This window comes from Lolium perenne, chromosome 2 (genome assembly GCF_019359855.2).
Source record: "Lolium perenne isolate Kyuss_39 chromosome 2, Kyuss_2.0, whole genome shotgun sequence".
NCBI classification, from domain to species: Eukaryota; Viridiplantae; Streptophyta; class Magnoliopsida; order Poales; family Poaceae; genus Lolium; species Lolium perenne.
This window is the reverse complement of record NC_067245.2, coordinates 245406499-245478587: the sequence shown is the minus strand read 5'-3', so window position 1 is coordinate 245478587 and position 72089 is coordinate 245406499.

Sequence of the window (72089 nt, the reverse complement as noted above, 5' to 3'; positions counted from 1 at the left end):
TGATAGAGTAGCAAGAGCAACATCCATCGACATACGTGGCAAGGCCGATCCCTGCGATCGGCCCCAAAAAATAAAAAGCAAGGATCTTACTTCAAACATGTCACGTAGTCGTGGTAGGGAGGCTTCCTCCTGTAAGGGAGCATATACAAGTTGTAAACCTTCATTGAGCAATTCAATCAACATGGAGGCCGATTCCAGCAATCGGCCAAAATTATCCTCAACATGCATTTTGCCTGTGTTCAGCATTGATCTAGCAGGTGACGGAAAGCTAGGATACGGGTTTACATCAGCTGATGAGCTAGAAGAGATTGACATTGGTCCTGGGGATAAGCCACGACCAACATTTATCAGCAAAAAGTTGGATCCACATCTGAGGGGCCTGATGATAGCTTTACTGAAAGAGTACCCAGATTGTTTTGCATGGGATTATACAGAGATGCCTGGGTTAGACAGGAGCATCATTGAGCATCGGCTCCCTCTGAAGAAAGGATTTCGGCCATTCCAGCAGCGAGCACGACAGATGAAGGCCGAAATTTTAGTAGAAGTCAAAAAAGAGATCGAGAAAATGTTGAATGCCGGGTTCATCAGGCCATGCAGGTATGCTGAGTGGATTTCCAATGTCGTACCTGTGGAGAAAAAGGATGGCCGATGGCGCGTCGCCATAGATTTTCGGAATCTCAATAGTGCCACTCCAAAGGATGAATACCCAATGCCAGTAGCAGAGACATTGATCAATGCAGCTGCTGGTCATAAAATTTTAAGTTTCATGGATGGCAATGCCGGCTATAACCAAATTTTTATGGCCCCAGAAGATATACACAAGACTGCATTCAGAGTACCAGGCTCGGTAGGCTTGTTTGAATATGTGGTCATGACGTTTGGGCTGAAGAATGCCGGTGCAACGTACCAAAGAGCCATGAATTACATCTTTCATGATCTGATTGGCAAATTGGTGGAGATTTACATCGACGACGTGGTGGTCAAGTCTGTCTCAGTGGAAGGACACTTGAAAGATTTGCGAGACGTCCTGGACCGAACTAGAAAGTCCGGACTAAGAATGAATCCAAAGAAGTGTGCTTTTGGTGTAACGGCCGATCAATTCTTGGGTTTCTTGGTTCATGAACATGGAATTGAGATCGGCCTGAAAAGTCAGGAGGCAGTGCGAACGATGAAGCCACCTACCACGAAGAAGGAACTCCAGTGTCTCATCGGCAAAATCAACTTCGTCAGAAGGTTTATTTCTAACCTGTCAGGGAGAATCGAGCCGTTCATGGGATTGGTCAAAATCAAGTCTGATGAGGAGTTTCGCTGGGGGCAGAGCAACAACGAGCATTTGACGAGATCAAGGAGTACCTAACAAAGCCACCTGTGTTGGTTCCGCCTCAGCAGGACAGGCCATTCTACATTTATTTGTCGATGGGCGACACCTCCATCGCATCAGTGGTGGTGCAGGTCTATGATGGTCTGGAGAAAGTGGTTTTCTACCTCAGCAGAAGGATGTTGGATGCAGAAACAAGGTACCCTGAGATCGAGAAGTTGTGCCTCTGTTTGTTTTTCACATGTACCAAGCTTCAACACATCTTGCTGTCAGCGGAGATCATCGTCATATGCAAATCGGATGTCATCAAGCATATGTTGTCGGCTCCTGTGTTGAAAGGCCGACTTGGTAAGTGGATGTTTGCATTATCGGAATTTGATATCCAGTATCAACCTGCGAAAACAGTCAAGGGACAGGCGTTGGCCGATCTTATTGCTAAAAGAATAAACACAGATGTAGCAGCACTGTCTGTGCGTGCTTGGGCCATGTTCTTCGATGGATCGGTCTGTGAGGATGGTTGCGGCATCGGCGTTCTACTCGTGTCACCTCGGGGGGCAACATATTCCTTCTCCATCAGGCTACCTACCCCTTGCACCAACAATGTTGCTGAATATGAAGCCATCTGCAAGGGAATGGAATTGCTATTGGAAGCCGGGGTAGAAGCAGTAGAGATTTTTGGAGATTCCAAATTGGTGATTTCTCAACTCACGGAGGAATACAAATGTGAGAGCGAGTCTCTCTTCCCATTGTGGATGCAATGCCGTGAGCTGATGGCTCAGTTCAGGTATGTAAATTTCAATTGGATCCCAAGATCGCAGAATACCGAGGCAAACGATCTCGCACAGATGGCATCAGGATACCAGGACGTAGCAGATGGGACCGATGTTCAAGTGCAGTTCATGGAACCAGATGACTGGAGAGCCGATATTTTCAATTACTTGAAAGATTCAGCTCGGGGGGCACCTAAACGGATAAGATACAAGGCCATGAAGTACGTCCTGATTGGAGATGACATGTTCTACAGGACCTTGGAAGGGTTACTTCTTAAATGTTTGGTACCAGCCGAGTCCAATCGGCTCTTGCATGAGGTGCATGAAGGTGCCTGTGGAACTCACCAATCGGCTCATAAGATGAAGTGGCTGATCAGGCGATCGGGATTTTATTGGCCCACCATGCTCGAAGATTGTTTCAAGTACTATAAAGGGTGTCAGGCATGTCAGAAGTTTGGGAGCATTCAGATGGTACCCGCATCAGCAATGAATCCCATCATCAAACCTTGGCCATTCCGAGGTTGGGGCATGGATATGATCGGCAAGATTCATCCTGCATCGAGCAAAGGCCATGAATGGGTTCTGGCCATTACAGATTACTTCACTAAATGGGTGGAGGCCGTCCCTATGAAGTCAGTAGCATCGAAAGATGTCATCAGTTTCGTGTTGGAGCATGTCATTCATAGATTCGGGATTCCCCAGACTATCACGACCGATGGAGGTTCGATCTTCGTGTCTAAGGAGTTTAGAAAATTCTGCGAAGATATGGGAATCAAGCTGATCCGATCATCTCCATACTATGCTCAGGCAAATGGGCAGGCTGAAGCATCCAACAAGAGTCTGATCAAGCTGATTAAGAGAAAAATCGACGAGCATCCTAGACGTTGGCACGAGGTATTGTCAGAAGCGCTGTGGGCTTATCGCATGTCGTGTCACGGAGCAATAAAAACCTCGCCATATCATCTGGTCTATGGACAAGAAGCTGTGCTGCCCTGGGAAATCAAGGCTGGGTCGAGACGGATTACGTTTCAGAATGATTTAACTACTGAAGAATATGCAGCCCTGATGAGTGACAGCATTGAGGATGTAACGGAACTCAGACTATGGTCGCTTGAGAAAATCAAGGAGAATAAAGCCAAGGTGGCTCGCGCATATATTAAGAAGGTGAAACCAAAGGAGTTCCAAGTTGGTGATCTGGTGTGGGAAGCTGTATTGCCGTTGGGGACTAAGGATAAAGTGTATGGTAAATGGTCTCCAAATTGGCATGGCCCGTACAAAGTCGACCAAGTTTTGATGGGTAATGCATACATGCTCGAGCAGTTGGATGGCGTGAAGTTCCCAGTGGCTGTCAATGGCCAGCATCTCAAGAAGTATTTCCCAAGTATGTGGGATGATGGGCAGTAAAATATGGAGGCCAATGCACGAAATCGGCCAGTAAAAAAAATCTGGGAAACAGCCGATGCCGATGCACAGGCATCGACTTTAGAATAAAACAGCCGATGCACGGACATCGACTTGAGAACAAAACAGCCGACACGCAGCCATCGGCTTTAGAGTTACAAAGTATTATGGTCAGATATCAAGTTATAGTCTGAATTTGAGGAGTGTTTGCTTGGATGTCTGTCTAATTTGGTATGTGAGTTCGGCCTTATGGGCGTTTGAGGGTGAAAGACCGATACGTTGCTATCGGTTCTTGGTGTGTTGACCTGTTTTGGCAATCGGAAGATTTGAAATTAGATAATTGGAGAATCAAATTGGAAGAACAATTTTCATTGATTCGAAGGGGGATTTTTACAAGGAAGAGCCGATGGCTCTCAAAAGGATCATCCGATGCCTAATGCACTACTACTACTAGCCCTACATTACTCCCTAATCTACGGGCTGTTGCTGCCCTCGTCGTCGCCGTCGTAGCTGCCGTCGGCGCTGCTGCCGGCGGGCTCCTCATCGCCGCTGATGAAGCCGCCGGCAGGGGCTTCATCCTCCTCGTCGTCATCATCGTCGTCGTCATCCGACCCAGCGCGGAAGCGCTTGGCCGGTGGGTACCCCGCGGAGGAGGAGGAGTCCTCCTCCGTCTCCTCCGCCTCCTCTTCCTCCTCGTCGGAGGAGAACTCCGCCTCCCATGAGAAGAGGTCGTCGTCGCTCGCTGCCTCCAGCTCCCCATCAACGAGGAACCGGAGGTCTTCTTCCCCATCGGTGAGGGACTCGTCGTCCTCCGACTCGATGGAGGAGTCCCAATCCCTCGCGTCCCAATACTCGGGGGCGAGAGCCTCGTAGATGGCCATCAGATTGACCTCCGGCTCTAGCTCGCTGGAGGAGGAGGAGTCGAAGGAAAGGCCGGAGGAGGCAGAGGAGGAAGAGGAAGACATGGTTATTGAGGAAGGGGTTTTTTTGCCGATGGCTAGTTCGGAGCAAGAGGATGAAGAGGCGAACTGCTCGGCGCGGTTAAATAAAGGGGATATAGTGGAAATTTAATGCTTGAGCAGTTTTCGAGGATGCGGTGCCAAAACTGTCAATCGTGCAGAAGTTGAGAAGACAGAGTATCATGATGGAAAGATACTGAAGCGGTTCTGCTCTGCCACGACATGACCCTACGAAGGAAAAACAGAGTGGTTTTGAAATTATCATTAGCAAAACCAGGGGGGCATGTGTTATCACCAGATTTTGGCCAAATCAGGAGATGGGCCGTACTTGAGATGGGCTTGGAGGATATACACGTGGAGAGTCTCTAAAGCGGCCTTGTACGAGAATTTGGGCTAGATGGCCCGTGTATCTGTATACTATGATAGATTTAGTTAGAATTAAAAGATAGAGTTTAGCCCGTACACGGTTAGGTTTATTCCCGAATTAGAAAGTCTACGGACTATAAATATGTATCTAGGGTTATTGAGAAAGGAGGACGATCACGTTCACAACAAATCAATCTAGGCGCATCGCCACCCCTTGTTTCGAGGGTTTCTCCCGGGTAAGCAACATGCTGCCTAGATCGCATCTTGCGATCTAGGCAGTATCAGTTTATTCGTTATTGGTGTTGCTCGTGCTGAAGCCTTTTTGATGGCGAGCAACCCCCTTATCTTAGGTGTTTTGGGGCTGACGTCGATGCTTTCACGATGTACTTGTTTAGCTACGCTGCCCCTCGATATCTAGCTGCCCTTACACCTATTTTAGGTGTAAGGGTAGCATCTTGCTTGTTCTTTATTTAGTAGATCTAATCCGTTATAGTTGCTCCTTGTTCTTCAAGGATTGGTTTGATATCCGTATGGTTAGGCCTTATAAACGGGTTGAACGATCCGGTAGTGCGTAAGGTGTGGTTTATTAAGTTCTAGAGGGATTGTTCCGGGGATCAACTTCACGTTGGTTTTTAGGCCTCTTTAGGGCTGGTTTTCCATTATCTTACGTATCTGCTAGGCTCAACTACGCATAGGATGTTCCGATTATACGGTGAAAACCCTAGACTATCGTAGATTAGTTTAGCTTGATATTGATAAAGCATGATCCCCATGTCCTTATAAATCTAACATGAACCATGGGGCAATCGGCTCTTTGAGCCGATCCACAGAACAACTTAAGAGCCGATCGGGGCTCGTATTTAATGTTTACGTGTTTGCCATGCAGGAAACTAGTCGAAGCAATCCATCACCTTCCTGACCAGGTATAGGTCAGGTGGCACGCCCTCGTAAGCACCAGGACGTGTGCCAGAAGGCATAGCAGGCCGTCGCCCGAGGGACCAGGGTCCACCGCAATCCTGGGAGCCTCCCGGCTCTACGGTGTTGCCCGTCGATACTCGCCGGTGGGTTTTTGACCGCAACAGGTTGGCAGTGTATGTGATGACGTTGTGGACGACGGCGAGGCAGCCTGTAGCAGCGGCGAAGCTCGGGGCGGCCTGGATCGACGGCGATTTCACCAGGGCTTCCGCGGCTCCGATCGTCCGATTGAGGCAGCTCCGGCGTCGATTGAGGTGGCTAGTGGGGCGAGGAGAAGCAGGGGTGAGAGGAGATCATGGTGGTGTGCTTGGTTTGGTCCGGGGAGTGCTCTATTTATAGGAGGGAGAGGGTGCTGCGGGGCAGGGAGCGGGTCGTCCTGGGCGCGGCGTCTCCGGCGAGCTAGGGAGCTAGGCGATGACGCAGCGGCGATCATGACGGTACGGCGAATCTCCTAGCGTCCGCGGCGCGTTAATGCGAGGTGTACGGTGGTCGGGGCCGTGCGCGTACTGTCGCGGCCGTGGCGGGCGGTCTTGTCCTCACCGGCGACCGTAGGTGCTAGGGGGTGACGGCAGCGTGTCCGGCGAGCTCCGCGTGGCGAGACAAGGACCAGGGCGCGCGGAGGTGGTCGGGTTACGCCGAGGTACGGCGATCGACGCATGCCCGTGTCGCGCGCGTCCGTGCACGGGTGACGTCGCCATGCCGTTGGCGGCGTACCTGGAGCGTACTGGGTGCGCTCCGTCCGGGTCGTGTCATCGTCCTCTCGTTCAACGGCATGTACGGGCAATCTCAGGAGATCATGGGCGACGCGTTTGGCAAGGTGGCTCGAGCTGGAGTGGCAGGGAGAGAGGGGTGAGCGTCGATGGGGAACGTGGCCGGCATGGCCATGGCCAGCCATGTTTTGGTCGTGTCCATGGTGTCTCCTTGCATGGGCTAGGTAGGGTGGGGTCAAGGGATCATGGCTAGGTCAAGTGGTGAGCAGAAGGTGGCCTGGTTTGATCAAAATTTACAAAGTGATGATCTTGCCAAAGTTTCAAAGTCTCCTCTTTGCTTGCTCATAACTTTTGATCCAAGATGAATTTGGTATGGTGATCTTTACAGAAGTTGTTCACCTTGTTGTGTACTTGGATGACATGCAAAGAATGGGATTTGTTTAGTTTAGAAATCTTGAATTGCAAAGGCTCAAAGTGGTGACCAGATTGTGATTGTCAAAAATGACCATTATTCTATGTGAACATATTTTGATTTTTGGATTTGGTTTAAATGGTATTTCTTTGATTCCCAAAGTTGTAATAACTCTTTAATATCATATTACAAGTAATGGTGAAGTTCAAATGGGTCTAGGGTCAAAGTTTGCAAAAATGGCATATGCCATATGTTAGGGTTTTTAGGGTTTTATTCATATTTGATTTCTTTCTCTTTTTGATTTATTTGATTGGTGATTTTGACTTGATCACTTTAGGGTTTTAGAGTTCATCACATAAACAATAAAACAATCATATGGCATATCACTCAAAATGCACAAGTCCTATGCAGGGCACTATATGCAATTTAAAAGTTTTTGTTGGTTCTGAATTTTGGATCTCTGGAATTCTTCTTCTCTCTTTTATTGAAATTTGGGATGTTACAAACCCTTTCCCCTTACAAAAGATCTCGTCCCGAGATCTTAAAGAAAATTAGGTACTAAAGAGATCTGGGTATTCTTTCTTCATGTCTTCCTCTCGCTCCCAGGTGGCTTCGTCTTCGGTATGGTTGCTCCACTGTATCTTCAGAAACTTGATGCTTCGGGTGCGGGTGGTTCTGTAAGCTTCCTCCAAGATGCGAATCGGCACTTCGCGGTACGTCAAGTCTTGGTTGATATCCACCGATCGGTGATCAATGTTCTTGAACACTTCGGTCTTCTCGGGAACTTCAAGGCATTTCCAGAGGAGTGAGATGTGAAATACGTCGTGCACAACCGACATTTCTTCAGGTAACTCTAGTTGATAGGATACTTCGCCTCGGCAACTCGGAACTTTGAAGGGTCCGACATATCGGGGTGCAAGCTTTCCTTTCAGCTGAAATCTCTACATTCCTTTCAGGGGGGATACCTTGAGATAGACAAAATCTCTGATCTCGAAGGTCATCTCTCGGTGTCTCTTGTCGGCGTGACTCTTCTGCCTTGATTGCGCCGTCTTGAGGTAGTCGCGGATCTTGTGCACCTTTTCTTCAGCTTCTCGAAGAACATCGGGTCCAAAGACTTGGCTTTCTCCGACTTCCGACCAATTCAGGGGGGTACGGCACTTCCTTCCGTACAGGGCTTCAAAGGGGGCCATCTGTAAGCTGGCTTGGTAGTTGTTGTTGTAAGAGAATTCTGCGTAAGGAAAACAGTCTTCCCACTTGGATCTATACTCCAGTACACATGCTCTTAGCATGTCCTCCAGTATCTGGTTGACTCTTTCCGTCTGTCCATCGGTCTGCGGGTGATATGCGGTGCTGAAATTCAGACGGGTTCCTAGTCCTTCATGCACTTTTTGCCAGAATCTTGAGGTGAATTGTGATCCTCTATCTGACACTATTGATTTCGGGGTTCCGTGCAGGGCTACTATTCTGGAGATGTATAGCTCAGCTAACTTCGGGCCTTGATAGGTGGTCTTGACAGCTATGAAATGGGCTACCTTGGTCAATCTATCGACAACTACCCATATTGAATCATTTCCTTTGCTGGATTTGGGTAAACCTGTGATAAAGTCCATTCCTACCGAGTCCCACTTCCATTCTGGAATCTGTAGTGGTTGCAGCAGTCCTGCGGGTCGCTGATGCTCCGCCTTGACTCGTTGACAGATGTCACACTTGGCAATGTAGCTTCCAATCTCCCTCTTCATTCCATGCCACCAGAATTGTTCTTTTAGGTCTTGATACATTTTAGTACCTCCGGGATGAATAGAGTATAAGGTGTCATGGGCTTCCTTCAGAATAAATTGCTTCAACTCTGAGTCTGACAGTACACATAGGCATCCGTTGTACCAAAGAACTCCTTCTTCATCTACGGTGAATCCAGGTGCTTTTCCGGCAGCTATCTGGCTCTTGATTCTGTCAATGCTGGCATTTCCCTTCTGAGCTTCCTTGATCTGACCAATCAAGGTGGGTTGTAACTCCATGCTGGCTAGGAATCCTTCGCTAACTAGCTCCATTCTAAATTGCTCAAACTCCTGGTATAGGCTAGGTTGTTCTTCTGCTATCATTGAGTTCAACTGACACGGCAGTCTACTCAGCGCATCCGCTACCACATTGGCCTTGCCGGGGTGGTAGTGAATCTCCATATCATAATCCTTGATCAACTCTAACCATCTTCTTTGCCTCATATTCAGCTCCTTCTGTGTGAAGATATACTTCAGGCTCTTGTGATCCGAATAGATCTCGCAGCGATTACCCATGAGGTAATGACGCCACACCTTCAGTGCTAAAACTACCGCTGCGAGCTCGAGGTCATGAGTTGGATAATTCTGCTCATGTTGCTTCAGTTGCCTAGACAGATAAGATATCACCTTGCCTTCTTGCATCAACACACATCCAAGACCAATCTTGGATGCATCACAGTAGACGTCAAAGGGTTTGGTGATGTCCGGCATGATCAGAATTGGGGCTGAGGTCAGTCTAAGCTTGAGTTGTTGGAAACTCTCTTCACATTTGTCAGTCCATTCGAACTTCTTGTCCTTCTTCAGCAATTGGGTCATTGGTCGAGCGATGCTCGAAAAGCCTTCGACAAATCTGCGGTAATATCCGGCTAATCCAAGAAAAGCGCGGACCTCGGTCTGGGTTGTTGGGGCTTTCCATTCTGCAACGGTCTTGATCTTGGCGGGTGATACGTCTCCGACGTATCGATAATTTCTTATGTTCCATGCTACATTATTGATGATATCTACATGTTTTATACACATTATATGTCGTATTTATGCATTTTCCGGCACTAACCTATTAACAAGATGTCGAAGAGCCGATTCTTGTCAAGTTTTCTGCTGTTTTTGGTTTCAGAAATCCTAGTAAGGAAATATTCTCGGAATTGGACGAAATCAACGCCCAGGGTCCTATTTTTGCACGAAGCTTCCAGAAGACCGAGGGGGAAAGGAAGTGGGGCCACGAGGCACCGCCACACTAGGGCGGCGCGGCCCAGGCCTTGGCCGCGCGGCCCTAGCGTGTGGGGCCCTCGTGTGGCCCCCTGCGTTGCCCTTCCGCCTACTTAAAGCCTCCGTCGCGAAACCCCCAGTACCGAGAGCCACGATACGGAAAACCTTACTGAGACGCCGCCGCCGCCAATCCCATCTCGGGGGATTCAGGAGATCGCCTCCGGCACCCTGCCGGAGAGGGGAATCATCTCCCGGAGGACTCTTCACCGCCATGGTCGCCTCCGGAGTGATGAGTGAGTAGTTCACCCCTGGACTATGGGTCCATAGCAGTAGCTAGATGGTCGTCTTCTCCTTATGTGCTTCATTGTTGGATCTTGTGAGCTGCCTAATATGATCAAGATCATCTATCTGTAATTCTATATGTTGTGTTTGTCGGGATCCGATGGATAGAGAATACTATGTTATGGTGATTATCAATCTATTACCTATGTGTTGTTTATGATCTTGCATGCTCTCCGTTATTAGTAGAGGCTCTGGCCAAGTTTTTGCTCTTAACTCCAAGAGGGAGTATTTATGCTCGATAGTGGGTTCATGCCACCATTAAATCTGGGACAGTGACAGAAAGTTCTAAGTTTGTGGATGTGCTGTTGCCACTGGGGATAAAACATTGATGCTATGTCCAAGGATGTAGTTATTAATTACATTACGCACCATACTTAATGCAATTGTCTGTTGTTTGCAACATAATACTGGAAGGGGTTCGGATGATAACCTGAAGGTGGACTTTTTAGGCATAGATGCATGCTGGATAGCGGTCTATGTACTTTGTCGTAATGCCCAATTAAATCTCACTATATTTATCATATCATGTATGTGCATTGTCATGCCCTCTCTATTTGTCAATTGCCCGACTGTAATTTGTTCACCCAACATGCTATTTATCTTATGGGAGAGACACCTCTAGTGAACTGTGGACCCCGGTCCTATTCTTTTACATTGAATACAATCTACTGCAATACTTGTTTTACTGTTCTTCGCAAACAATCATCATCCACACTATACATCTAATCCTTTGTTACAGCAAGCCGGTGAGATTAACAACCTCACTATTTCGTTGGGGCAAAGTACTTTGGTTGTGTTGTGCAGGTTCCACGTTGGCGCCGGAATCCCTGGTGTTGCGCCGCACTACATCCCGCCGCCATCAACCTTCAACGTGCTTCTTGGCTCCTCCTGGTTCGATAAACCTTGGTTTCTTTCTGAGGGAAAACTTGCTACTGTCTGCATCACACCTTCCTCTTGGGGTTCCCAACGGACGTGTGTTAATTGCACGCATCAAGCTCTTTTTCTGGCGCCGTTGCCGGGGAGATCAAGACACGCTGCAAGGGGAGTCTCCACAATCCAATCTCTTTACTTTGTTTTTGTCTTGCTTTATTTTATTTACTACTTTGTTTGCTGCACTTAAACAAAACACAAAAAAATTAGTTGCTAGCTTTACTTTATTTACTTGTCTTGTTCTCTATATCAAAAACACAAAAAAAAAATTAGTTACTTGCATCTAGTTTACTTTTGTTATCATGTCTAGCTCTGCACCTGTTACTTCTTCACCTGAGGAATTAGTTTTTACTTTTAAACAAGGGGATGAGGAGAGTTTTAAAGATGCTTGGTCGAGAATTTTTACTTCTTATCGTAAAGTTGAACCTCAAATGACGCTAAGTTTGCTCCTTAGTAATTTTTATTTTGGTCTTATGATTCGCTATAGATATGCCTTGGATGCTGTAGTGGGAGGAGATTTCCTTCATTGCAATGGGGATCAAGCTTTTAATGCCATAAAAAAGTTGGTTGCATCACATGATTCAGCTAATAACTTTGATTCAGCCCTTATTAGCATTTATAATAGATTAAACACTCTTGAGACAAGAGCATCTCCCTTGAATGAAAATTATAGATATGTTCGTAACCGTCTTGATCAAGTTTTAGTGAACTCTGAACCTTCATTATGGGATCCTACTATTAAAATTGTTATCGGTGACCAAACTCTTCATGCCAATTGTGATATTATGTCTGAATTTTGCTTAATGCCTAGGAGTATTCATGAATCTTTGCAACTTTGGGGATTCGTTGAAGGGGGAGAAGGAATAACTCTTATTCATAACTCTGTTATAATTCCTAAAGGAATAGCTGCGGGTGTGCATACAACCATTCTTGGGAGAACAATATCCATTGATTATCTTGTTATTGAATGTGCAGAACAGATGATCACACTCGGAAGATCCCTGCTGAAACTATTGGGAGCAGTCATAGATATGGGAGAAGGCACCCTAAAACTAACCTCTACACCCGGGGGTAGACATATATTCCCTAAATCAAAGAGTAAGAAAAAGAACAATAAAGGTAAGGGTAAAGCCCAAGGTAATGCCGATGCTTCATCTCTTGATAATACTTGATTTACACTTTCCGCGCCTAGCTGAAAGGCGTTAAAGAAAAGCGCTTATGGGAGACAACCCATGTTTTTACTACAGTACTTTGTTTTATATTTGAGTCTTGGAAGTTGTTTACTACTGTAGCAACCTCTCCTTATCATGTTTTTGTGCCAAGTAAAGTCTCTATGGTAAAGTTGATGCTAGATTTGGATTGCTGCACAGAAACAGCATTGCTGTCTGTCACGAATTCACGTAGAAGTCTCTGTAAAAAAATCAAAAAAATCTGCAAATTTACGTGCGTGATCCTCAGATATGTACGCAACTTTCATTAGTTTTGAGTTTTTCCGTTTGAGCAAGTTAAGTGCCCCTTCCAGGTTCGTCTTTACGGACTGTTCTGTTTTTGACAGATTCTGCCTTTTATTTCGCATTGCCTCTTTTGCTATGTTGGATGAATTTCTTTGTTCCATTAATGTCCAGTAGCTTTGTGCAATGTCCAGAAGTGTTAAGAATGATTGTGTCACCTCTGAACATGTGTATTTTTATTGTGCACTAACCCTCTAATGAGTTTGCTTGAAGTTTGGTGTGAAGGAAGTTTTCAAGGGTCAAGAGAGGAGTATGATATACTATGATCAAGAGGAGTGAAAGCTCTAAGCTTGGGGATGCCCCGGTGGTTCACCCCTGCATATTTTAAGAAGACTCAAGTGTCTAAGCTTGGGGATGCCCAAGGCATCCCCTTCTTCATCGACAACATCATCAGGTTCCTCCCCTGAAACTATATTTTTATTCAGTCACATCTTATGTGCTTTGCTTGGAGCGTCTGTTTGTTTTTGTTTTTGTTTGAATAAAATGGATCCTAGCATTCATTGTGTGGGAGAGAGACACGCTCCGCTGTTGCATATGGAAAAATATGTCCTTAGGCTTTACTCATAGTATTCATGGCGAAGGTTGAATCTTCTTCGTTAAATTGTTATATGGTTGGAATCGGGAAATGCTACATGTAGTAATTCTAAAATGTCTTGAATAATTTGATACTTGGCAATTGTTGTGCTCATGTTTAAGCTCTTGCATCATATACTTTGCACCCATTAATGAAGAAATACATAGAGCTTGCTAAAATTTGGTTTGCATATTTGGTCTCTCTAAAGTCTAGATAATTTCTAGTATTGAGTTTTGAACAACAAGGAAGACGGTGTAGAATCTTATAATGTTTACAATATGTCTTTTATGTGAGTTTTGCTGCACCGGTTCATCCTTGTGTTTGTTTCAAATAAACCTTGCTAGCCTAAACCTTGTATCGAGAGGGAATACTTCTCATGCATCCAAAATCCTTGAGCCAACAACTATGCCATTTGTGTCCACCATACCTACCTACTACATGGTATTTCTCCGCCATTCCAAAGTAAATTGCTTGAGTGCTGATGGCGTGTAACTCACACGTTCGTTGGGAACCCCAAGAGGAAGGTATGATGCACAGAGCAGCAAGTTTTCCCTCAGAAAGAAACCAAGGTTTATCGAACCAGGAGGAGCCAAGAAGCACGTTGAAGGTTGATGGCGGCGGGATGTAGTGTGGCGCAACACCAGGGATTCCGGCGCCAACGTGGAACCTGCACAACACAACCAAAGTACTTTGCCCCAACGAAACAGTGAGGTTGTCAATCTCACCGGCTTGCTGTAACAAAGGATTAACCGTATTGTGTGGAAGATGATTGTTTGCGTAAAACAAGAGAACAAGTATTGCAGTAGATTGTATGCGATGTAAAGAATAGGACCGGGGTCCACAGTTCACTAGAGGTGTCTCTCCCATAAGATAAATAGCATGTTGGGTGAACAAATTACAGTCAGGCAATTGACAAATAGAGAGGGCATAACAATGCACATACATGATATGATGAGTATTGTGAGATTTAATTGGGCATTACGACAAAGTACATAGACCGCTATCCAACATGCATCTATGCCTAAAAAGTCCACCTTCAGGTTATCATCCGAAACCCTTCCAGTATTAAGTTGCAAAACAACAGACAATTGCATTAAGTATGGTGCGTAATGTAATCAATAACTACATCCTCGGACATAGCATCAATGTTTTATCCCTAGTGGCAACAACACATCCACAACCTTAGAACTTTCGTCACTGTCCCGCATTTAATGGAGGCATGAACCCACTATCGAGCATAAATACTCCCTCTTGGAGTTAAGAGTAAAAACTTGGCCAGAGCCTCTACTAATAACGGAGAGCATGCAAGATCATAAACAACACATAGGTAATAGATTGATAATCAACATAACATAGTATTCTCTATCCATCGGATCCCGACATACACAACATATAGCATTACAGATAGATGATCTTGATCATGTTAGGCAGCTCACAAGATCCGACAATGAAGCACATAAGGAGAAGACAACCATCTAGCTACTGCTATGGACCCATAGTCCAGGGGTGAACTACTCACTCATCACTCCGGAGGCGACCATGGCGGTGAAGATTCCTCCGGGAGATGATTCCCCTCTCCGGCAGGGTGCCGGAGGTGATCTCCGTAATCCCCGAGATGGGATTGGCGGCGGCGGCGTCTCAGTAAGGTTTTCCGTATCGTGGCTCTCGGTACTGGGGGTTTCGCGACGAAGGCTTTAAGTAGGCAGAAGGGCAACGCGGGGGGCCACACGAGGGCCCCACACGCCAGGGCCGCGCGGCCTAGGGCTGGGCCACGCCGCCCTGTTGTGGCGGCGCCTCGTGGCCCCACTTCCTTTCCCCCTCGGTCTTCTGGAAGCTTCGTGCAAAAATAGGACCCTGGGCGTTGATTTCGTCCAATTCCGAGAATATTTCCTTTGTAGGATTTCTGAAACCAAAAACAGTAGAAAACAACAACTGGCTCTTCGGCATCTTGTTAATAGGTTAGTGCCGGAAAATGCATAAATACGACATATAATGTGTATAAAACATGTAGATATCATCAATAATGTGGCATGGAACATAAGAAATTATCGATACGTCGGAGACGTATCAGCATCCCCAAGCTTAGTTCCTGCTCGTCCCGAGCAGGTAAACGATAACAAAGATAATTTCTGGAGTGACATGCCATCATAACCTTGATCATACTATTGTAAGCATATGTAATGAATGCAGCGATCAAAACAATGGTAATGACATGAGTAAACAAATGAATCATAAAGCAAAGACTTTTCATGAATAGTACTTCAAGACAAGCATCAATAAGTCTTGCATAAGAGTTAACTCATAAAGCAATAAATCAAAGTAAAGGTATTGAAGCAACACAAAGGAAGATTAAGTTTCAGCGGTTGCTTTCAACTTATAACATGTATATCTCATGGATATTGTCAATGTAAAGTAATATAACAAGTGCAATATGCAAGTATGTAGGAATCAATGCACAGTTCACAGAAGTGTTTGCTTCTTGAGGTGGAGAGAGATAGGTGAACTGACTCAACATAAAAGTAAAAGAAAGGTCCTTCAAAGAGGAAAGCATCGATTGCTATATTTGTGCTAGAGCTTTTATTTTGAAAACATGAAACAATTTTGTCAACGGTAGTAATAAAGCATATGTATTATGTAAGTTATATCTTACAAGTTGCAAGCCTCATGCATAGTATACTAATAGTGCCCGCACCTTGTCCTAATTAGCTTGGACTACCGGGATCATCGCAATACACATGTTTTAACCAAGTGTCACAAAGGGGTACCTCCATGCCGCCTGTACAAAGGTCTAAGGAGAAAGCTCGCATTTTGGATTTCTCGCTTTTGATTATTCTCAACTTAGACATCCATACCGGGACAACATGGACAACAGATAATGGACTCCTCTTTAATGCGTAAGCATGTAGCAAAAATTAGTGTTCTCATATGAGATTGAGGATATATGTCCAAAACTGAAACTTCCACCATGATTCATGGCTTTAGTTAGCGGCCCAATGTTCTTCTCTAACAATATGCATGCTCTAACCATTAAGTGGTAGATCTCTCTTACTTCAGACAAGACGGACATGCATAGCAACTCACATGATATTCAACAAAGAGTTGATGGCGTCCCCAGAAGCATGGTTATCGCACAACAAGCAACTTAATAAGAGATAAAGTGCATAAGTACATATTCAATACCACAATAGTTTTTAAGGCTATTTTGTCCCATGAGCTATATATTGCAAAGGCGAATGATGGAAATTTAAAGGTAGCACTCAAGCAATTTACTTTGGAATGGCGGAGAAATACCATGTAGTAGGTAGGTATGGTGGACACAAATGGCATAGTGGTTGGCTCAAGGATTTTGGATGCATGAGAAGTATTCCCTCTCGATACAAGGTTTAGGCTAGCAAGGTTATTTGAAACAAACACAAGGATGAACCGGTGCAGCAAAACTCACATAAAAGACATATTGTAAACATTATAAGACTTTACACCGTCTTCCTTGTTGTTCAAAACTCAATACTAGAAATTATCTAGACTTTAGAGAGACCAAATATGCAAACCAAATTTTAGCAAGCTCTAGGTGTTTCTTCATTAATGGGTGCAAAGTATATGATGCAAGAGCTTAAACATGAGGACAACAATTGCCAAGTATCAAATTATTCAAGACATTTTAGAATTACTACATGTAGCATTTCCCGATTCCAACCATATAACAATTTAACGAAGAAGATTCAACCTTCGCCATGAATACTATGAGTAAAGCCTAAGGACATATTTGTCCATATGCAACAGCGGAGCGTGTCTATCTCCCACACAATGAATGCTAGGATCCATTTTATTCAAAGAAAACAAAAACAAAAACAAACCGACGCTCCAAGCAAAGCACATAAGATGTGACTGAATAAAAATATAGTTTCAGGGGAGGAACCTGATGATGTTGTCGATGAAGAAGGGGATGCCTTGGGCATCCCCAAGCTTAGACGCTTGAGTCTTCTTAGAATATGCAGGGGTGAACCACCGGGGCATCCCCAAGCTTAGAGCTTTCACTCTCCTTGATCATATTGCATCATTTCCCTCTCTTGATCCTTGAAAACTTCCTCCACACCAAACTCAAAACAACTCATTAGAGGGTTAGTGCACAATAAAAATTAACATGTTCAGAGGTGACATAATCATTCTTAACACTTCTGGACATTGCATAAAGCTACTGGACATTAATGGATCAAATAAATTCATCCAACATAGCAAAAGAGGCAATGCGAAATAAAAGGCAGAATCTGTCAAAACAGAATAGTTCGTAAAGACGAATTTTAAAATGGCACCAGACTTGCTCAAATGAAAATGCCCAAATTGAATGAAAGTTGCGTACATATCTGTGGATCACGCACGTAAATTGGCATATTTTTCTGAGCTACCTACAGAGAGGCAGGTCGAAATTCGTGACAGCAAAGAAATCTGTAACTGTGCAGTAATCCAAATCTACTATGAACCTTACTATCAAAGACTTTACTTGGCACAACAAAACACAAAACTAAGATAAGGAGAGGTTGCTACAGTAGTAAACAACTTCCAAGACTCAAATATAAAACAAAAATACTGTAGTAAAATAAACACATGGGTTATCTCCCAAGAAGTTCTTTCTTTATAGCCATTAAGATGGGCTCAGTAATTTCAATGATACTCTCGCAAGAAATAAGAGTTGAAGCAAAAGAGAAGAAAATAAGAAACACTTTTAAGTCTAACCCACTTCTTATGAAAAGGAATCTTGTACACAAATAAATTCATTAAGAACAAAGTGACAAGCATAGAAAGGCAACACAAGCGCAACTTCAAGATTCTCAACATAAAGAGGGGAAACTTAATATTATTAAGATGCATATAACCATGTTTCCCTCTCTCATAATAACTTTCAGTAGCATCATGAACAAACTCAACAATATAAGTATCACATAAAACATTCTTGTCATGAGCCACATGCATAAACTTATTACTCTCCACATAAGCATAATCAATTTTATTAGTTGTAGTGGGAGCAAATTCAATAAGATAGCTATCATTATTATTATTCTCATCACCATAATCATCATATGTAGGAGGTATATTGTAATCATAATTAATTTTCTCCTCAATAGTAGGTGGACTGAAAATATCATATTCATCATTGCAAACATCATATATAGGAGGTAAAGTATCATCAAAGTAAAATTTCTCCTCCATGCTTGGGGGATTAAAAATATCACAACTAGCTTCCCCAAGCTTAAATTCTTCCATAGCATTAGCAACAATGGTATTCAAAGCATTTATACAAATAACATTACCATTAGCATGCATATAAAGTTCCATAGGTTTTTTAATTTTCTCTTCAAACACCTCATGTCCTAACTCAAGATAAAGTTCATAAAGATCTCTCATTTTGTTGTTGTTTTCCATTAAGCCTAACTAGTGAAGTCACACAACTTAGTGTTCTCAGGAGTATTCATTTTAACAGTAGTAAATAAAACAAACTAGATAAAGTAAATGCGAGTAACTAATTTTTTTGTGTTTTTGATATAGAGAACAAAACAGTAAATAAAGTAAAACTAGCAACTAATTTTTTTGTGTTTTGTTTAAGTGCAGCGAACAAAAATAGTAAATAAAGTAAAGCAAGACAAAAACAAAGTAAAGAGATTGGATTGTGGAGACTCCCCTTGCAGCGTGTCTTGATCTCCCCGGCAACGGCGCCGGAAAAAGAGCTTGATGGCGTGTAACTCACACGTTCGTTGGGAACCCCAAGAGGAAGGTATGATGCGCACAGCAGCAAGTTTTCCCTCAGAAAGAAACCAAGGTTTATCGAACCAGGAGGAGCCAAGAAGCACGTTGAAGGTTGATGGCGGCGGGATGTAGTGCGGCGCAACACCAGGGATTCCGGCGCCAACGTGGAACCTGCACAACACAACCAAAGTACTTTGCCCCAACAAAACAGTGAGGTTGTCAATCTCACCGGCTTGCTGTAACAAAGGATTAACCGTATTGTGTGGAAGATGATTGTTTGCAGAAAACAGTAGAACAAGTATTGCAGTAGATTGTATGCGATGTAAAGAATAGGACCGGGGTCCACAGTTCACTAGAGGTGTCTCTCCCATAAGATAAATAGCATGTTGGGTGAACAAATTACAGTCAGACAATTGACAAATAGAGAGGGCATAACAATGCACATACATGATATGATGAGTATTGTGAGATTTAATTGGGCATTACGACAAAGTACATAGACCGCTATCCAGCATGCATCTATGCCTAAAAAGTCCACCTTCAGGTTATCATCCGAACCCCTTCCAGTATTAAGTTGCAAAACAACAGACAATTGCATTAAGTATGGTGCGTAATGTAATCAATAACTACATCCTCGGACATAGCATCAATGTTTTATCCCTAGTGGCAACAAGACATCCACAACCTTAGAACTTTCTCACATCGTCCTGCATTTAATGGAGGCATGAACCCACTATCGAGCATAAATACTCCCTCTTGGAGTTAAGAGTAAAAACTTGGCAAGAGCCTCTACTAATAACGGAGAGCATGCAAGATCATAAACAACACATAGGTAATAGATTGATAATCAACATAACATAGTATTCTCTATCCATCGGATCCCGACAAACACAACATATAGCATTACAGATAGATGATCTTGATCATGTTAGGCAGCTCACAAGATCCGACAATGAAGCACATAAGGAGAAGACAACCATCTAGCTACTGCTATGGACCCATAGTCCAGGGGTGAACTACTCACTCATCACTCCGGAGGCGACCATGGCGGTGAAGAGTCCTCCGGGAGATGATTCCCCTCTCCGGCAGGGTGCCGGAGGTGATCTCCAGAATCCCCCGAGATGGGATTGGCGGCGGCGGCGTCTCAGTAAGGTTTTCCGTATCGTGGCTCTCGGTACTGGGGGTTTCGCGACGAAGGCTTTAAGTAGGCGGAAGGGCTACGCGGGGGGCCACACGAGGGCCCCACACGCCAGGGCCACGCGGCCTAGGGCTGGGCCGCGCCGCCCTGTTGTGGCAGCGCCTCGTGGCCCCACTTCCTTTCCCCCTCGTTCTTCTGGAAGCTTCGTGCAAAAATAGGACCCTGGGCGTTGATTTTGTCCAATTCCGAGAATATTTCCTTTGTAGGATTTCTGAAACCAAAAACAGTAGAAAACAGCAACTAGCTCTTCGGCATCTTGTTAATAGGTTAGTGCCGGAAAATGCATAAATACGACATATAATGTGTATAAAACATGTAGATATCATCAATAATGTGGCATGGAACATAAGAAATTATCGATACGTCGGAGACGTATCAAGTGCTACCTTTAAATTTCCATCATTCGCCTTTGCAATATATAGCTCATGGGACAAAATAGCCTTAAAAACTATTGTGGTATTGAATATGTACTTATGCACTTTATCTCTTATTAAGTTGTTTGTTGTGCGATAACCATGTTCCTGGGGACGCCATCAACTCTTTGTTGAATATCATGTGAGTTGCTATGCATGTTCGTCTTGTCTGAAGTAAGGGCGGTTTTCACAATCAAATGGTTTGAGTATGCATACTGTTAGAGAAGAACATTGGGCCGCTAACTAAAGCCATGAATCATGGTGGAAGTTTCAGTTTGGACATAAAACCTCAATCTCTTATGAGAATATTAACTGTTGTTGAATGCTTAAGCATTAAAAGAGGAGTCCATTATCTGTTGTCTATGTTGTCCCGGTATGGGTGTCTAAGTTGAAGAATGATCAAAAGTGAGAAATCCAATGCGAACTTTCTCCTTAGACCCTTGTACAGGCGGCATAGAGGTACCCCTTTGTGACACTTGGTTGAAACATATGTTATGCAATGATGATCAGTGTTAACCCAAGCTAATTAGGACAAGGTGCGAGCACTATTAGTACACTATGCATGAGGCTTGCAACTTGTAAGATATAATTTACATGATACATATGCTTTATTACTACCGTTGACAAAATTGTTTCATGTTTTCAAAACCAAAGCTCTAGCACAAATATAGCAATCGATGCTTTCCTCTTTGAAGGACCTTTCTTTTACTTTTATGTTGAGTCAGTTCACCTATTTCTCTCCACCTCAAGAAGCAAACACTTGTGTGAACTGTGTATTGATTCCTACATACTTGCATATTGCACTTGTTATATTACTTTACATTGATAATATCCATGAGATATACATGTTATAAGTTGAAAGCAACCGCTGAAACTTAATCTTCCTTTGTGTTGCTTCAATACCTTTACTTTGATTTATTGCTTTATGAGTTAACTCTTATGCAAGACTTATTGATGCTTGTCTTGAAGTACTATTCATGAAAAGTCTTTGCTTTATGATTCATTTGTTTACTCATGTCATTACCATTGTTTTTGATCGCTGCATTCATTACATATGCTTACAATAGTATGATCAAGGTTATGATGGCATGTCACTCCAGAAATTATCTTTGTTATTGTTTACCTGCTATGACGAGCAGAACTAAGCTTGGGGATGCTGATACGTCTCCGACGTATCGATAATTTCTTATGTTCCATGCTACATTATTGATGATATCTACATGTTTTATACACATTATATGTCGTATTTATGCATTTTCCGGCACTAACCTATTAACAAGATGCCGAAGAGCCAGTTGCTGTTTTCTGTTGTTTTTGGTTTCAGAAATCCTAGTAAGGAAATATTCTCGGAATTGGACGAAATCAACGCCCAGGGTCCTATTTTTGCACGAAGCTTCCAGAAGACCGAGGGGGAAAGGAAGTGGGGCCACGAGGCACCGCCACACTAGGGCGGCGCGGCCCAGGTCTTGGCCGCGCGGCCCTAGCGTGTGGGGCCCTCGTGTGGCCCCCTGCGTTGCCCTTCCGCCTACTTAAAGCCTCCGTCGCGAAACCCCTAGTACCGAGAGCCACGATACGGAAAACCTTACTGAGACGCCGCCGCCGCCAATCCCATCTCGGGGGATTCAGGAGATCGCCTCCGGCACCCTGCCGGAGAGGGGAATCATCTCCCGGAGGACTCTTCACCGCCATGGTCGCCTCCGGAGTGATGAGTGAGTAGTTCACCCCTGGACTATGGGTCCATAGCAGTAGCTAGATGGTCGTCTTCTCCTTATGTGCTTCATTGTTGGATCTTGTGAGCTGCCTAACATGATCAAGATCATCTATCTGTAATTCTATATGTTGTGTTTGTCGGGATCCGATGGATAGACAATACTATGTTATGGTGATTATCAATCTATTACCTATGTGTTGTTTATGATCTTGCATGCTCTCCGTTATTAGTAGAGGCTCTGGCCAAGTTTTTGCTCTTAACTCCAAGAGGGAGTATTTATGCTCGATAGTGGGTTCATGCCTCCATTAATCTGGGACAGTGACAGAAAGTTCTAAGGTTGTGGATGTGCTATTGCCACTAGGGATAAAACATTGATGCTATGTCCAAGGATGTAGTTATTAATTACATTACGCACCATACTTAATGCAATTGTCTGTTGTTTGCAACTTAATACCGGAAGGGGTTCGGATGATAACCTGAAGGTGGACTTTTTAGGCATAGATGCATGCTGGATAGCGGTCTATGTACTTTGTCGTAATGCCCAATTAAATCTCACTATATTTATCATATCATGTATGTGCATTGTCATGCCCTCTCTATTTGACAATTGCCCGACTGTAATTTGTTCACCCAACATGCTATTTATCTTATGGGAGAGACACCTCTAGTGGACTGTGGACCCCGGTCCTATTCTTTTACATTGAATACAATCTACTGCAATACTTGTTTTACTGTTCTTCGCAAACAATCATCATCCACACTATACATCTAATCCTTTGTTACAGCAAGCCGGTGAGATTGACAACCTCACTGTTTCGTTGGGGCAAAGTACTTTGGTTGTGTTGTGCAGGTTCCACGTTGGCGCCGGAATCCCTGGTGTTGCGCCGCACTACATCCCGCCGCCATCAACCTTCAACTTGCTTCTTGGCTCCTCCTGGTTCGATAAACCTTGGTTTCTTTCTGAGGGAAAACTTGCTACTGTCTGCATCACACCTTCCTCTTGGGGTTCCCAACGGACGTGTGTTAATTGCACGCATCAGCGGGATCTACGGCAATTCCTCATGCAGACAAGATATGTCCCAGGAATCCTACTTCCTTCAGCCAAAACTCACATTTGCTGAACTTAGCATATAGCTGATGTTCCCTAAGGGTATCTAGGACTGCTTCCAGGTGTTGCTCATGTTCTTCTTCAGACTTGGAGTAGATTAGGATGTCATCGATGAAAACAACGACAAACTTATCTAAGAAGTTCATAAAGATCTTATTCATGAGATTCATGAAATAAGCGGGGGCATTGGTCAATCCAAATGACATGACATTGTACTCGTAAACATATCTGGTGGTAAAGGCAGTTTTGGGAATGTCCGATGCACGAATCTTCAGTTGATGGTATCCAGTCCTGAGATCAATCTTCGAGAATACTATGGCACCGGTCAGCTGGTCAAACAGGTCTTCTATCTTTGGCAAGGGGTATTTGTTTTTGATGGTGACGTCGTTAAGCTTACGATAATCCGTACATAAGCGACTGGCACCGTCTTTCTTGTCCACAAACAAAACTGGGGATCTCCAAGGCGACGCACTTGGTCGAATCAGACCTTTGGCTAGTAATTCATCCAGTTGCTTCTTCAGTTACACTAGCTCTGCTGGGTTCATGCTATAGGCTCTCTGGGCTATAGGTCCGGTTCCAGGGATTAACTCAATGATAAACTCGATATCTCGATCTGGGGGCATACCGGGTAGACCCTCAGGAAACACATCAGGGTATCGACAGACGACCCTGATCTGATCCAAGGTTGGCTTGGCTACACTCTGGTTGCAGGTAAACTTTCTGGGTAGTCTTTCAGATACATGTTCTACTATGATACCGGTGCTACTGGTCATGGTGATGGCTTTCTTGGCACAGTCAATCATTCCATGATGTTTGGCCATCCAATCCATACCCAGTACTATTTCCAAACCTTTGGTTCCCAGAATAATTAGGTTGGCATAGAAATCTACTTCATGTATTCTGATGGGTACATTTTTGCAAAATTTTCTGGCTTTGGTGGTTGATCCAGGAATTTGAACTATCATAACATGTTTCAAACTGATAGGTTGAATTTTACTTGTGGATGCAAAGTCTTCGGTGACAAAAGAATGAGATGCTCCGGAATCAAACAACACTCTGGCAGGTACTGAGTTGACAGGAAACATACCCAGTACAACATCTGGTGCTTCCTGGGCTTCTTCGGCGTTCATGTGGAAGAGGCGACCGTTGCGATTATTGGGGTTGTTGGGGGTGAACTTCTTGCCGGTGGAGACGCGGCGTTGCTGCTGAGCAGGTGCAGCAGTGTTGCCGGCGAGCTTGGCGAGCCTCTTGGGGCACTCGTTGGAGTAGTGTCCCACTACACCACACTCATAGCAAGTGATGGTGGTCTTGTCCTTGGTTGCAACGGGGATGGCGTTGCTCCCAGTCCTTGGAGCGGTGTTGGTGTTGTTGTTGTTGGTGTTGGGGGCTCGCATTGGGGCGCGGTTGAAGTTGTTGGTGTTGTTCTGGTAGTTGTGGTTGTTGTTGGGATGGCCTCCTGGCCTGGGGTTTCCCCCACTCCGGTTCTGAAAACCCGGGCGTGAAGTCTGCATCTGGGGCTTGTTGTTTCTGGGGGCAAAACCTCCGCTTGAGCTGGGGCAATACTTTGGAGTATTGCTGGGCCCACTCTGGCGCATCATGCGGCGTTTGCGGTTCTCATTGGCTTGGTTCAACTTGCCTTCCATCTGAATGGCGGAGTCCACTAGGGCTTCAAGGTCGGCGAAGGGGATGTTGACGAGGACAGTCTGCATCTCATCATGCAGTCCGTTCAGGAATCTCTCCTGCCTCTTCTCAGTGGTGTCGGTCTCGTCGGGGGCATACCTTGACAGTGTAAGGAACCTGTCGCGGTATTCTACCACCGTCATCCTTCCTTGCTTGAGTTCGCGGAACTCATCCCTCATCTTCTTGATAAGACCCGGGGGCACATGGTACTTGCTGAACTTGAGCTTGAAATCTGCCCAAGTCATGACTTGACCTCCGTTCATGGCACGGGTGCTAGTCCACCAGGCTCGGGCTGGTCCGGCAAGGTAGTGGGTTGCAAACAAGACCTTCTCGTTGGCTTCTACTCCGGCTACTTCCAAGTTTTTCTCCATAGTCTGGAGCCAGTCGTCGGCGTCGAGGGGTTCTTCAATCTTGCTAAACACTGGAGGGTTGGTGTTCTGGAAGTTCTTGAGCTTAGATCCGGGATGATCATGATTCCCATGGCCTTGGTTAGCAAGGTTTTGCAGTGCGGCGATGTTGGCTTGACGTTCAGCTCTTTCAGTCTCCCTGTCAGCCAGTAGGGTTTGCAGCAGTTGCATCAGGGCATCGTTGTTGGTGCGATTGGGAGGGGCCATCTGAATATACAGGAGATTATGAGATGAGAGGGAAATTTCTATAGTTTATTTTGAGTAAGTTCAAAAACTATTAAAACTTGAATGCTTTTGATGACAAACACAAACATTCATTCCTTCATTCAACATAACACATTACAACTAACATCCAACACTTCCCATGGTTTTAAGAACCATTCTCATGCTACGATACAAGGGACGGTGATACAACTCACACCTACATCAGTGATCAAGTGCAACTACCCTCATCATCAACGTCGATGGGAACGACATCGTCAGGTCCTGGCTCCAGGAACGCGTAATCCTCCTCCTCAGTGAACTCGTCCTCCTCAAAGTCATCATCGTCACTCAGGAAGGCTCCTCCTCCCTGAATGTTGATACCTGCCTCGTCTTCCTCCATCTCTCTCAGCTGGTCCTCCTGGGCCTTGACAGTGGCCTCCAATGATGCTATCTGGGCGCGAAGGCGCACAATAGTAGCAACCCTCTTGGCACGCTGCAGGCGAAGCTTGTTGCGGTCCTTGGACAGCATCTTGATAGCATCGGCATGAGTGGCCAGTGCAGGGTGAGTCTGGTTCGCGTACGCACGGGAGTTGTCTAACTCCTTCTGAGTGTGGTACAACATGACATCCAGATGCTCAGCATGGTGCCTCATCTCCGGGTGCGGCTGCAGCTCCATAGGCACTCCCATAGCATCACCCCATGTGCGAAGCGAGACGCAAGTAGGCGCACCATGTTCTGTCCACAGAGGCGCGCAAGTGCCTCCTGAAGGCCACGTGCGAGTCCATCGAGCCAGTTGCTCTCGCGGAAGGAGAAGAGGATCCTCTCCGAGGTGGGAGGCTCCATCTTGCCCCTCAAGTCGGCGGTGATGATCCACTGCAACTCTCCTCCAGCCTGGTCGTTCACCTGAATCCCATGGAACTCAGGGTGCGGGCGTCCAAGGAAGTCCGAGACAGCGTCGAGGTCGTGCTCGAAGATCAAACTCCCTCCGTTCCCAAGTTGATAAAACTTGGCGTTGATGGGTGATACGTCTCCGACGTATCGATAATTTCTTGTGTTCCATGCCACATTATTGATGTTATCTACATGTTTTATGCACACTTTATGTCATATTCGTGCATTTTCTGGAACTAACCTATTAACAAGATGCCGAAGTGCCAGTTGCTGTTTTCTGCTGTTTTTGGTTTCAGAAATCCTAGTAAAGAAATATTCTCGGAATTGGACGAAATCAACGCCCAGGGTCCTATTTTGCCACGAAGCTTCCAGGAGACCGAAGAGGAGACGAAGTGGGGCCACGAGGCGGCCCAACCCTAGGGCGGCGCGGCCTGGCCCCTGGCCGCGCGGCCCTATGGTGTGGGCCCCTCGTGCCGCCTCCTGACCTGCCCTTCCGCCTACTTAAAGCCTCCATCGCGAAACCCCCAGTACCGAGAGCCACGATACGGAAAACCTTACTGAGACGCCGCCGCCGCCAATCCCATCTCGGGGGATTCAGGAGATCGCCTCCGGCACCCTGCCGGAGAGGGGAATCATCTCCCGGAGGACTCTACGCCGCCATGGTCGCCTCCGGAGTGATGTGTGAGTAGTCTACCCCTGGACTATGGGTCCATAGCAGTAGCTAGATGGTTGTCTTCTCCCCATTGTGCTTAATTGTCGGATCTTGTGAGATGCCTAACATGATCAAGATCATCTATCTGTAATTCTATATGTTGCGTTTGTTGGGATCCGATGAATAGAGAATACTTGTTATGTTGATTATCAAAGTTATGTCTATGTGTTGTTTATGATCTTGCATGCTCTCCGTTATTAGTAGATGCTCTGGCCAAGTTGATGCTAGTAACTCCAAGAGGGAGTATTTATGCTCGATAGTGGGTTCATGTCTCCGTGAATCTGGAGGAGTGACAAGAACCTCTAAGGTTATGGATGTGCTGTTGCCACTAGGGATAAAACATTGGTGCTATGTTCGAGGATGTAGTCACTGATTACATTACGCGCAATACTTAATGCAATTGTCTGTTGTTAGCAACTTAATACCGGGAGGGGTTCGGATGATAACTTTGAAGGTGGACTTTTTAGGCATAGATGCATGCTTTGGATAGCGGTCTATGTACTTTGTCGTAATGCCCAATTAAATCTCACTATACTCATCATAATATGTATGTGCATGGTCATGCCCTCTTTATTTGTCAATTGCCCAACTGTAATTTGTTCACCCAACATGCTGTTTATCTTATGGGAGAGACACCTCTAGTGAACTGTGGACCCCGGTCCAATTCTCTATACTGAAATACAATCTACTGCAATACTTGTTTTACTGTTTTCTGCAAACAATCATCTTCCACACAATACGGTTAATCCTTTGTTACAGCAAGCCGGTGAGATTGACAACCTCACTGTTTCGTTGGGGCAAAGTACTTTGGTTGTGTTGTGCAGGTTCCACGTTGGCGCCGGAATCTCTGGTGTTGCGCCGCACTACATCCCGCCGCCATCAACCTTCAACGTGCTTCTTGACTCCTACTGGTTCGATTAAACCTTGGTTTCTTACTGAGGGAAACTTGCCGCTGTGCGCATCACACCTTCCTCTTGGGGTTCCCAACGGACGTGTCAACCACACGCATCAAGCAAATTTCTGGCGCCGTTGCCGGGGAGATCAAGACACGCTGCAAGGGGAGTCTCCACTTCCCAATCTCTTTACTTTGTTTTTGTCTTGCTTTATTTTATTTACTACTTTGTTTGCTGCACTAAATCAAAATACAAAAAAATTAGTTGCTAGTTTTACTTTATTTGTTATCTTGTTTGCTATATCAAAAACACAAAAAAAATTAGTTACTTGTATTTGCTTTACTTATTTCATCATGTTTCCTCCTAAGTTTGTTCTTAAAGATGTACCGGTAGGCCGAGGGTCTATCCTTGGGAAAGATAATATAGAAGATTTTTTCACTCATATTAGTACGGTTGAAGATTTTGAAGATAGACACTTGGTAGAACTTGCTCCTACTTATGAAATTGCTGTTGCTTCTTTAGTACACGCGTTAGAAGCTAGATTTGTTAATCTTAATCCTGTGATTCAACATATGTTTCTTACACTCAGTGATATGGAAGAAGGAGAAAAGAAAGATTTTGTATTAGAAACCCTTCTTAAAGAATTTGGGGGAATAGCGAGAGAGGCTAGAAAAGTCTTCACTAAATATAATATGCTAGGCTCTTATACCAACTTTGCCAGTACCCTTGAGAAGATGGAAAAGGATAGACAAAAGTACACTAATGAAGTTAATTATGAGGGGGATATTAAAACATCAATACCTTGCAAGCTCTTGGAAATGTGTGAGGCACTAGAAAAGAATTTTGATTGGATTGTTCCTGAAGATTTGTTTGATGAGAGTAGCAAGCCCAAGACTAATGAAAATGGAGCCTCTGAAACTCACATAGAAAAGATAAAATGCATAGTTGAGAAAACTCCACACCCCGCTGAAGATGCACCACCCTTTGATAATACTTGATACACACTTTCTGCGCCTAGCTGAAAGGCGTTAAAGAAAAGCGCTTATGGGAGACAACCCATGGTTTTTACTACAGTACTTTGTTTTTATTTTGTGTCTTGGAAGTTGTTTACTACTGTAGCAACCTCTCCTTATCTTAGTTTAGTGTTTTGTTGTGCCAAGTAAAGTCGTTGATAGTAAAGTTCATACTAGATTTGGATTACTGCGCAGAAACAGATTTCTTTGCTGTCACGAATCTGGTCAAAATTCTCTGTAGGTAACTCAGAAAATTATGCCAATTTACGTGAGTGATCCTCAGATATGTACGCAACTTTCATTCAATTTGAGCATTTTCATTTGAGCAAGTCTGGTGCCTCGATAAAATTCGTCAATACGAACTGTTCTGTTTTGACAGATTCTGCCTTTTATTTCGCATTGCCTCTTTTGCTATGTTGGATGAATTTCTTTGATCCATTAATGTCCAGTAGCTTTATGCAATGTCCAGAAGTGTTAAGAATGATTGTGTCACCTCTGAACATGTATATTTTGATTGTGCACTAACCCTCTAATGAGTTGTTCTAAGTTTGGTGTGGAGGAAGTTTTCAAGGATCAAGAGAGGAGTATGATGCAACATGATCAAGGAGAGTGAAAGCTCTAAGCTTGGGGATGCCCCGGTGGTTCACCCCTGCATATTCTAAGAAGACTCAAGCGTCTAAGCTTGGGGATGCCCAAGGCATCCCCTTCTTCATCGACAACATTATCAGGTTCCTCCCCTGAAACTATATTTTTATTCCATCACATCTTATGTGCTTTTCTTGGAGCGTCGGTTTGTTTTTGTTTTTGTTTTGTTTGAATAAAATGGATCCTAGCATTCATTGTATGGGAGAGAAACACGCTCCGCTGTAGCATATGGACAAGTATGTCCTTAGGCTCTACTCATAGTATTCATGGCGAAGTTTCTTCTTCGTTAAATTGTTATATGGTTGGAATTGGAAAATGATACATGTAGTAAATTGCTATAATGTCTTGGGTAATGTGATACTTGGCAATTGTTGTGCTCATGTTTAAGCTCTTGCATCATATACTTTGCACCCATTAATGAAGAAATACATAGAGCATGCTAAAATTTGGTTTGCATATTTGGTCTCTCTAAGGTCTAGATAATTTCTAGTATTGAGTTTGAACAACAAGGAAGACGGTGTAGATTCTTATAATGTTTACAATATGTCTTTTATGTGAGTTTTGCTGCACCGGTTCATCCTTGTGTTTGTTTCAAATAACCTTGCTAGCCTAAACCTTGTATCGAGAGGGATTACTTCTCATGCATCCAAAATCCTTGAGCCAACCACTATGCCATTTGTGTCCACCATATCTACCTACTACATGGTATTTCTCCGCCATTCCAAAGTAAATTGCTTGAGTGCTACCTTTAAAATTCCATCATTCACCTTTGCAATATATAGCTCATGGGACAAATAGCTTAAAAACTATTGTGGTATTGAATATGTACTTATGCACTTTATCTCTTATTAAGTTGCTTGTTGAGCGATAACCATGTTCACTGGGGACGCCATCAACTACTCTTTGTTGAATATCATGTGAGTTGCTATGCATGTTCGTCTTGTCTGAAGTAAGAGAGATCTACCACCTTATGGTTAAGCATGCATATTGTTAGAGAAGAACATTGGGCCGCTAACTAAAGCCATGATCCATGGTGGAAGTTTCAGTTTTGGACAATATCCTCAATCTCATATGAGAAAATTATTAATTGTTGTTACATGCTTATGCATAAAAGAGGAGTCCATTATCTGTTGTCTATGTTGTCCCGGTATGGATGTCTAAGTTGAGAATAATCAATAGCGAGAAATCCGATGCGAGCTTTCTCCTTAGACCTTTGTACAGGCGGCATAGAGGTACCCCTTTGTGACACTTGGTTAAAACATGTGTATTGCGATGATCCGGTAGTCCAAGCTAATTAGGACAAGGTGCGGGCACTATTAGTATACTATGCATGAGGCTTGCAACTTGTAAGATATAATTTACATGATACATATGCTTTATTACTACCGTTGACAAAATTGTTTCATGTTTTCAAAATCAAAGCTCTAGCACAAATATAGCAATCGATGCTTTTCCTCTATGGAGGACCATTCTTTTACTTTCATTGTTGAGTCAGTTCACCTATTTCTCTCCACCTCAAGAAGCAAACACTTGTGTGAACTGTGCATTGATTCCTACATACTTGCATATTGCACTTATTATATTACTCTATGTTGACAATATCTATGAGATATACATGTTACAAGTTGAAAGCAACCGCTGAAACTTAATCTTCCTTTGTGTTGTTTCAATACCTTTACTTTGATTTATTGCTTTATGAGTTAACTCTTATGCAAGACTTATTGATGCTTGTCTTGAAGTACTATTCATGAAAAGTCTTTGCTATATGATTCACTCGTTTACTCATGTCATATACATTGTTTGGATCGCTGCATTCACTACATATGCTTTACAAATAGTATGATCAAGGTTATGATGGCATGTCACTCCAGAAATTATCTTTGTTATCGTTTTACCTGCTCGGGACGAGCAGAACTAAGCTTGGGGATGCTGATACGTCTCCGATGTATCGATAATTTCTTGTGTTCCATGCCACATTATTGATGTTATCTACATGTTTTATGCACACTTTATGTCATATTCGTGCATTTTCTGGAACTAACCTATTAACAAGATGCCGAAGTGCCAGCTGTCAAGTTTCTGCTGTTTTTGGTTTCAGAAATCCTAGTAAAGAAATATTCTCGGAATTGGACGAAATCAACGCCCAGGGTCCTATTTTGCCACGAAGCTTCCAGAAGACCGAAGAGGAGACGAAGTGGGGCCACGAGGCGGCCAAACCCTAGGGCGGCGCGGCCTGGCCCCTGGCCGCGCGGCCCTATGGTGTGGGCCCCTCGTGCCGCCTCCTGACCTGCCCTTCCGCCTACTTAAAGCCTCCATCGCGAAACCCCCAGTACCGAGAGCCACGATACGGAAAACCATCGAGACGCCGCCGCCGCCAATCCCATCTCGGGGGATTCAGGAGATCGCCTCCGGCACCCTGCCGGAGAGGGGAATCATCTCCCGGAGGACTCTACGCCGCCATGGTCGCCTCCGGAGTGATGTGTGAGTAGTCTACCCCTGGACTATGGGTCCATAGCAGTAGCTAGATGGTTGTCTTCTCCCCATTGTGCTTAATTGTCGGATCTTGTGAGCTGCCTAACATGATCAAGATCATCTATCTGTAATTCTATATGTTGCGTTTGTTGGGATCCGATGAATAGAGAATACTTGTTATGTTGATTATCAAAGTTATGTCTATGTGTTGTTTATGATCTTGCATGCTCTCCGTTATTAGTAGATGCTCTGGCCAAGTTGATGCTAGTAACTCCAAGAGGGAGTATTTATGCTCGATAGTGGGTTCATGTCTCCGTGAATCTGGAGGAGTGACAAGAACCTCTAAGGTTATGGATGTGCTGTTGCCACTAGGGATAAAACATTGGTGCTATGTTCGAGGATGTAGTCACTGATTACATTACGCGCAATACTTAATGCAATTGTCTGTTGTTAGAAACTTAATACTGGAGGGGGTTCGGATGATAACCTGAAGGTGGACTTTTTAGGCATAGATGCATGCTGGATAGCGGTCTATGTACTTTGTCGTAATGCCCAATTAAATCTCACTATACTCATCATAATATGTATGTGCATGGTCATGCCCTCTTTATTTGTCAATTGCCCAACTGTAATTTGTTCACCCAACATGCTGTTTATCTTATGGGAGAGACACCTCTAGTGAACTGTGGACCCCGGTCCAATTCTCTATACTGAAAGACAATCTACTGCAATACTGTTTTACTGTTTTCTGCAAACAATCATCTTCCACACAATACGGTTAATCCTTTGTTACAGCAAGCCGGTGAGATTGACAACCTCACTGTTTCGTTGGGGCAAAGTACTTTGGTTGTGTTGTGCAGGTTCCACGTTGGCACCGGAATCTCTGGTGTTGCGCCGCACTACATCCCGCCGCCATCAACCTTCAACGTGCTTCTTGACTCCTACTGGTTCGATTAAACCTTGGTTTCTTACTGAGGGAAACTTGCCGCTGTGCGCATCACACCTTCCTCTTGGGGTTCCCAACGGGCGTGTCAACCACACGCATCAATGGGTTCATTCGGCTCCATCTGAAAGCGAATTGGGGGAGTAAGTTAGAGAGTGAACAAGTGTGGCAAAATTTTAAGTAGATTCAAATAAGAAAGAGCATGATTCATCAAATTTCGAAAAAGCCTCAAAGACAAGAGTGTGAGTAAATTTTCATAAATATTCTCTTCATTTTGATTTCAAAGTTAGGTTTTTATGAACGCCCATTCTAACTAGGGTTTTCTAAGGTAAAACAATGGCTCTGATACCAACTTGTCAACACCCGGATTTTTAAGTCCAGATGCCTATTATGTCATTCATCGCAATCCCAGGATAATGTTGTTGCGAGGCATAATAGTCGAATATCATAGTCATCATTTATTACAAGCCATATTGTCTTACAACTTGAATCACATGATTCATATTACACAAATAGTTGATCTATCGATCAACGAAAAAACAGAAGTTCATAGCGGAAGCGTAAAGATAAAGGGACTCTCTAGTCCACAGGCCAACGCTTGACGTCAGAAAACTCCTAGTTGTCGTAGGCGTCCTGCTGGTCATCTCCTTGGTAGTTCTGTTCATTTTCATACTCTGGCCATTTGAATAGCCAGGGACAAAGCCGTAAGTACTTTAAGTACTTGCAAACTAATACTAAGGTAAGTGCTAACAACTTGAGTAAGGGGTGCTAAGCTATAGTTTAATTTGCATAAAGCCAGTTTTAGTTCACAAGTGTTGGATAAAAGATTTATTCATGTGCTAACTAACTCAAGTGGGAACATTAGTGTCATTCCCACAACATTTGTTGTAATTCAACAAGTCACCAAGTCACCATTCATTTCACCAACATTTTCAAAATCTGACACCGGAAACTGTATGGCCTTTCCAACCGTCCGTAACCATGGACACGGCTATTCGAATAGATTTACACTCTGCAGAGGTTGCACACTTGTGCCACAACATTTGATTTCATCCGTCGGAATAACCCCGAATCATCGTAACACAGTACGCGGATCATCAACCATAACCTTTCACTTACAAATCCTAGTATGAGCACCTCTCCCCATGAGCTTGGCCTCCCAGTGAAGACCAACTGTCAACCTGGGAACTGCACAGGGCTTGGCCGTACAATTCACCTCAATTCACATCATTTCTCAACAACGGAGGCAGCCTCGGCATAACCCCTATGATGTGTGTTCAGAGGGAACCCATACTAAGAAGTATAAATTTCCAGTTAAGCCCTACCCATAATCAGGTATTGTGGGGTACTCAAAAATTGGAAAGGTATCGCATCCAAACCAATCTCAGTTTTTATATCAAAAATCGCTATCTTCTCTTGTTCATAATCATCTTCCAAGCTCATTCAATGAAATGATTCATCATTCCAAGGTTTCAAATTCAATTCAAGTCACATGTTCCCATCTAGAGTAGTCAAGTTTTAATATTTAGCACTAGCACTAATCATAAGGGGTGCTATCTTGCTTGACTAGCTTGAGACTAACTTTGCTACTCTAGTAACCTTATTCACTTCGACCAAGTTAAATTACTCTTTGAAATCAACAAGTAAAACTTGTAAGGTAAAAACTTGGGACAGGCTTGTGATAAGAAGGTAAAAATCATGGTGCCTTGCCCCAAAGAGGCTTTGCACTTTGCAAGAGTATTAGCTTGCCTTGGTAGTTCTCAAGGTTCTCTTCTTCCTCCTCTTGGTAGAATCCTTCCTCCTCTTGGTATTCTCCGGTGCTAGCGTCTAAATTTGAATACGAGGTATAATCACTCAACAAGCTCAAGAGCTATACTAAGCACATCATTATTTCACACAAACTATGCTAAGCACACACATAACATAATTAGGTGCATGGGTTTTCTTTATTGAAGAAAAATAATTTCCTCTCATTACATATGTAGATAATAGTTTCCATTTAATTCTTGAGGAAAATAATTTCCTCTCATGGAATCTTCTTAAGATTTAATTTCTCAAATAATCATACATGAATTCAGGTTAACCTAGGTCAACCATTCATGATCATCATTTGAGAAAATGATTTAAATGAGGTAGACCACCTCATACCATTTAATAACTCTAACACATGATTTAAATCTCCAAGTATTTCATCTAAGAGTGTTTGGACCAGGGGTTCAAACATCACATGAATTCACTTGGGACAAAATTTAAATGAAGTAAAATACTTCATATGAATTGCATAATAGTTTTGGACAATATCACTTAAGTAAACTAGTCATATTGTCCATTATTTAAACTAGGCCATGATCATCCAGAGTGACCACACCATTTTATTACAGAAACAATTAGTGCAAGTTAAATGTGAGCTATTAGAGTTGGAATTAACTAAATATCATTTTTGGTTGATTTTTAATATTTATTTGAATGTGCAAAAGTCCCTGACTTAATCTTTTTATAATTTTACTTCTACAACAGATCTTGAGGTGAGACCAGTGGCAAGTTGTAGAACTTTTCAGTAGCTTTCCAACAATATAAATTTTGTCAAATTTGGCCAAGCCAAACAGATTCTATTGAATTTCAAAGTCAGGGCCAGTATTGAAATTGGTTTGAAATTATTTAAACAGGATTTAAATAAAAGGGCCGGCGGGAAACGCTAACGGGCCAGGTTTTCAAACTAACGGCCTGCTCAGCCCAACAATGCATCCAGTGCGAGTGGGCCGCCTGACAGCGTGGGACCCGCATGTCAGCGGCTCTTTAAACCCGAAACGGTATGGAGCATTGCGGTGCGTTGGATTAGAACGAGATCGAACGACACAGGGCCATCGTCGTCTCCGGCGAGATCATGTCACTAGCACGACGGCGGTAGGGGGTCGGAGAGCTCACCATGGCTCCAGCTAGGGTTGGCAGTGTGCGTGATGACGTTGTGGACGACGGCGAGGCAGCCTGTAGCAGCGGCGAAGCTCGGGGCGGCCTGGATCGACGGCGATTTCACCAGGGCTTCCGCGGCTCCGATCGTCCGATTGAGGCAGCTCCGGCGTCGATTGAGGTGGCTAGTGGGGCGAGGAGAAGCAGGGGTGAGAGGAGATCATGGTGGTGTGCTTGGTTTGGTCCGGGGAGTGCTCTATTTATAGGAGGGAGAGGGTGCTGCGGGGCAGGGAGCGGGTCGTCGTGGGCGCGGCGTCTCCGGCGAGCTAGGGAGCTAGGCGATGACGCAGCGGCGATCATGACGGTACGGCGAATCTCCTAGTGTCCGCGGCGCGTTAATGCGAGGCGTACGGTGGTCGGGGCCGTGCGCGTACTGTCGCGGCCGTGGCGGGCGGTCTTGTCCTCGCCGGCGACCGTAGGTGCTAGGGGGTGACGGCAGCGTGTCCGGCGAGCTCCGCGTGGCGAGACAAGGACCAGGGCGCGCGGAGGTGGTCGGGGTACGGCGAGGTACGGTGATCGACGCGTGCCCGTGTCGCGCGCGTCCGTGCACGGTTGACGTCGCCATGCCGTTGGCGGCATACCTGGAGCGTACTGGGCGCGCTCCGTCCGGGTCGTGTCGTCGTCCTCTCGTTCAACGGCGTGTACGGGAAATCTCAGGAGATCATGGGCGACACGTTTGGCAAGGTGGCTCGAGCTGGAGTGGCAGGGAGAGAGGGGTGAGCGTCGATGGGGAACGTGGCTGGCATGGCCATGGCCAGCCATGTTTTGGTCGTGTCCATGGTGTCTCCTTGCATGGGCTAGGTAGGGTGGGGTCAAGGGATCATGGCTAGGTCAAGTGGTGAGCAGAAGGTGGCCTGGTTTGATCAAAATTTACAAAGTGATGATCTTGCCAAAGTTTCAAAGTCTCCTCTTTGCTTGCTCATAACTTTTGATCCAAGATGAATTTGGTATGGTGATCTTTACAGAAGTTGTTCACCTTGTTGTGTACTTGGATGACATGCAAAGAATGGGATTTGTTTAGTTTAGAAATCTTGAATTGCAAAGGCTCAAAGTGGTGACCAGATTGTGATTGTCAAAAATGACCATTATTCTATGTGAACATATTTTGATTTTTGGATTTGGTTTAAATGGTATTTCTTTGATTCCCAAAGTTGTAATAACTCTTTAATATCATATTACAAGTAATGGTGAAGTTCAAATGGGTCTAGGGTCAAATTTTGCAAAAATGGCATATGCCATATGTTAGGGTTTTTAGGGTTTTATTCATATTTGATTTCTTTCTCTTTTTGATTTATTTGATTGGTGATTTTGACTTGATCACTTTAGGGTTTTAGAGTTCATCACATAAACAATAAAACAATCATATGGCATATCACTCAAAATGCACAAGTCCTATGCAGGGCACTATATGCAATTTAAAAGTTTTTGTTGGTTCTGAATTTTGGATCTCTGGAATTCTTCTTCTCTCTTTTATTGAAATTTGGGATGTTACAAACCCTTCCCCCTTACAAAAGATCTCGTCCCGAGATCTTAAAGAAAATTAGGTACTAAAGAGATCTAGGTATTCTTTCTTCATGTCTTCCTCTCGCTCCCAGGTGGCTTCGTCTTCGGTATGGTTGCTCCACTGTATCTTCAGAAACTTGATGCTTCGGGTGCGGGTGGTTCTGTAAGCTTCCTCCAAGATGCGAATCGGCACTTCGCGGTACGTCAAGTCTTGGTTGATATCCACCGATCGGTGATCGATGTTCTTGAACACTTCGGTCTTCTCGGGAACTTCAAGGCATTTCCGGAGGAGTGAGATGTGAAATACGTCGTGCACAACCGACATTTCTTCAGGTAACTCTAGTTGATAGGATACTTCGCCTCGGCGACTCGGAACTTTGAAGGGTCCGACATATCGGGGTGCAAGCTTTCCTTTCAGCTGAAATCTCTACATTCCTTTCAGGGGGGATACCTTGAGATAGACAAAATCTCCGATCTCGAAGGTCATCTCTCGGTGTCTCTTGTCGGCGTAACTCTTCTGCCTTGATTGCGCCGTCTTGAGGTAGTCGCAGATCTTGTGCACCTTTTCTTCAGCTTCTCAAAGAACATCGGGTCCAAAGACTTGGCTTTCTCCGACTTCCGACCAATTCAGGGGGGTACGGCACTTCCTTCCGTACAGGGCTTCAAAGGGGGCCATCTGTAAGCTGGCTTGGTAGTTGTTGTTGTAAGAGAATTCTGCGTAAGGAAAACAGTCTTCCCACTTGGATCTATACTCCAGTACACATGCTCTTAGCATGTCCTTCAGTATCTGGTTGACTCTTTCCGTCTGTCCATCGGTCTGCGGGTGATATGCGGTGCTGAAATTCAGACGGGTTCCTAGTCCTTCATGCACTTTTTGCCAGAATCTTGAGGTGAATTGTGATCCTCTATCTGACACTATTGATTTCGGGTTTTATTCATATTTGATTTCTTTCTCTTTTTGATTTATTTGATTGGTGATTTTCACTTGATCACTTTAGGGTTTTAGAGTTCATCACATAAACAATAAAACAATCATCATGGCATATCACTCAAAATTCACAAGTCCTATGCAGGGCACTATATGCAATTTAAAAGTTTTTGTTGGTTCTGAATTTTGGATCTCTAGAATTCTTCTTCTCTCTTTTATTGAAATTTGGGATGTTACAGGGTGCTTGCAACTGGGTGCAGACTCGAGTCAAGCAATTATCTCTTCCTTGAAGACTTTTTTCTTCGAGTCTTCATTCTGTCGGGTGCGCGTCTAGCGCTCCCGATGGGAGTAGCCCCCGAGTCTAAGTGCAGATGCTTTGCAATCTGTGCATAGACTCAAATTCACCATTTGATACCTTTTTATTCTTTCAAATGCTTTGATCATTCCTCATGACGTCATCGATGACGCTTTACCGATATCTTGATTTTGACTGACAGGACGCGACCCGCTGGGCCTATTATTTCTCGGCCCAATCCCCCTGCTGGCTTTACCGTGATGTTCCTCTCATTCCTATAACGGGGTCTCTCGCTTCCTGCTCATGAATTCCTTCTTCATCTTCTGCGGACTTACGAAATCCAACTGTGGCAACTCACTCCTAACTCAATCCTTCACGTTGCCGTGTTCATTACCCTCTGCGAGGCGTTTTTGGGCATTGAGCCTCATTTTGGTTTGTGGAAAAAGATCTTTTATGTAAAGAGGTACAACAATAGTAATGGATCTTTTGTCATCGGAGGAGTGGGGTTTGTGGCTCATTCGGAGGTTAATTATTTCAATTTCCCAATGAGAGAATCTGTGCAAGGATGGAGACTGAAATGGTTTTATGTCAAGGATTCCTTGTCAACCGAGTCCCAGCTTCATTGCTTTGCCGACGTCCTCGAAGCCAAGCCTAAGGATTCCTGGAAAAACATTCTTTCTCCCGACGAAAGGGCAGCAGCCGACGAATTATTTGCCAAATTTCTTCGAATCAAAGAGGCCGATGGCCAAACTATGGTTGGCACAGAGGTGGCAGCGGTGTTCCTGAAACGTCGAGTCCAACCAGTCATGGCCAGAGTTCGTCCGATGTGGTTGTATTCAGGCCCGAAGGATGAAACCAGGATTAATGTTGCCGAACTGTCGGAAAAGGAGCTGCTTGATGAAGTCCGTCGCCTTACTTTCTTTAGTCAGGAGGACTCGATCCCATTGATATCTTCTTACACTCCTCTTGATGCCGAACATCCACCGCCAGAGGTAACTTCCCTTTTCATACTCTTATTATGCTGCTTCCACTTGGTCGACATAATTACTATTATTCTTATTTGTTCTTTTTCTTCGACAGATCCCCACAGTTTCTGAAAGCTTGCATGATTCGCCGAATGATACCTCTGAAGGAAGAGGCTCCTCAGTACCTGTTGATTGTCACACTGTCGAGCACACAGGCCCAGAGAGCGAACACGATGATCCGATAGATTCTGAAACTGTTCACACCGATCTCCCTCCGTCAGCCGATGATGCTTGTGACACAGAGGGATCAGTGCGTGATGACGACGCTGATCGTGATGCCTTTGTTAATGCAGCTGTGGAGGAGACCAGGGCTTCACCCATGAAGAGATCAACAGGCGGCTTTGCCGACGAAGACGATCTCTTCGATATGTAAGCACCTTCTTCCCTGATGCCATATTTTGTCCCCCTTATTTCTCGCATTCTTTTCATAACTTTTGTCAATCATTTCCTTTTTGTAGTGACGAAGGTTTCTCAGAGCCTCCGTCCAAGAAAGCCAAATCTGGCGCTGCTCCACCGGACATTGCGGCTTCCGAAGCTTCGGCTCCTAAGGCAGCCCCCGCGGCTCAGGCATCGACTGCTTCTTCCCTTTCCAAGGGAAAAGACGTTCCCCCAACTGCTGCCGCCACGACTCCTCCTTCTGTAAGTCCTTTTTGAGTACAACGCGAATTTCTTGGAGTGTGCCTTGTCTAATGATTCTTTGTCAAACATCCTTCTTTTTTAAGGACCTGCGAGGTGTTATTTCCTCTTTGGAGGCCTTTGCTTCCCAATTCACTTCCCTAGAGGCTGACAAGGTTCGGTTGCAAGAGGAAGTTAAATCTTCTTCCTTGAAGTTGGATGGCGCCATTAAAAAGGCCGCCACAGCTCGCCAAGAAGTCGACTCCCTGAAGGAGGAACTGGGCAAGCTGAAGGTGTAGGATAACGTTGCATAGAAAACAAAAAATTTCCTACCGCGAACACGCAATCCAAGCCAAGATGCAATCTAGAAGACGGTAGCAACGAGGGGTTTATCGAGTCTCACCCTTGAAGAGATTCCAAAGCCTACAAGAGGAGGCTCTTGTTGCTGCGGTAGACGTTCACTTGCCGCTTGCAAAAGCGCGTAGAAGATCTTGATCACGATCGGTTCCGGCGCCACGAACGGGCAGCACCTCCGTACTCGGTCACACGTTCGGTTGTTGATGAAGACGACGTCCACCTCCCCGTTCCAGCGGGCAGCGGAAGTAGTAGCTCCTCTTGAATCCGACAGCACGACGGCGTGGTGTCGGTGGTGGTGGAGAAATCCGGCGGAGCTTCGCTTAAGCGTGCGGGATGTGGTGGAGGAGAGAGACCGCTAGGGTTTGGGGAGAGAGGGGGAGGCTAGGGCGCCGGCCAAGGGCAGCCCTAGGTGGTGCGGCCAAGAGTGGGCAGCCCCCTCCCTCTCCTCCTCATTATATAGGTGGAAATCCCCAAGTGTTGGTATCCAAGTCTTCGAATAAGACCCCAACAATGAAACCTCCCATATGTAGGGAAACCTACCCAAGGTGGGAATCCCACTTGGGGTGGGATTCCCCCCTTCCATGAGGGGGGTTGGCCGGCCACCCTAGGGGAGTCCACCTTGGACTCCTCCCCTTTAGGGTTGGCTGGCCATGCAAGGTGGAGTCCCTCCGGGACTCTACTTTCCATGGTGATTTCTTCCGGACTTTTCTAGAACCTTCTAGAACCTGCCATAAATGCACCGGATCATTTCCAAATTTGGAATATGACTTCCTATATATGAATCTTATTCTCCGGACCATTCCGGAACTCCTCGTGATGTCCGGGATCTCATCCGGGACTCCGAACAAATATTCGAACTCCATTCCATATTCAAGTTTCTATCATTTCAACATCCAACTTTAAGTGTGTCACCCTACGGTTCGTGAACTATGCGGACATGGTTGAGTACTCACTCCGACCAATAACCAATAGCGGGATCTGGAGATCCATAATGGCTCCCACATATTCAACGATGACTTTAGTGATCGAATGAACCATTCACATACAATACCAATTCCCTTTGTCACGCGATATTTTACTTGTCCGAGGTTTGATCTTTGGTATCACTCTATACCTTGTTCAACCTCGTCTCCTGACAAGTACTCTTTACTCGTACCGTGGTATGTGGTCTCTTATGAACTCATTCATATGCTTGCAAGACATTAGACGACATTCCACCGAGAGGGCCCAGAGTATATCTATCCGTCATCGGGATGGACAAATCCCACTATTGATCCATATGCCTCAACTCATACTTTCCGGATACTTAATCCCACCTTTATAACCACCCATTTACGCAGTGGCGTTTGGTGTAATCAAAGTACCTTTCCGGTATAAGTGATTTACATGATCTCATGGTCATAAGGACTAGGTAACTATGTATCGAAAGCTTATAGCAAATAACTTAATGACGAGATCTTATGCTACGCTTAATTGGGTGTATCCATTACATCATTCATACAATGATATAACCTTGTTATTAATAACATCCAATGTTCATGATTATGAAACTAATCATCCATTAATCAACAAGCTAGTTTAAGAGGCATACTAGGGACTTCTTGTTGTCTACATATCACACATGTACTAATGTTTCGGTTAATACAATTATAGCATGATATATAAACATTTATCATAAACATAAAGATATAAATAATAACCACTTTATTATTACCTCTAGGGCATATCTCCTTCAGTCTCCCACTTGCACTAGAGTCAATAATCTAGTTTACATTTGTAAAGATATTACACCTTGGCCTTCCGGTGTTTTATCATGTATTGCTTACTGGAGAGGTTTTTAGTCAACGGATCTGACACACTCAGAAACGTATGTATTTTGTAATTCATTTGCGTCTCAACGCATCACTCATTTCCAAATGAGTCGGCATTAAATATGTTTGATCTTCTGGTGGAACCTTAATTCCGCTGTCTGAAATATGTCACTAATATTGTCACACACAATATAGCTTCAAAATTCTGACTCTGTCGGAACTACACCAAGTTCTCAAAGAACCTCTTGACTTTAACATCCTTTCTCATTTGTCAAAACAATGACATATTCTGCCTTCTTTTGTAGAATCCGTCACAATATTTAGAACTATTCTAAATCTAGCATAGACAACTTCTAGCTCATTGTGCTACCTTTTAAAACAACACTTATTCTAATTTGAGATTGAAATTTTATTTTCATATGTGACAAAACAAATATCGGTGCAACATCTTACAGCGATTTGTTTGTCATTTCTCCATACAAAACTATATATCTATATTCTTGGTTCTTCTTAAGTACTTCAAGAATATTCTTACTGTTTTTCAATGATCATCTCATGAATCATTCTGGTATATGCTCATAACATTTTAGAGCACAAGATATCTGATTGTGTACATATTATTCGTGATCTAAAATCACTCATGTGTTTTTTACTCATTGAGTGTCAGATACACTCAAGTCTTGTTAAAACTTCACATGACAAGAACATCTTCTTAATATTTCTATATTGAACTATTTCAATATCCATTCTATGTACTTTGACTTAAACTTATTTTGTGTTTCAATCTATCTTCATAGATCTTAACACTAAATTTGTTTCAGTCCATATCCTTTCATTGAAATTTAATTCTCAATGAAACCTTTTTAATCAAGTATATAATTACATCATTTATAACCAACTATATGTCATCTACATAAAGTATTATAAATATGTCTCAGCGCTCCCACTTAATTTCTTGCAAATGCAAACCTCTTCATCGTCTCTGATGAAATCAAAAACTCTTTGACTATTTCATCTTGGTGAAGATTCCAACTCCGTAATACTCACTTCATCCAATTGAAGTTCGTATACCTATCTAGTGTTCTACGGACTAGCAAAACAATTGGTTGTATCTTGTATACATACTTCTGTTAAGTAGTGTATTTTGCCATCCTACTAGCATATCTCATAAAAGAAATATGTAGTGATTACTAGAATAATCCACATAGACTATAAGCATTGCTACGGAAGATCTAATCTTATCGTAATCAACTCTTTGAACTTTGTCGTAAACAATTTTTCGACAAGTCGAGCTTCTTTAAGGATATTTCATCCAAGTCTATAGATCCATTTACTTTCAAAAAGTATTCATCTATTATGGATTTCATGGCGTATGGCCATTTTAACGGAGTCAGGGCCCATCATAACTTCTTTGTTTGTAGTTGGTTTATCATTGTTCAAAATCAATCCTTTGTCCACAAATCATTTATTTGATCACAAAGTAAACCATACCTACAAGGTCCAATATGTACTTCGATCTCCATGGCTAAAACACTTTGTAGTCATGGGAGCCATGATCGTCGTGGCCACTTCCGAAACCAATTCCGATGCTGTGCTACTCTGATCATTATGCTCAGGTTCATAAACCTTATCAAGTTCTATTGTCCTCCCACTCAAATACTTCGCTAGAAACAATTTCTTGGAAATAAGAAACATTGACAAACACTTTTGTCTTTGTCTACATAGTGGGAAGAATTCCCAATCAATTCTCTGGGATAACCAACAAAGACATTCATCCGATTTTGGTTGTAAACTCTCGGACCAAAATTTAAAGAAAAGACTATTAGGGTTTATACCCATACCATAACTTGTATGGTGTCATTTCAACGGATCATGATGATGCTCTATTCAGTGTAAAAGCGGTAGTCACTAAAGCATAATCCACAAAAATATAATGGCGTCATAATATATTATCTCATCATTAATCCAACAAGGTTTGGATACATCTCTCGGATACTATATCATTATTATGATGCTCCAAGAAATGTGAGTTGTAGAACAATTTCATGACTCTCTTAGATGTTCGCTAAAACTCGTAATTCAAATATTTTCACCATGATCCAATCATAGATATTTGACTTTTCTATTACGATGATTTCCATTTCATGCTAAAATTTATTTGAATCCATTCAAATGTTTCAAACTTCTTCCTTATTGAATATATCCACATATATACTCAATTCATTGTTGAAAGTTTTCATGAAGTAGAAGAATCTCCCGCACACAACTATGCCCAGTGAACCACATACATCATCATGTATTTTTCCACTAAGTTTGTTGCCCGTTCAACTCTTCGCCTATGAACGGTATTTTAATCATTCTCTTTAGAAAAGATTTGCAAGCACCAAATGATTCAAAAATCAAATGACTCCAAAAATCCATTTGCATGGAGTTCCTTCATGCGTTCCTTTCTAACATGACCTAAATGGCGGTTCCACAAATAAGTGGAATTCAAATCATTTGCCTTATGGCATTTTAGCGTCAGTGTTATGTATGTGTGTTTCACCATTAAGATTTATAATAACTTATCCATCGTACATGGAGTAATGTCATAATTTGAACAACTCATTGTTTTCATTTGACCAGAGCAAAATAACAATTATTAAGTTCTTTATTATAAATTCTAAGGGCTAGATAGAATGCCAACGATGAACATAATAACACTTTATTTTTGTTCCAGACGTGCATTCCTATCATATTCCTTGTCAGTCACTTAGGCCATTGTATTATTGTATTGCGTTGTTTTGTATGACACTTCATACCAACCAATATGGTACAAATACCCAAGAATTTCATAGTGTGACTTAACTAGGAATACAACCATAACATGTATATCATTTATATACACCTGAGCTAGACTTTCTAGTCTTTTCTTTTCTTTCTGCCAAAATATCTTTTGTAGTTTCTCTTTTAGCTTTCCTCATTATTCAGAAAAACACTTCAACATCATTAACTTCTAGGTTTGTTGGTCGAATACCAATAACCTTGAGGTTCTTACTTTGATCATCATATGACAAGTGTTCCAGATTTCACTATTAGTAACTTTGTAATATGATGAACAATTTCACTCATAATTTTATCCATCATATCATGACGACTTTCCGAGACCATGTCTGTACATGCTAGGCTCGTAAAGTTTTAACCTTGGTATTTGCATGTGCAAATCTAGCTTGCACCAGTTGTATGCACATGTAGAATCTATCACACCCGATCATCACGTGATGCTTCGAAACGACGAGTCTTAGCAACGGTGCATATTAAGGATGGTCACTTCATGGATATGCGAATATCGTTAGTGCCCCAATAGTTGGAGGATTGGGACGCCTTGCGTCTTCAACCTTCATACATTCCCATAAAACTTATGAGTTTATGTAGTCTCACCAAATTATATTCTATCATCTTGCAATAAGGTCTTAGATATCACATATATCTCATACCTTGATTATTTCTGAAAACTAAATTTTCAGCTCCTTACTTTTCAAACAGATTTGAACTTCAAGTTTCACGGAGACAAGATAACTTTAGGTACTAATTGAAACCATAGCTCTTTGAATCAACAATGTGAGGTTTACTAAAAGTTTGCAATAGGACTTAATCAATTCTTGATTCTTTAACAATACGGTTCCAATCCGTAAAGTTTCTTATCAGATTTTAACAGTATTTCTATCTCAATTACAAGACTAGCGCATAGTAGTAAATGGATGCCAATACTACAAAATTAATTCAAAATACTACTCAGACTATGTTTATAATAATTAGTTCATGTTTTAATCTAATTACTAATGAACTCCCACATAATACAACATCCCTCATAGTTGTTAAGTGGTACACAATCCAAATCCACTACACCAAAACCGATCATCACGTGAGATGATGTAGCTTCAATGGTGAACATCAACATGTTGATCATATCATCCATATGACTCGTGTTCAACCTTTCGGTTTCCGTTGTCCCGAGGCCATGTCTGTACATGCTAGGCTCGTCAAGCAAACCCAAGTATTCCGCGTGTGCAACATGGCTTACACCCGTTGTATGTGAACGTTGAGTCTATCACATCCGATCATCACGAGATGCTTCGAAACGACGAACTGTTACAACGGTGCATACGAGGGGAGAACACTTTATTATCTTGATATTAATGTGAGGGATCATCTTATAATGCTACCATCGCGATCTAAGCAAAATAAGATGCATAAAAGGATTAACATCACATGCAGTTCATATGTGATATGATATGGCCCTTTTGTTTTTGCGCCTTTGATCTTCATCTCCAAAGCACGGACATGATCTCCATCATCTTCGGGCATGATCTCCATCATCGTCGGCGTAGCGTCAAGGTCCATGGCGCCGTCTTCATGGTTGTTCACCTCATGTAGCAACTATTACAACTACTTTGAAATACTACTCAACATGAAAATTAAAGACAACCATAAGGCTCCTGCCGGTTGCCACAATACAATAATGATCATCTCATACATATTCATCATCATATCATGGCCATATCACATCACCAAACCCTGCAAAAACAAGTTAGACGTCTCTAATTTGGTTTGCATATTTTACGTGGTTTAGGGTTTTCGAGAGAGATCTAATCTACCTACGAACATGAACCACAACGGTGATACTAATGTTTTCAATAGAAGAGTAAGTTGAATCTTCACTATAGTAGGAGAGACAGACACCCGCAAAGCCTCTTATGCAATACAAGTTGCATGTCGAACGAGGAACAAGTCTCATGAACGCGGTCATGTAAAGTTAGTCCGGGCCGCTTCATCCCACTATGCCACAAAGATGCAAAGTACTCAAACTAAAGATAACAAGAGCATCAACGCCCACAAAACCATTGTGTTCTACTCGTGCAACCATCTATGCATAGACACGGCTCTGATACCACTGTAGGATAACGTTGCATAGAAAACAAAAAATTTCCTACCGCGAACACGCAATCCAAGCCAAGATGCAATCTAGAAGACGGTAGCAACGAGGGGTTTATCGAGTCTCACCCTTGAAGAGATTCCAAAGCCTACAAGAGGAGGCTCTTGTTGCTGCGGTAGACGTTCACTTGCCGCTTGCAAAAGCGCGTAGAAGATCTTGATCACGATCGGTTCCGGCGCCACGAACGGGCAGCACCTCCGTACTCGGTCACACGTTCGGTTGTTGATGAAGACGACGTCCACCTCCCGTTCCAGCGGGCAGCGGAAGTAGTAGCTCCTCTTGAATCCGACAGCACGACGGCGTGGTGTCGGTGGTGGTGGAGAAATCCGGCGGAGCTTCGCTTAAGCGTGCGGGATGTGGTGGAGGAGAGAGACCGCTAGGGTTTGGGGAGAGGGGGAGGCTAGGGCGCCGGCCAAGGGCAGCCCTAGGTGGTGCGGCCAAGAGTGGGCAGCCCCCTCCCTCTCCTCCTCATTATATAGGTGGAAATCCCCAAGTGTTGGTATCCAAGTCTTCGAATAAGACCCCAACAATGAAACCTCCCATATGTAGGGAAACCTACCCAAGGTGGGAATCCCACTTGGGGTGGGATTCCCCCCTTCCATGAGGGGGGTTGGCCGGCCACCCTAGGGAGTCCACCTTGGACTCCTCCCCTTTAGGGTTGGCTGGCCATGCAAGGTGGAGTCCCTCCGGGACTCTACTTTCCATGGTGATTTCTTCCGGACTTTTCTAGAACCTTCTAGAACCTGCCATAAATGCACCGGATCATTTCCAAACTTGGAATATGACTTCCTATATATGAATCTTATTCTCCGGACCATTCCGGAACTCCTCGTGATGTCCGGGATCTCATCCGGGACTCCGAACAAATATTCGAACTCCATTCCATATTCAAGTTTCTATCATTTCAACATCCAACTTTAAGTGTGTCACCCTACGGTTCGTGAACTATGCGGACATGGTTGAGTACTCACTCCGACCAATAACCAATAGCGGGATCTGGAGATCCATAATGGCTCCCACATATTCAACGATGACTTTAGTGATCGAATGAACCATTCACATACAATACCAATTCCCTTTGTCACGCGATATTTTACTTGTCCGAGGTTTGATCTTTGGTATCACTCTATACCTTGTTCAACCTCGTCTCCTGACAAGTACTCTTTACTCGTACCGTGGTATGTGGTCTCTTATGAACTCATTCATATGCTTGCAAGACATTAGACGACATTCCACCGAGAGGGCCCAGAGTATATCTATCCGTCATCGGGATGGACAAATCCCACTATTGATCCATATGCCTCAACTCATACTTTCCGGATACTTAATCCCACCTTTATAACCACCCATTTACGCAGTGGCGTTTGGTGTAATCAAAGTACCTTTCCGGTATAAGTGATTTACATGATCTCATGGTCATAAGGACTAGGTAACTATGTATCGAAAGCTTATAGCAAATAACTTAATGACGAGATCTTATGCTACGCTTAATTGGGTGTATCCATTACATCATTCATACAATGATATAACCTTGTTATTAATAACATCCAATGTTCATGATTATGAAACTAATCATCCATTAATCAACAAGCTAGTTTAAGAGGCATACTAGGGACTTCTTGTTGTCTACATATCACACATGTACTAATGTTTCGGTTAATACAATTATAGCATGATATATAAACATTTATCATAAACATAAAGATATAAATAATAACCACTTTATTATTACCTCTAGGGCATATCTCCTTCAGAAGGAGAAGCTGAAGGAAGAAGAAGCGTCGAGGCTGGCTGCCGAAGCTCAGGCAGCTGAAAAAGATGAACTCCTTCGCCAGTATTCGTTAGCTTTGCTTGGTAATTTCTTTTATACTTCTCTGTCGATTATTGTACTTTACGAATTCGATCTTTTGCTAATGATCTTTTCCATTCTATTCTTTTGCAGAAGCTGCCAACATCCCCGCCAATGCCTTGGACAAAGTTCCGAATAACTCTCCTGCAAATGGTGTATCGATGACTCTCGCCTCCCACCAGCTTACGCGGGAGCTTCTCGAAAAGGGGAAAGGTGCCATGGCGCGGATGCACTCGATGATCTTCCCCAAGATCAAGCAAGACAAGACTCTGGGGCAGTTGATCGATGCCTTCGCGGTTGACACCAAGGAGGTTATCGAGGTATTCAAATGCACTTCGCGTACCTATGGTGCCCTCCTTGCCTTCCAACTTATGATGGGTCACGGCTTTAAGGCTGACATCGAAGAAATGACTAAGGAGCTACCGAAAGAGCAAGATGGGCAGTTCATTGATTTAAGCGTCTTCAAAACGTCTGCCCTTAAGTGTGCTCGCCAGCTCCTTGAACTAGTTTCGTCAAGGAAGACATTGGCTGGCCCCAGTTTATCAACTCAGATCCAAGCCCTTTGATTTTTGTAACAAACTTATCTTCGAGCTGATGTGAAACATTGTTCTGTTGCAAAACTTATGTTTGTAATAAACTCCGTGCTAGCAATGTTGCTAGTACGCCTTTGTTATGATATTTTTACTTGCACTTCTCCCGATGGGAGTTACTTCGGATGCTCGAATTGATCTGATCCGTCATCCCTTTTAACGATGTTTCTTGCAGGTTTTCCCAGTGCCCGCATTTGTAGACGACTCTTCGTGTGCTCTTCCTGAAGGTGACCGAATCCAACATATGAAGGATCGGATCGCTCAGATGGAGAAGGATCTGCGCAGCACTTATGCCTTGGCTGCTATTGTCCATAAGAAGAGCGAGATTGCAGCCGAAGTAGAGCGGTACGCTCTTACTGAACTGCATAAAGCTACCGAGAGTTTGAACTGTAAGTTTCTTGGTCCTTGCACTCTTTTGTTAACAATGCATTGTCTGATCCTCTTATTGATTCCTTTGCCAGTCATAGCTTTGAACCGTGCGGAAGAGAACAAGCGGATTCACGAGCGTGTGCACGCATTGACTCAGCTGTCATCAGCCGAAGAAATTTTCTGGCGGGAACACTCGAAGGCTTCGGCTGTCGCACAATTTCAGGATCGGGTTCAACAAGTCCACCATTTCTTCGACAAGTGCTACAAAGCCGTGATGGTAGTTTGGAGGACTATGTTCCCTTTAAACGCGATTCCCCCTACGCTGCTGACTCTGATGTCTGAGTTTGGGAATACCAAGAAGATTCGAGACTTGGTGCGAGCTCAGGTTTTCGCAGGGGCCAGGTTTACACTTGCCCTTGTGCTTGCACGTTACCCCTCAGCAAATCTGCTTGCCATCGCCAACGCGGTTGGTGACTTGGAGACTCTGTATCCGAAGGTATTGCTGCCTGCCAATATAATTGTCGACAAGCTTGAGGAGTATTCAAAGGTACCTGAGGAAAGAGAAACTCCGCAAGGGTGATTTCAGGGATTAGGGTTGTTATGTAAATATTTTATTTTGGCTGCTTCATCCAAGTGTTAGGATTGTTGAGCCGAAACTTTCTATTCGGTAGATACATGTATATGTACTTTTACCGTGTTGATGCCGTTGGCACATTTTGAGGGAGCAAATCTTAATTGTCCGTTTAAATGTTTTTCGTATTCGTTGGTCAGCAAATTGTGTGAGTGATCAGCTCGTGTTGCAGGTCTTGCTAAACCCGTTGTATGTGCAACTTTGCTTTCAACCGATGTATGTTTCGACAGTCACTCCCGAATATTTCGGGTGCAATGATTCTGCCGATGAGCCCGTTGTTCTTTGATATTTCCATCAGTAAAATATCGAACGTGGGTTGTATTATGTGTATTTCCAAACTCTTGCTATTTTCGGCACTCGTAGAGGCATCTATAGCAGAGGGAAAGGTCATCGCCCTTGTTTTTTGCATCCTTTAGCACTCGTAGAGGCTTTTTTGGAACACAATTTTTTGCCGCGTACTACATTGCACCATCGTTCACCGAGGGGTGTAAGCAAAGGTTACGATGATGCGGATTAAGTGCTCCAAATTACTGCATGCTTACCAAGGGATCAAAACTGAAGTTCTCATAATAAGGTGAACACGGTACTAAAGGGCGTAAAAAAGGGAAGCCCTGCTGAAAGTAAAAGGGAAAGCTAAACATTATTCGACTATTCTAAGCAAGGAAGGGGTTCTTCTTATCTTCAGGCTTGTCTACCGCGTTAACGGTTTTTTAAGCGTCGTTGACTGCAGTGGGGGTCTCGACAGCGATTGCCACTGTCTTGCTATCTTGTAAGACTGCTGTGCCATCGACTGCCGAGATTTTTGCTGCCGAAGCTTCTGGAGCAAGGTCGTCTGGCTTCTTCTTGGTCTCCCTGACATGTTTCTCCTCCTTAATTTCCCGTATCGATAGCTTGGGTGGAAGATCGATAATTTCTTGTTTCAACCCAAACTTTGCAGCAATCCTCTGAAAGTCGCGATCACAATTGTCCGAGCGTGAAAAACTTCCATAGACCGTGATGTTTGTCCCGTTGTTCCCAGGCATTTTCAGCTTGAGGTATGCGTAGTGCAGCACAGCCATGAACTTGGCATAAGCTGGTCTTCCGAGTATAGCGTGATATTGTGACTCCCAGTTCACTACTTCAAACTCGATCTTTTCCTTCCTGAAATTGTCGGTTTTGCCAAAGATGACGTTCAGGTAAACTTTGCCAAGAGAGTAACCCGGTGCGGTTGGAAGAATCCCATGGAAGCAAGTGTATGTTTCTTCTAGCATCCTCATGGTGATCCCCATACTTTTGATTGTGTCGACGAATATCAGGTTTAGCCCGCTTCCACCATCCATGAAGACTTTGCTCATCTTGAACCCCCCGATGTGTGCCTCGACTACTAAGGCAGCGTGTCCTGGCTTTGGTATAGTCATCGGGTGATCTGCTCGACTGAACGTAATGTTCTGAGAGGACCACTCGAGATACTCAGGGATGTTCGCCATGATGCTTTCTGCCAGGTTAATCTCTCGGGTGAGCTTCTTCATTTCTCTTCTCGAGACACCTGTCCTATGGATCATGCTAATCTGCCCACGCGGTGGTGGAAACGCCTCGTTGGGTTGATGAGGTTGAGCCTGCTGGACTTGATGCTGCGGTGGAGGTGGTGGTGGTGTTGGCGGTTGCTGGCCTGTCTGCTGGATGAGTTTATGCATGTCAATGAACTGCTGACAGTCCCTGAGCAAGTGGCTCGACTTCATTTTACGTTGATCTGCTCAGCATAGGGCAATTCGGGAGTCCTCTGCTGCCGTGGTTTATAGTTTCCACGGTTCCCAGAGTTGTTCCGATTACCGTCCTGTCGATCGTCTCTTCTATCATCATATCGATCGTCCTGCCGATCGGAGTATCCTGCGGCTACCAGGTTGTTGTCGTCATAGCTGCGGTTCTTCCTTCTCTTGTGACGATCCCTTCGACCACCCGAGTCATGCTTCGGCTGGTCATCGTCTTCGTTGTCACTGCGCTGTCGCGGCCTTCGCACGTTGTCCTCGCCATCAGCCCAGTTGTTGGCTATTTCCATTAACTTGGTTATGGTTTTTGGCTTTTTGCGTCCGAGTTCTTCTATGTAGCTTTCACGTCGGACGCCATCGCTGAAAGCGTCGATTGCTCTGTCGATAGATACATCTTCGGCAGCGTTTAGGAGTTTGGTGAATCTCCCGATGTATGAGCGCATTGATTCCTTCTGCTTTTGCTGGCAATTCCGTAACTCTTCAATCCCGACAGGTCTCTTGTATGTTGCTTGGAAATTGGCAACGAAGGCATCTACTAGGTCATCCCATGATTTGATGGAACCCTTCGGCAGCCCCTTAGCCAGGCTCGCATTGCTTTAGGTAAAGCTGCAAGCACTGCATTGCTGCTATCTGGTTCCCCTTATGCAGAATCACAGTCTGCAGGTAGTCGTCTATCCAAGATCTTGGCTCCTGCTGCCCATCGTATTTGGCAGCGTCAGTAGGGGTGGGCTTGAACTTTTTGGGTGGCATCGCCTCGCGAATTTTGTAGCTTAAACAGTCGGCTCCCTTGAGCTCGCCGTCGTACTCCTGATTCTCATCCGAAGAATCACTGTCATTCTCCTCCCTAGCGGCGCGTTGTCGCCTTGCTTTGTCGATCCTGCTCTGGGTGATTTTATCCCGAGCATCTCTCGCATGATGCTTTGAGCCACTAGCCTGCAACGTGGTCTTTTCCTTTCGCGGAACTAGATTCTCTCCCAATATCGCGAGACTTTCTAGGGCGCCTCGGTGGGCTTGAGCCATGGATCCTTTAGGGCGCTGGTTGATGAGATATGCAGCGAGGTTGGCTGTTGCTCCTGCAACAGTTTTCAGCCGTGGCATGCCCGCGGTGTCCGTGGTCATAAAGGACTTGGTCAGGTTCGACGTTATTTCTCTAGCGTCATCTTCCGAAAGCCTGGATAGTCTCGACCGGTGCTTGCCTGCCCCCTGAGTATTTCGAGAGGCGCTCCCTTGCGAGCCTCTTCATCGTTCGCTGGATCGGTCTGCCGCAGACAGGCGTCTCTCGAGGGTGGCTTGCTCTTTCGATAGGTGCTCCCAGTTTTTCTCTAGTATAGAGCGATAGGCGTTGAGGGTTGATGCGTCCAGTTAACACACGTCCGTTGGGAACCCCAAGAGGAAGGTGTGATGCGTACAGTAGCAAGTTTTCCCTCAGTAAGAAACCAAGGTTTATCAAACCAGTAGGAGTCAAGGATCACGTGAAGGTCGTTGGTGACGGAGTGTAGTGCGGCGCAACACCAGGGATTCCGGCGCCAACGTGGAACCTGCACAACACAATCAAAGTACTTTGCCCCAACGTAACAGTGAGGTTGTCAATCTCACCGGCTTGCTGAAAACAAAGGATTAACTGTATAGTGTGGAAGATGATGTTTGTTTGCGAAGAACAGTAATGAACAATTGCAGTAGATTGTATTTCAGATGTAAAGAATGGACCGGGGTCCACAGTTCACTAGTGGTGTCTCTCCCATAAGATAAATAGCATGTTGGGTGAACGAATTACAGTTGGGCAATTGACAAATAAAGAAGGCATAACAATGCACATACATATATCATGATGAGTACTATGAGATTTAATCAGGGCATTACGACAAAGTACATAGACCGCTATCCAGCATGCATCTATGCCTAAAAAGTCCACTTTCAGGTTATCATCCGAACCCCTTCCGGTATTAAGTTGCAAACAACAGACAATTGCATTAAGTATGGTGCGTAATGTAATCAACACAAATATCCTTAGACAAAGCATTGATGTTTTATCCCTAGTGGCAACAGCACATCCACAACCTTAGAACTTTCTCACATCGTCCTGCATTCAATGGAGGCATGAACCCACTATCGAGCATAAATACTCCCTCTTGGAGTTACAAGTATCAACTTGGAAAGAGCCTCTACTAGCAACGGAGAGCATGCAAGAACATAAACAACATATATGATAGATTGATAATCAACTTGACATAGTATTCAATATTCATCGGATCCCAACAAACACAACATGTAGCATTACAAATAGATGATCTTGATCATGATAGGCAGCTCACAAGATCTAACATGATAGCACAATGAGAAGACAACCATCTAGCTACTGCTATGGACCCATAGTCCAGGGGTGAACTACTCACACATCGATCCGGAGGCGATCATGGCGATGAAGAGCCCTCCAGGAGATGATTCCCCTCTCTGGCAGGGTGCCGGAGGCGATCTCCTGAATCCCCCGAGATGGGATTGGCGGCGGCTGCGTCTCTGGAAGGTTTTCCGTATCGTGGCTCTCGGTACTGGGGGTTTCACGACGAAGGCTTTAAGTAGGCGGAAGGGTAGGTTTAGGGGCGACACGAGGGCCCCACACAACAGGGCGGCGCGGGCCCCCCTTGGGTCGCGCGGCCCTAGTGTGGCGGCGCCTCGTCGCCCCACTTCGTAATCCTTTCGGTCTTCTGGAAGCTTCGTGGAAAAATAAGACCCTGAGCGTTGATTTCGTCCAATTCCGAGAATATTTCCTTTGTAGGATTTCTGAAACCAAAAATAGCAGAAAACAGCAACTGGCTCTTCGGCATCTCGTCAATAGGTTAGTGCCGAAAAATGCATAATAATGACATATAATGTGTATAAAACATGTGAGTATCATCATAAAAGTAGCATGTAACATAAGAAATTATAGATACGTTTGAGACGTATCAAGCATCCCAAAGCTTAGTTCCTACTCGCCCTCGAGTAGGTAAACGATAACAAGGATAATTTCTGAAGTGACATGCTATCATAATCTTGATCAATACTATTGTAAAGCATATGAGATGAATGCAGCGATTCGAAGCAATGATGAAGACAATGAGTAAACAACTGAATCATATAGCAAAGACTTTTCATGAATAGTACTTTCAAGACAAGCATCAATAAGACTTGCATAAGAGTTAACTCATAAGCAATAAATTCTTAGTAGAAAGCTTTGAAACAACACAAAGGAAGATATAAGTTTCAGCAGTTGCTTTCAACTTCAACATGTATATCTCATGGATAATTGTCAACACAAAGTAATATAACAAGTGCAATAGGTAAACATGTAAGAATCAATGCACACAGTTGACACAAGTGTTTGCTTCTAAGATAGAAAGAAGTGGGTGAACTGACTCAACAAAAAGTAGAAGAATGGCCCTTCGCAGAGGGAAGCATGGATTACTATTTTTGTGCTAGAGCTTTTCATTTTGAAAACATAGAAACAATTTTGTCAACGGTAGTAATAAATCATATGTGTTATGTATAAGATATCCTATAAGTTGCAAGCCTCATGCATAGTATACCAATAGTGCTCGCACCTTGTCCTAATTAGCTTGGATTAACACGGATTATCATTGCATAACATATGTTTCAACCAAGTGTCACAAAGGGGTACCTCTATGCCGCCTGTACAGAGGTCTAAGGAGAAAGTTCGCATTGGATTTCTCGCTTTTGATTATTCTCAACTTAGACATCCATACAGGGACAACATAGACAACAGATAATGGACTCCTCTTTTAATGCTTAAGCATTCAACAACAGATAATATTCTCATAAGAGATTGAGGATTTGTGTCCAAACTTAAACTTCCACCATGATTCATGGATTTAGTTAGCGGCCCAATGTTCTTCTCTAACAATATGCATACTCAAACCATTTGATCATGAAAATCGCGTTTACTTCAGACAAGACGAACATGCATAGCACCTCACATGATATTCAACAAAGGTGTAAAAGTTGATGGCGTCCCCAGAAACATGGTTACCGCTCAACAAGCAACTTATAAGAAATAAGATACATAGCAACATATTCAATACCACAATAGTTTTTAAGGATATTTTCCCATGAGCTATGTATTGTAAAGGCAAAGAATAGAGTTTTAAAAGTAGCACTCAAGTAATGTACTTTGGAATGGCAGAGAAATACCATGTAGTAGGTAGGTATGGTGGACACAAATGGCATAGTTTTTGGCTCAAGGATTTGGATGCAAGAGAAGAATTCCCTCTCAGTACAAGGCTTAGGCTAGCAAGGTTGTTTGAAGCAAACTCAAGTATAAACGGTGCAGCAAGACTCACATATGAACATATTGTAAGCATTATAAGACTTTACATCGTCTCCTTGTTGTTCAAACACCTTAACCAGAAAATATCTAGACTTAGAGAGACCAATCATGCAAACCAAATTTTAACAAGCTCTATGTAGTTCTTCATTAATAGGTACAAAGTACATGATGCAAGAGCTTAAACATGATCTATATGAGCACAACAATTGCCAAGTATCAAATTATTCAAGACATTATACCAATTACCACATGCAGCATTTTCCGTTTCCAACCATATATCAATGAACGAAGTAGTTCAACCTTCGCCATGAACATTAAGAATAAAGCTAAGAACATATGTGTTCATACGAAACAGCGGAGCGTGTCTCTCTCCCATACAAAGAATGCTAGGATCCGATTTTATTCAAACAAAAATAAAAGCAAATAGACGCTCCAAGTAAAGCACATAAGATGTGACTGAATAAAAATATAGTTTCACTAGAGGTGACCTGATAAGTTGTCAAGGCATCCCCAAGCTTAGATGCTTGAGTCTTCTTGAAATATGCAGGGATGAACCACGGGGGCATCCCCAAGCTTAGACTTTTCACTTTTCTTGATCATATTGTATCATCCTCCTCTCTTGACCCTTGAAAACTTCCTCCACACCAAACTCGAAACAAACTCATTAGAGGGTTAGTGCATAATTGAAAATTCATATATTCAGAGGTGACATAATTATTCTTAACACTTCTGGACATTGCACAAAGCTACTGAAAGTTAATGGAACAAAGAAATCCATCAAACATAGCAAAACAGGCAATGCGAAATAAAAGGCAGAATCTGTCAAAACAGAACAGTCCGTAAAGACGAAATTTTCTGGGGCACTTAACTTGCTCAGATGAAAATGCTCAAATTGAATGAAAGTTGCGTACATATCTGAGGATCACGCACGTAAATTGGCAGATTTTTCTAAATTTCCTACAGAAGGGGCTGCTCAATTTCGTGACAGCAAGAAATCTGTTTCTGCGCAGTAATCCAAATCTAGTATTGACTTTACTATCAAAGACTTTACTTGGCACAACAATGCAATAAAATAAAGATAAGGAGAGGTTGCTACAGTAGTAACAACTTCCAAGACTCAAATATAAAACAAAAGTGCTGTAGTAAAATAATGGGTTGTCTCCCATAAGCGCTTTTCTTTAACGCCTTTCAGCTAGGCGCAGAAAGTGTGAATCAAGTATTATCAAGAGATGAAGCATTAGCATACTTACCAGGGGTGTTGGGAGTTTCCTCAACAATGCATTGTATCTGGTCTATATAATTAGCTCCTCTTTGTACGCTTTTAGGCTTACTATTCTCATCAAACAAATTTTCAGGAACAAGCCAAGCATAGTTATTTTCTAGAGCTTCATGCATTCCTAGGAGCTTACTAGGTATCGGTACTTTAATCTCCTTACCATCATTAACATTACTAGTGTACCTTATTCTATCCATGTCCATCTTTTCAGGTGTTCTTTTAAAATCAGTGAACAAACCAAGCCTATTATGCTTAATAAAAAATTTCTAGCTTCTTTAGCTATATCTTCAAATTCTCTAACAAGGACTTTTAAAACAAAATCCCTCTTTTCTCCCATCTCCATATCAGAAAGTGTAAGAAACATATGTTGTATTATGGGATTGAGATTAACAAATCTAGTTTCCAACATGTGTACTAAATAGGCAGAATCACTTTCATAAGTAGGAGCAACTTTTAATAATGGTATATCTTCAAAATCTTCATCCATACTAACATGGGTGAAAAATTCTTCTATATTATCTCTTCCAATGATAGACCCTTGTCCTACCGGTATTTTTTTCAGAGTGAACTTAGGAGGCAACATGATGAAATAAACAAAAAGTAAATACAATAAATGCAAGTAACTATTTTTTTTAATATAGAGATCAAGACAGTAAATAAAGTAAAGCTAGCAACTAATTTTTTTGTGTTTTTGATATAAGAGCAAATAAAGCAGTAAATAAAATAAAGTAAAGCAAGACAAAAACAAAGTAAAGAGATTGGAAGTGAGAGACTCCCCTTGCAGCGTGTCTTGATCTCCCCAGCAACGGCGCCAGAAAAAGAGCTTGATGCGTGCAGTTAACACACGTCCGTTGGGAACCCCAAGAGGAAGGTGTGATGCGTACAGTAGCAAGTTTTCCCTCAGTAAGAAACCAAGGTTTATCGAACCAGTAGGAGTCAAGGATCACGTGAAGGTCGTTGGTGACGGAGTGTAGTGCGGCGCAACACCAGGGATTCCGGCGCCAACGTGGAACCTACACAACACAATCAAAGTACTTTGCCCCAACGTAACAGTGAGGTTGTCAATCTCACCGGCTTGCTGAAAACAAAGGATTAACCGTATAGTGTGGAAGATGATGTTTGTTTGCGAAGAACAGTAAAGAACAATTGCAGTAGATTGTATTGCAGATGTAAAGAATGGACCGGGGTCCACAGTTCACTAGTGGTGTCTCTCCCATAAGATAAATAGCATGTTGGGTGAACGAATTACAGTTGGGCAATTGACAAATAAAGAAGGCATAACAATGCACATACATATATCATGATGAGTACTATGAGATTTATCAGGGCATTACGACAAAGTACATAGACCGCTATCCAGCATGCATCTATGCCTAAAAAGTCCACTTTTAGGTTATCATCCGAACCCCTTCCGGTATTAAGTTGCAAACAACAGACAATTGCATTAAGTATGGTGTGTAGTGTAATCAACACAAATATCCTTAGACAAAGCATTGATGTTTTATCCCTAGTGGCAACAGCACATCCACAACCTTAGAACTTTCTGTCACTGTCCTAGATTCAATGGAGGCATGAACCCACTATCGAGCATAAATACTCCCTCTTGGAGTTACAAGTATCAACTTGGCCAGAGCATCTACTAGCAACGGAGAGCATGCAAAAACATAAACAACATATATGATAGATTGATAATCAACTTGACATAGTATTCAATATTCATCGGATCCCAACAAACACAACATGTAGCATTACAAATAGATGATCTTGATCATGATAGGCAGCTCACAAGATCTAACATGATAGCACAATGAGGAGAAGACAACCATCTAGCTACTGCTATGGACCCATAGTCCAGGGGTGAACTACTCACACATCGATCCGGAGGCGATCATGGCGATGAAGAGCCCTCCGGGAGATGATTCCCCTCTCCGGCAGGGTGCCGGAGGCGATCTCCTGAATCCCCCGAGATGGGATTGGCGGCGGCTGCGTCTCTGGAAGGTTTTCCGTATCGTGGCTCTCGGTACTGGGGGTTTCGCGACGAAGGCTTTAAGTAGGCGGAAGGGTAGGTTTAGGGGCGACACGAGGGCCCCACACAACAGGGCGGCGCGAGCCCCCCTTGGGCCGCGCGGCCCTAGTGTGGCGGCGCCTCGTCGCCCCACTTCGTAATCCTTTCGGTCTTCTGGAAGCTTCGTGGAAAAATAAGACCCTGGGCGTTGATTTCGTCCAATTCCGAGAATATTTCCTTTGTAGGATTTCTGAAACCAAAAACAGCAGAAAACAGCAACTGGCTCTTCGGCATCTCGTCAATAGGTTAGTGCCGGAAAATGCATAATAATGACATATAATGTGTATAAAACATGTGAGTATCATCATAAAAGTAGCATGGAACATAAGAAATTATAGATACGTTTGAGACGTATCAAGGGTTCCAACCGAGGTTCCTGCGGGGAGCGGCGTGTTGTTAAGTACTGCTGCCTTGGCTACTGCCCACTCCTCGTCCGCGATGGTGTAGTCGTTGTTGTGGTTGCTGGCGCTGTTTTCGAAACTTGCTCGTCTACTGGAACGAGGAGTGTGGTCTCCGTCTCCTCTGTGCCTTGTGTTTCCCGTGTTATTGGCGACATAAACCTGGTGGTGTGCCGTTCTCCGGGTGGTTCCTTCGACGATGCTATACTGTCCTCTCCCGATGAATACTGGGCATTGCAGATGAACGGTGTGTCGCTCGATCCCAGCCCATGCCTGGTGTCGCAGTTCAAGCAGTAGTACGAGGTTAACTCCGAAGATGTAGGATTGTCGGATCCTACCGACATGGAAGACGCCGAACGGGGAGTCGAGGGCGCGGGTGAACTCGTCGAGCCTGTCAGACCAGCCGAAAGGTCGAGTGATGATGACGCGCTTGGACTCGTCGATCTGGAAGTGGGCGATTCCAGCAGCCGAAGGATTCCTTCCGCGTTGACGTTGTAGTGGACGCTGCCGAAGGTCATCTCCATGTTTCCTTGTAGATCTGAGAAGGTTGAGCGGGAGGAATCGCTGTGCGGGGTGAATTCGTAGGAGCCGAATCGAATCGGGCTTCCCAGGTTTGGCGATGACGGTGTCGATGAAGTTGCCGGTGACATGACTGGATCTACCGATGACCGATCTTGTGCCAACAGGGTTCCCACAGACGGCGCCAATTGTCGAGGGTGCTCCTCGGCAATGCCCTCCGATAGGGGCTTAGGGTTGATGGAATCCTGCAAGCTGACACGAGACATCGGTTCACAGACAAGCGGGGAGAGCGATTTACCCAGGTTCGGGGCCCTTGATGAGGTAAAACCCTTATGTCCTGCCTGTCTGTTCTTGATTATGATGATAATGGGTTACAATGGGGTGCCGAATAGTTCGGCTGAGGTCTCGTCGAGATGGCTAAGTGCAATGGTGACCTAGCTCTAAGCTTTTGGTGGCTAAGGTTGCTAAGATCGATTGTGTCCCTCGGCAGCCCCTCTCCTGGCCTTTATATAGGAGGCCAGGTCTCAAGAGGTCTAACCGAGTACGACTAGGTTTACAGTAGATCTATCTCTAAACTTTCCTTGTTCGTCTCCTTCCGTGTCTTGTACTTCAAGGAATCTTCCGTTGCACCGTCCTAGTGGCCCACCTTGCCATCGGGTACCTTCATGGGCCTCCAGCTAGACCGTATAGGGTACAGCAACATCGGTTACCCGAAGGGTAATGTCCACGTCATCATGTTTAAGCTCTTGCATCATGTACTTTGCACCTATTAATGAAGAACTACATAGAGCTTGTTAAAATTTGGTTTGCATGATTTGTCTCTCTAAGTCTAGATATTTTCTGGTTGAGGTGTTTGAACAAGAAGGAGACGATGTAAAGTCTTATAATGCTTACAATATGTTCATATGTGAGTCTTGCTGCACCATTTTATACTTGAGTTTGCTTCAAACAACTTTGCTAGCCTAAGCCTTGTATTGAGAGGGATTACTTCTCGTGCATCCAAATCCTTGAGCCAAAAACTATGCCATTTGTGTCCACCATACCTACCTACTACATGGTATTTCTCTGCCATTCCAAAGTACATTACTTGAGTGCTACCTTTAAAATTCTATTCTTTGCCTTTACAATACATAGCTCATGGGAAAATTGCCTTAAAAACTATTGTGGTGAAGAATATGTACTTATGTATCTTATTTCTTAATAAGTTGCTTGTTGAGCGGTAACCATGTTTCTGGGGACGCCATCAACTTTTACACCTTTGTTGAATATCATGTGAGTTGCTATGCATGTTCATCTTGTCTGAAGTAAGGGCGATTTTCATGATCAAATGGTTTGAAGTATGCATATTGTTAGAGAAGAACATTGGGCCGCTAACTAAAGCCATGAATCATGGTGGAAGTTTCAGTTTGGACACAAATCCTCAATATCTTATGAGAATATTATCTGTTGTTAAATGCTTCAGCATTAAAAGAGGTGTCCATTATCTGTTGTCTATGTTGTCTCGGTATGGATGTCTAAGTTGAGAATAATCAAAAGCGAGAAATCCAATGCGAACTTTCTCCTTAGACCTCTGTACAGGCGGCATAGAGGTACCCCTTTGTGACACTTGGTTGAAACATATGTTATGCAATGATAATCCATGTTAATCCAAGCTAATTAGGACAAGGTGCGGGCACTATTAGTATTCTATGCATGAGGCTTGCAACTTATAGGATGTCTTATACATAACACATATTATTTATTACTACCGTTGACAAAATTGTTTCTATGTTTTCAAAATGAAAAGCTCTAGCACAAAAATAGTAATCCATGCTTCCCTCTGCGAAGGGCCATTCTTTTACTTTATGTTGAGTCAGTTTACCTACTTCTTTCTATCTTAGAAGCAAACACTTGTGTCAACTGTGTGCATTGATTCTTACATGTTTACCTATTGCACATGTTATATTGATTTATGTTGACAATTATCCATGAGATAAACATGTTGAAGTTGAAAGCAACCGCTGAAACTTATATCTTCCTTTGTGTTGTTTCAAAGCTTTCTACTAAGAATTTATTGCTTATGAGTTAACTCTTATGCAAGTCCTATTGATGCTTGTCTTGAAAGTACTATTCATGAAAAGTATTTGCTATATGATTCAGTTGTTTACTCATTGTATTTACCATTGCTTCGAATCGCTGCATTCATCTCATATGCTTTACAATAGTATTGATCAAGATTATGATAGCATGTCACTTCAGAAATTATCCTTGTTATCGTTTACCTACTCAAGGGCGAGTAGGAACTAAGCTTGGTGATGCTTGATACGTCTCAAACGTATCTATAATTTCTTATGTTCCATGCTACTTTTATGATGATACTCACATGTTTTATACACATTATATGTCATTATTATGCATTTTCTGGCACTAACCTAATGACGAGATGCCGAAGAGCCAGTTGTTGTTTTCTGCTGTTTTTTGTTTCAGAAATCCTACAAAGGAAATATTCTCGGAATTGGACGAAATCAACGCCCAGGGTCTTATTTTTCCACGAAGCTTCCAGAAGACCGAAAGGATTACGAAGTGGGGCGACGAGGCGCCGCCACACTATGGCCGCGTGGCCCAAGGGGGGCCCGCGCCGCCCTAGCGTGTGGGGCCCCTGTCAGCCCTCCGACTCCGCCCTTCCGCCTACTTAAAGCCTTCGTCGCGAAACCCCCAGTACCGAGAGCCACGATACGGAAAACCTTCCAGAGACGCAGCCGCCGCCAATCCCATCTCGGGGGATTCAGGAGATCGCCTCCGGCACCCTGCCGGAGAGGGGAATCATCTCCCGGAGGTCTCTTCATCGCCATGATCGCCTCCAGATCGATGTGTGAGTAGTTCACCCCTGGACTATGGGTCCATAGCAGTAGCTAGATGGTTGTCTTCTCCTCATTGTGCTATCATGTTAGATCTTGTGAGCTGCCTATCATGATCAAGATCATCTATTTGTAATGCTACATGTTGTGTTTGTTGGGATCCGATGAATATGGAATACAATGTCAAGTTGATTATCAATCTATCATATATGTTGTTTATGTTCTTGCATGCTCTCCATTGCTAGTAGAGGCTCTGGCCAAGTTGATACTTGTAACTCCAAGAGGGAGTATTTATGCTCGATAGTGGGTTCATGCTTCCATTGAATCTGGGACAAGGATGTAAAGTTCTAAGGTTGTGGATGTGCTGTTGCCACTAGGGATAAAACATCAATGCTTTGTCTAAGGATATTTGTGTTGATTACATTACGCACCATACTTAATGCAATTGTCTATTGTTTGCAACTTAATACCGGAAGGGGTTCGGATGATAACCTGAAAGTGGACTTTTTAGGCATAGATGCATGCTGGATAGCGGTCTATGTACTTTGTCGTAATGCCCTGATAAATCTCATAGTACTCATCATGATATATGTATGTGCATTGTTATGCCTTCTTTATTTGTCAATTGCCCAACTGTAATTTGTTCACCCAACATGTCATTTATCTTATGGGAGAGACACCACTAGTGAACTGTGGACCCCGGTCCATTCTTTACATCTGAAATACAATCTACTGCAATACTTGTTCTTTAATGTTCTTCGCAAACAAACATCATCTTCCACACTATACGGTTAATCCTTTGTTTTCAGCAAGCCGGTGAGATTGACAACCTCACTGTTACATTGGGGCAAAGTACTTTGATTGTGTTGTGCAGGTTCCACGTTGGCGCCAAAATCCCTGGTGTTGCGCCGCACTACACTCCGTCACCAACAACCTTCACGTGTTCCTTGACTCCTACTGGTTCGATAACCTTGGTTTCTTACTGAGGGAAGACTTGCTACTGTACGCATCACACCTTCCTCTTGGGGTTCCCAACGGACGTGTGTTAACTGCACGCATCAACCACCCTTCCACCCACCACGCTACCACGCCTCCCTCTACCTTCTGTCGTCGCATATAGGTCCGCTCGCGATCTACAACAGCAACACCTCACCGGATTCTCCTCCTACAGATGGTTGTATGTTTTAGTGCAAGTTACTTTTATTCTTAAAGGAAACAGTGCAAATTTTGTTAGAGTGTGTTTTAAACAGAGTGCACATAGCTGGATTACATATCCACTTACTCAAGCAATAGTTCCTTTCTCATGGTTCAAACCGGAGCATATCATCCACTTGTCACTCCTTGTATTATAGCATTCCACTACAAGAACAGAGAGTGCATAAATGCAGTTTGAAGCCCAAAAAAAGAAGTAGGGAAGCACATTTAAATATCAAAGTATACATGTGTTATACCACGAACCTCCATCCCCACCATCAAAAACAAATGCATAGCCCTCCGTTGCAGCAACATATGCATATGCACACGTAGAACCCGTCGATGTGAGAGGCACCGGGATTTTTTTTTTGAGAAAACCAATCAAGAGATGATAGCCAAACAGGCCCAACATCAACTATCAGTGGTAAAAAGATGCATCCATCTTTTGGTAGGACAATCTTATGTTCTCAGTAAGACTGGGATCAGGAAATTATTTTAACAATAAGCATAAATAAATAAATAAGATTGCAAGAATCTTATTCAAATGAAACATGTTACTCTCATTGTCTCAGAGTATCACATAGCAAAGTTCAGTGCATTACTTAGTTCGATTTTCTTCAAAAAGAAGTTAGCTCAGACACCAAAGTAACCCTGCGATGAAATGCTTGTAAAACTGGCGCATCAAGATAACCTTGTCGTTGAAGACTATTCTCCTCCCTCTCTGCTCATGTTGTCATACATCAATCTTCCTCTTATGCTCCCCTATGCATCAACTATCATGTTGATTGATTGGCTGGAAGAGAAAAGAAAGATCACAGCTTGGTCAAATTTAAAATGGCATCATCTACATGCTGCTTTTATAGTACAAAAAAAGTTAATGTACTGAACTGAAAATTCCAGAAAAAGAGCAAGAGCTGTACTTTTTAGATAATAGCAATAGCAATAGCATGGGTACTTTTTAGACAATGGCATATATGTGTTCTGACCATTTTCAACTACTCTAGTCGATGCCATCTGCAAACGGTTAGTTTTCTTATTCGATGAGCTTACTGTACCCGGTGACTGAAATTCAGACGACTCCATCTTAGCAAACTAAGTGGCCAATGAAATCCTATAATGATTATTTGAAAAGCAAAGTTCTCATACAGAGCAGGCTGCAGGCTATACAGCTAGTGTTATGTAACAAAACCGCAAAAGAAAATCAAATGACATCCACCAACCTGATATTGTGGTCGTTGACGAACTCAGCAAACATCAGGCCCATCACCTCACAGTGCAGTTGCTGATAAATTCAGCTTTAAAAGGTGAGCAGCAGAAGTATTTACACTTCATGATAATTGACTGAGATTGTTCGACAAAAAATCAGAATAAGCAATAGACTGAACCAGTAGACAGCTTCAAAACTACTCTATAAAGCAATGGTGATGATAACTTCCTACAAAAGGAGACTCGTGCTACATTCACATACTCTTGTTTATTTTGGATTTCGTGTTTCATGTTTGTATTTCTAACCCTATCAGTTGTTGAAAGACAAAATAAAGATCATGCAGTGGTAGACAATATAACTCATCAGAGACAAGTAGACAGCATAAATAAACTGATCAGGAAAAGCCAGAACCCTTAGGCGTTCTAGACATCAAGGTACTTGCTGGCTGTGTGTACATCCGTGTATCCTCCACTGCAATTCAGCACTACCCTACACCGTCAAGCAGCGTCAGGAAGAGCTTCTCTCGGTAAGAGAGCGCGTGGGATGTCTCCAGGCTAGAGAAGTGCGCTTGCAAGTTGTATATCGAGATCAGGATGTGAAGGAGTACCGGATCCGGTGATTGTCACAATCCTTTTTTCCTTGGCCCTTTGCGAAGACCGCTGCCGGTTATGTGTTTAAATTCAAGCTGCTAGAGCCTAGAGCCGTTGTCAATTGGCGCCGGCGGCTACACCTTGGTGATCCCCTCGTCATGCTCGAGTGATTCAGTTTCCTCTGTCACTTCCGGCAACATAGAAAGAACCAGGCCCCTGCTGATCGAGTCTAACCACCACCGTGATAGATGCAGAAAACCACAACACCGTCGTGATGGCGCCTCTGCGCCGCAATTCCTTCTCCACGCAGCAGGCCCCCCTACTTCCTCCTTTGGTACATCAGTTGGTTGTACAGCCTCCCAGCGCTGGTGAGGGTCGGTGTGGGCGCATGGCTGGGCCCTCCCTTCCAAATCACGGGGATGCAGAACAGCGGCAACGACGGAGTTCGAGCACTGGAGGGCGCAGGCCATGGCGACAGCTGTGGTGGTGCCGTTCGCGAGATCCCTGGATTTCTAGGTTCACGAGATCCCCGGATTGCTGGAATTGGGATGGAGGGATGCGGTCGTGGAACCGTGGATGATAGGATGTGGCGGTTGTGCACCTCCGTGAGCTCGGGGTGATGGGCCATGGCGAGGTGAGGTGGGCATGAAGAGCCTGCCCTGGTCCTTGCCGAAGAGGGGCTGATCTGGGGGAGTAAACAAGGAATGGCTACCTGGATCGATCGGGTAAATCGTTGTGGTTGTTGGAGGCTTGGAGCACACGGGTGGCCCAATTTGTGGCTTCATTTGCAGGCGGGGATTGTGTTGCGGTCAAAGAGATGGAGCGGGACGACGAAATTGGACGAAGGCGAGCGACGGACCATCTGACGATGGAACATGTTCCTATTTTTTAAGTAGTAGAGATGTGACAGAGTGGCTGCAACTTTTGGCACTGGGAGCTGCAATACGTTGAGTATCTGTGTGAGAATGATTATCGGTGATGAATTTATTGATATCCATAGATGGGTGATACGTCTCCAACGTATTTATAATTTCTTATGTTCCATGCTAGTTTTATGACAATACCTACATGTTTTGTTCATACTTTATATTATATTTATGCATTTTCCGGGACTAACCTATTAACAAGATGCCGAAGTGCCAGTTCCTGTTTTCTGCTGTTTTTGGTTCCAAAAAAGCTGTTCGGGCAATATTCTCGGAATTGGACGAAACAAAAGCCAAACTTCCTATTTTCCACGGAGGGTTCCAGAACACCGAAGGAGATACGGAGAGGGGCCACGAGGGGGCCACCCCACCTGGCGGCGCGGCCAAGAGGGGGGCACGCCCCACTATGGTGTGGGCCCCCCAGGCACCCCCTCGCGCCGCCTCTTCGCCTATATAATCCCTCGCGACGGAAAACCCTAAATCAATCTATCATACTCCAGAAAGACTCCAGGGGCACCGCCGCCATCGCGAAACTCCGTTCGGGGGACAGAAGTCTCTGTTTCGGCACGCCGTCGGGACGGGGAATTGCCCCCGGAGTCATCTCCATCGACACCACCGCCATCTTCATCACCGTTGCTGTCTCCCATGATGAGGAGGGAGTAGTTCTCCCCCGAGGCTGAGGGCTCTACCGGTAGCTATGTGGTTCATCTCTCTCTCCCATGGTGTGATCTTTATGTGATCATGAGCTTTGTATCACTATTAATCTATGTGCTACTCTAGTGATGTTATTAAAGTAGTCTATTCCTCTTCCATGATGTAAAGTTGACAGTGTGTGCATCATGTAGTACTTGGCGTAGGTTATGATTGTAATCTCTTGTAGATTATGAAGTTAACTATTACTATGATAGTATTGATGTGATCTATTCCCCCTTTCATAGCTATTGGTGACAGTGTGTATGCTATGTTAGTACTCGGTCTAAATTGCAACGGTCTATTATGCACTCTAGAGGTTTACTTTAATATGAACTCCGGATGTTGTGGAGCTTGTTTACTCCGGCTTGAGGTGTGCTCTTGTAGCCCTACATAATGAATGGTGTTTGTTATCCAACAAGAGAGTGTTTAAGAGTAGCACAAGTGAGGAGAAGTTATTTACTCCCTCCGTCCCAAAATATAAGGCGTCTAAGGATTAGTCAAAAGTCAACGTTTTTTAAGTTTGACCAAGTTTATACACAAAAATATAAATATTTACAACACTCAATCAACATGAATAGATTCATCATAAAATATATTTTCTTAATATGTCCATTCGATATCGTAGATGTAAATATATTTTTCTAAATATTTGGTCAAAGTTAGTAAAGTTTGACTTCTGACCAGTCCTTAGACGCCTTATATTTTGGGACGGAGAGAGTATTTATTATGTGATCATTGTTGAGAGTGTCCACTAGTGAAAGTATGATCCTTGGGCCTTGTTTCTAAGCATTGAAACACCGTTTCCAATAAGTTCTGCTACATGTTCGCTTGCTGTCATTTTTATTTCAGGTTGCAATTGCTACTTACAATCATCCATATTACTTGTATTTCACTATCTCTTCGCCGAACTAGTGCACATATACATTTGACAAGTGTATTAGGTGTTTTGGGGACACAAGAGACTTCTTGTATCTTAATTGCAGGGTTGCTTGAGAGGTATATCTCTGACCTCTACCTCCCTGAGTTCGATAAACCTTGGGTGATTCACTTAAGGGAAACTTGCTGCTGTTCTACAAACCTCTGCTCTTGGAGGCCCAACACTGTCTACAGGAATAGAAGCGTGCGTAGACATCAAGCTATTTTCTGGCGCCGTTGCCGGGGAGGTAAGGTAAAAGGTATTCACATCCTCCGACTACTAAGCTATTTCCTAGCACTGTTGCCGGTGTGTGAGTTCTCAGAGGTATCTCCTTTAGATTCTGCAATTTTATCTTTTTGTCTCTTGTTTTTATTTTCACTAGTTAGGCTTAATGGAAAACAACAAAAAAATTAGACATCTTTATGAACTTTATCTTGAATTAGGACATGATGTGTTTGAAGAGAGAATTAAAAAACCCATGGAACTTTGTTTGCAAAATAGTTGTAGCAATGTTATTAGCATGAACTCTTTGAATACTATTATTGCTAATGCTATGGAAGAATTTAAGCTTGGGGAAGCTGGTTGTGATATTTTTAGTCCCCCAAGTTTTGAGGAGAAAATTTTCTTTGATGATACTTTGCCTCCCATTTATGATGATTATAATGATAGTGGTATTTTGGTGCCACCTACTATGGAGGATAAAGTTTATTATGATTATACCATGCCTGCAATTTATGATGATTACAATGATGGTTGTGATAGTTTTACTCCCACTATTACTAATAAAATTGATTATGCTTATGTGGAGAGTAATGATACTTTTATGCATGTGCATCATGACAAGAATGTTGTATGTGATAGTTATATTGTTGAGTTTATTCATGATGCTACTGAAAGTTATTATGAGAGAGGGAAACATGGTTATATGCATCTTAATAATATTAAGTTTCCCCTCTTTATGTTGAGAATTTTGAAGTTACTTGTGTTTTATCTTCCTATACTTGTCACTTTGTTCTTCATGAATTTATTTGTGTACAAGATTCTTATGCATAGGAAGTGGGTTAGACTTAAAAGTGTTTCTTATTTGCTTCTTGATGCTCTCTTTTGCTTCAACTCTTATTTCTTGCGCGAGCATCACTAAAATTACTGAGCCCATCTTAATGGCTATAAAGAAAGCCCTTCTTGGGAGATAACCCATGTTTTTATTTTGTTACTGTTTGGTTGTGTCTTGGAAGTTGTTACTACTGTAGAAACCTCTCCTTATCTTTATTTTATTGCATTGTTGTGCCATGTAAAGTCTCTAATAGAAAGTTGATACTAGATTTGGATTTCTGCGCAGAAACAGATTTTTACCTGTCACGAATTTGAGTAGATCTCTCTATAGGCAACTCGTAAAATGCTGCAAATTTTCATGCGTGATACTCAGATATGTACGCAACTTTCATTAGTTTTGAGCTTTTTCATCTGAGCCTGTTAAGTGCCTCTAAAAAAAAATCGTATTTACGGACTGTTCTGTTTTAACAGATTCTGCCTTTTATTTCGCATTGCCTCTTTTACTGTGTTGAGTGGATTTGTTTGTTCCATTAACTTTCAGTAGCTTTGGGTAATGTCCAGAAGTGTTAAGAATGATTGTGTCCCCTCTGAACATGTGAATTTTTTATTATGCACTAACCCTCTAATGAGTTTGCTTTGAGTTTGGTGTGGAGGAAGTTTTCAAGGGTCAAGAGAGGAGGATGATATACTATGATCAAGAAGAGTGAAAGTCTAAGCTTGGGGATGCCCCCGTGGTTTATCCCTGCATATTTCAAGAAGACTCAAGCATCTAAGCTTGGGGATGCCCAAGGCATCCCCTTCTTCATCAACAACTTATCAGGTCATCTCTAGTGAGACTATATTTTTATTCCGTCACATCTTATGTACTTTACTTGGAGCGTCTGTGTGCTTTTATTTTCGTTTTTATCTTAGTTCTCTGAATAAATTGGATCATACCTTGTGTGGGAGAGAGACACGCTCCGCTTTTTCATATGAACACTAGTGTTCTTCGCTTTTACTTTTAATGTTCAATGGCGAAAGTTGATCGCTTCACTTATTGCTATTTGGTTGGAAACAGAAAATGCTTCATGTGGTAAATGGTATATGGTCTTGAATAATTTGATACTTGGCAATTGTTTTGAGCTCTCATAGATCATGTTTAAGCTCTTGCATCATGTAG